The 72,089-nt window shown below is 33.0% G+C and overlaps 1 protein-coding gene, 1 non-coding gene and 2 pseudogenes across 2 annotated transcripts; all 4 read right to left on the minus strand.

Annotated features, from left to right (window-relative positions):
• Window positions 1-12,442: 12,442 nt before the first annotated feature.
• On the minus strand, window positions 12,443-13,701 carry LOC110661604 (scopoletin glucosyltransferase-like; annotated as a pseudogene).
• Window positions 13,702-15,203: 1,502 nt separating this feature from the next.
• On the minus strand, window positions 15,204-17,093 carry LOC110661609 (scopoletin glucosyltransferase). Its single transcript, XM_021820281.2, has one exon. The coding sequence runs from the start codon at window positions 16,789-16,791 to the stop codon at window positions 15,331-15,333; it is 1,461 nt and encodes a 486-aa protein (XP_021675973.2). The 5' UTR covers window positions 16,792-17,093; the 3' UTR covers window positions 15,204-15,330.
• A 13,370-nt stretch (window positions 17,094-30,463) lies between these two features.
• Window positions 30,464-42,597, minus strand: LOC131172921 (UDP-glucose flavonoid 3-O-glucosyltransferase 7-like; annotated as a pseudogene).
• Window positions 34,358-34,464, minus strand: LOC131173515 (small nucleolar RNA R71). Its single transcript, XR_009143831.1, has one exon. It is a non-coding gene; the product is annotated as a small nucleolar RNA R71 (small nucleolar RNA).
• Window positions 42,598-72,089: the final 29,492 nt, after the last annotated feature.

Below are 72,089 nucleotides of genomic sequence, written 5' to 3' on the forward strand. Positions count from 1 at the left end.
GCATGATATAACTATGTGTTTTTATGAAATTCATTTTGAGACTTTGTAAATGAAATTATTTGGACTAAAAGTTTATAAATCATGTTTTGTATTTGTTTTCATGTTCAGTTCAATATTTGAATAAATGTTATTTGAATTATGCATAAAATGTTATTTTAATATGTTGTGCACCACTGAGTCATCGTACTCAGCAATAGTTATTATTGCTGTCGCAGATATAGAGACTATAGGAGCAGCAGAGTGAGCTGCTGAGGATCTTGGAGCCACATCCCTGAAATTTTATCGGGTATATTGTATACCCTGATTGTAATACTTATTTTGGTGTATGTAAATGTATGTACATATATAAACTGGTCATGAGTAGTTGTATAGAGTTTGTAATAATATTAATTTGGATTTTCTCATGTATTTTTGGATGATGAATGTAATTTGATTTTACTTTAATGAAAAATGAATGAAGTTATTTAGTGATATATTTTGAAGACAATTAATATGAGAATTATTTTGAATTTTGGAGTTGGAAAAAAAATTGATATTGATTTTGTTGTGGTAGTGTTTGATTTGATGAAATGAGAATATTGGAAGTGTTTTTACAGATTTTTGAAGAACTGTTTTCTTAAAATACAGAAGGCACTCTACTAAAATTTTTCCAAAATTTTGCGTAAAATAAAATGGACAAAAATTTAAATTAGATTTTAAACTTCTATTAAATGTAAGAAAATGCTCACCACTTCTAAAAAGTAAGAAAATGGTTTAAAATTCCTTGTAAGGTACTTAATGAGTTATCGGTAGGTGAAATTCGGTAGTTCATTAGGTATTCTACGGGATCATGTTATGCCTTACAGAGGGGTAAGGTGTGACATGTTTTAGTGGTATCAGAGTGAATTTTTAAAGTATGTTTTAACTTGTGAATTTGTGTCTTTTCTTTGATAAGTACAACTGCTCAATGTCCTTATTTGTTATATACAGTGCACTACATCATAAATTTGAACTAAGGGAGGAAAATCTCTTTGTGTTATTTGTTTAGGAGATATCTTAACTCCAATTTGAAATGGAAGAAGGGGATCACTCAGTTGAGCAGTCGATAGAGGTTAAGGCCCAATTGAAAGCCCCAGCTCTCCAAAATGTCAGTGGGTCGATGGCACCGACCCCACAAATGCCGTAGTTTCCTGCACAATTCCTAGCAGATGGCTGCAATGTTTCAACAGATGGTTGGGGATATGCCTGCTTAAGCTCCACCCCAGACTTCTGTGGTGCAACCTTAAGCTCCAGTCAGACAATATGACAAGCTATTAAAGTATGAGGCAACAGAATTCAAGGGTACAGTAGACCCTTTAGAGGCAGAGCAATGGCTAGAGAGGATGGACAGAGTGTTTAAGAAACTGCACTGCCCGGATGAACTAAAATTTGAGTATTCAGTGTTTTTGTTGCAAGGGGATGCGTATGACTGGTGGAAGACCATCCCCCACAACTTGGCAGAACTGCCAGTATTGACCTGGATGACTTTATCAGAGAGTTCAGATCGAAATATGTCCCAGATGCATATGTGGATCAAAAATTGCAAGAATTTCTGAGTCTGAAGTAAGGGAATAAATCAGTGGCATAGTTTAAGAGGGAGTTCTCCCACTTAAGCCACTATGCTGGGAGTCTCTTCTCTACCAGCAAGGAAAGGTGCAAGAGATTTGAGACCAGTTTGAAGCCCAGTCTGAGGATGCAAGTAGTGGGATTCAGACACAGTAACTTCTCTGAGCTCATCTCTCAGGCACTTGAGTTAGAAAGGATTGAATTAGAAGCGACACTAGCAAAAGAGAAATCAGAGAAGACTGAGAAATCAGAGAAAGATAAAGGGGAAAAATCAGTAGAGCAAAGTTCCAGTGGTACATCGGGAAAGAAGAAAAAATTTGGGGAACCAAGCAGAGGCAGAGGAGGAAGGTTTGGAAGGGGCAGATTCTCTGGATAGAGACTCCCTAGATCTGGTCAACAGTCGATCAAGGTTTCATATCTTCCCCGCTCCTGTGAGACATGTGGCAAGATTCATGGGGGAGAATGTTATTGGGCAACTGGAGCTTGTTTTAACTGTGGAGGCAAGGGCCATCTTGCTAAGGACTGCACTAGTGCCCCTAGATTTGGTCCAGCTCCTACTACTGCAGAAGGATCCATTCAGAGTCCTGCTACCAGAGGTTCACAACCCGTTAGTAGAGGAAGAGGCAAAGGTAGAGGCAATACTTCTGGCAATCAGGGTACTGTTAGCCAATCAGCACAAAGGAGTGCTCTAGCCAGGGTTTACATGATGAGACAACGGGAAGAGGCTGAGACTTCTGATATTGTAGCCAGTACATTCTCTATCTCTGATCAAGATGTATTTATACTATTTGATCCGGGTTTAACCCACTCATATGTTAGTGCTAGCATAGTGAGTTCCCTTGCGATTTCGTGTGCCAAAATGGATTTTGAAGTGCTAGTAACTAGTCCGTTAGGACAAGAGGTCCGGGTCAATAGAATGTATAGAGATTGTCCTTTGGTGATCCAAGGACAGACTTTTCTGTCAGATTTGATTGAAATGCCCTTCAGAGATTATGATATCATCTTGGGCATGGATTGGTTAGCCAGGCATCACGCTATGATTGATTGTAGACTGAAAATAATTACTTTTGGTCTTCCTCTATACGGTGATGTGGTAATACATGGGGAGAGGCAGTTACTGCCATCAAACATCATTTCGGTTGCACTAGCCAGAAGGATGATCAGAAAGGGGTGTGAAGCATACTTGGCACATGTGATAGACACCCAAATGGGGAGTCTAGCACTGAGGGACATTCCTATAGTATGTGACTTTCCGGATATGTTTCCTGATGAATTGCTAGGATTACCTCCAGAAAGAGAAGTGCAGTTTGAAATTGATGTTATGCCTGGTGTGGACCCAATCTCGATAACACCATATCGAATGGCACCAGTAGAATTGAAAGAGTTGAAAGTGCAGTTGCAAGAGCTACTTGACAAGGGCTACTTGATAAGGGCTTTGTCCACTCTAGTGTGTCACCTTGGGGAGCGCCAGTGTTGTTTGTTAAGAAGAAAGATGGCACTCTTCGGTTATGTATTAACTATCGATAGTTGAATAAGGTGATAATAAAGAATAGATACCCATTGCCCCGCATTGATGACTTGTTTGATCAGTTGAGGAGTGCAGCTGTGTTCTCCAAAGTTGACCTGAGATCAGGTTATTATCAGCTGAAAGTACAAGAGCAGAGTATTCCTAAAACTACCTTTAGAACTTGCTATGGCCATTATGAGTTCTTGGTCATGCCATTCGGGTTAACTAACGCTCCGGCTGCTTTTATGGATCTAATGAACACTATCTTCAGACCATACCTCTACCAGCTTGTTGTGGTATTCATAGATGATATATTGGTTTATTCGAGGGGTATAGAGGAGCATGATAAACATTGCGGATTGTACTGCAGACTTTGAGGGAGAACATCTATACGCCAAATTGTCAAAGTGTGAATTTTGGCTAAAGGAAATATCCTTCTTGGGGCACATAGTATCGGTAGAGGGCATCAAGGTAGATCCAAGTAGGATAAAAGCTGTCCTTAATTGGAGGCCACCCAGAAATATCACTGAAATTCATAGTTTTCTGGGTTTAGCTGGATACTACCGTCTATTTGTAAAGGGATTCTCCATGTTGGCATCTCCATTGACTAAGCTACTTCAAAAAGATGTAAAATTTCAGTGGACAGATAAATGCCAATAGAGTTTTAATGAGTTGAAGAAATGTTTGACTGAAGCTCCAGTCCTTACTTTACCTACCCCGGGTAAAGAATATACAGTTTATAGTGATGCTTCTCACAATGGGTTAGGTTGTGTATTGATGCAAGAGCGGAATGTCATTACCTATGCATCACGCCAACTAAAACCGCATGAGAGGAATTATCCGACACATAACTTGGAGCTAGCAGCTATTATGTTCACTCTTAAGATCTAGAGACACTATTTGTATGGGGAGAAGTACTACATCTACACAGATCATAAGAGTTTGAAGTATCTAGGCACTTAGAAGAAGTTGAATTTTGAGACAGAGGAGATAATTAGAGTTGATAAAAGACTATGATTGTCTGATAAACTATCATCCAGGAAAGCTAATGTGGTGGTTGACGCCTTAAATCGCAAGACTATGGTAAGTCTACAAGTTACTCCTTTGTCTATGGTACATGAGTTGAGAGTATTGCATGCCAGCTTAGATATTAATGATGAGGGGCAGACAACAGTTGCATGGCATGTATAGCCAGTGTTGATTGATCATATCAGAATGGCTGTTCAGAATGATCAGAAGTATCAGAAGCTATTAGAAGAACTCCAGCAGGGCAAAAAACCTGAGTTCTCTGTAAGAGATGATGACCTATTGCTACACCAGGGTAGAATGTGCGTTCCTAATAACGTTGAATTGATACAGATCATTTTGAAGGAAGCACATGAGTCTCCTTTTGCTATGTACCTTGGTGGCACAAAAATGTATAAAGGGCTGAAAGAGCACTACTGGTAGATGAGTATGAAAAGAAATATAGTAGAATTTGTTTCCAAATGCCTAACTTGTCAGCAAGTGAAGGCAGAGCATCAAGTACTAGCTGGTTTATTACATCCACTACCAGTACCGAAATGGAAATGGGAGAGAATAACTATGGATTTTGTGATGGGACTTCTGAGGACACAGAAGAGCCATAATGCAGTATGAGTTATTGTTGATAGGCTGACCAAGTCTGCTCATTTTCTGCCTGTCTGGATAGACTACAGTTTAGAAAGATTGGCCAAGTTATACATTGATGAGATAGTAAGACTGCATGAAGTGCCAGTATCCATTGTATCAGACAGAGATCCTAGGTTCACTTCTAGATTCTAGGGTAGTCTTCAGAGAGCCCTAGGAACTAGATTGAAGTTCAGTACAACATTCTACCCACAGACAGATGGCCAGTCTAAGAGAGTAATTTAGATCTTGGAGGACATGCTACAGGCTTGTGTGATTGAGTTTGAGGGCAGTTGGGATACACACTTGCCTTTGATTTAGTTTGCTTACAACAACAGCTACCAATCAAGCATTGGAATACCTCCATATAAAGCTTTGTATGGCAGAAAATATAAAACCCCGTTGTGTTGGGATGAGGTAGGCGAAAGAAAGTTGATTGGGCCAGAAATTGTTCAGCAAACTGAAGAGAAAATCAAATTGGTTAGGGATCGACTCAAAGCTACATCAGACCGTTAGAAGTTCTATATTGATCTAAAGAGAAGGGATATTGAGTATGTAGTGGGTGATAAAGTATTCCTCAAGGTTTTCCCTTGGAAGAGAATTATGAGATTCGACATAAAGAGGAAAGTCCTCATTTCATTGGGCCATATGAGGTTCTGGACAGAATGGGTCCTTTGGCATATCGTTTGGCACTACCTCCAGTGTTGGAGAAAATACATAACGTCTTCCATGTATCGATGTTGAGGAGGTATAGATCTAACCCATCTCATGTACTATCAGTAGAAGAGATTGAGGTGAATCTAGACCTCACATATGAGGAAGAACCCATAGAGATTCTAGCTTATGAGGTGAAGCAGCTACGGAACAAGCAAATACCGTTAGTGAAAGTGCTGTGGAACCATCATTCGGGCTAGGAGGCTACTTGGGAACGAGAGGAGGACATGAGGAGACAGCACCCACAGTTGTTCAGAGACTGATACCAGGTAAAATTTCAAGACAAAATTTATTTTAAGGGGGAGAGAATTGTAACACCCCTATTTACATAGCCTGGTACATTTTACTATTCTGTTAACCAGTGTCGGTTAGGACAAGTAAGAGAAGTAGAACCACGTTTAAGACACCTAGTTAAGCCTTGAATACAAGTAATTAGTAATTGCCAAATAGTTAAGTATAAAGAAGAAAAACAAAGTATAAAAAGTTAAATGAGCCGGGAATCACAGCGATGGGTGACCTTCTCAGAAATGACTGCGAGGTTAGTCAAAACTCAAATTTCGAACTGTAAAATATGACGTCGCGATCCTTAGGACTATTGTGAACACAATGGAAAAGAGAAAATCACATAAAAGAATTGTTAAGCAGGTCAAATAAGTAGGTCAGGGATCCGAAAGAAATATCGAATAACTTTCAAATCGGATTAAACCAGCAAGGGGCAATTTGGTCATTTCACCCCTAGAGATGACTTTTGACCTAACTGTCCAATAAAATAGGAGAAAAGAAAATTTTGGGACCAAGAATTAAATTAAAGAACTAATGAAAAAAATAAATAAAAAAGAAAAAAAAAGGAAAAAGTGTTATTACATCACTTGGATGACATCATGGATGATGTCAAAATTAATTTAATTTTTTCCTACAAATTTGGACTAAGTCAAATAGCTAATTAAAGACAAAAATAACATAAAAAAAAAATCTCTCTTCTTCTTCCTAAACCAGTCGCCCATCTCTCTCTCATTCCTCTCTCTCTCAAAACTCCATTGAAACACAACTCCAAGCTTGTATGAACCAAAAAATCAGCCATAAAACTTATAGATTTCTTAATTAAATCTTGTCTTTGGACCTTGCTAAGCAACTTAGGAGCAAAAAAAAAAAAAAAAAAAGGAATCAAAGAGTTGAGAAGAGGAAATTTTGTCTCAACAAGGTTAGTAATTTAAACTTGTAAATTTGTAGTTAAATGATTATGTTCTAGTTTAATTAACTTAGAAATTGTGTAAAATCAAACAAAAACAATTGTTGAGGGCCAAATAGAAATTTAGGCCAGCTACAGTTAGGGTTAAAAATGAATGAGTTTGAGGTGGTTGAATGGTTATTTGAAGTCAATTAGGTGTATAGATCATGGATGTGCACTTTGAATGTATTGGATTTGAATTCTATGTAATTAGGGTTTGTGCATGTGAAAAAAATTGGAACAAATTTGAGAATTGGCCAAATGATGTAGTTAACCTTATTTGAGATGAGAAATGGTCAATTGTAACAATTTGTGGTGTGTATGAATTGTTAGAAACAAGTTCCAATTTAGATAGGTTATGGTCAGTCTGTAGGAAGTTTGACCTAGGTCCCTTTCAGCGACCAAAACTGAAAATTTACCAACCCAATTGGTGTGAGGCCAATTGGAAATGAAACTAGACACAAAATGGCACATTTTTCATTTAGGAATCATGCCTAAAAAGTGACCATAACTTAGTGAATAATTAGGCCAAATCCGAAATTGGGCACACTGACTTGTACAAAAATGACTAAATGAATAGTAGTTACGTAAATGACCATAACTTGGTCTAGGAAGGTCTAAATGACCTGAATTTTATACCAATAGAAAGCTGAGACATAGCCCTACAACTTTCATGAAGAAAACAAACACAAATTGTGATCATAACCTGTCCTAAAACTCACCTGCAGTCAACCCACAAAAATTGCCGTTATACAGTAAATGCTCAGAATTATGGGTAACACTAAATCCGGCCAGCCATGTTCAAATAACTATAACTTGGGCTACAAAACTCCAAATGAAGTGATTCAAAAAGGGAAATAAAGTTAAGACAATAAGAAACGACTTCTATGAAGAAAATTTAGCCAAATTACCACAGCAACATGACCAATGGAACAGTGCAAAATATGACATCAAAACTGAAAATTTGAAATTGTGCCTAAGAAACTTAAAGTTTGAGAAAACAACAAAAACCAACAAATTAGCTAACCAAAATGTGGTATATGGGTGAAATTGAAATTCCCGTACCTATTAAGCATTAAAAAGTCAACAAATTGACTTGAATAGTATCGTGAATAATAATCCTGAAATACAAATTTTAATGAACATCAAGTTTAGCATATTAAAGTTAGATATAAATAGATTTGAATTTATTTTTGGATTTATGATAAATTATGATACTGAAACACTGTGAAATTATGTGTTTCAGTTGAAAAGAATACCGGAAAAGAACCCGAAGCATCGAATCAAGGCCAAGAGGCGACTTGTATAAGGTTTGTACACAACATAGAAATTTCTATAAATTTTCTTCTGTAAATTGTTTTGAATGAATTGTGATATTAAATTGTGACTTAATTGTATTGAAATGTTTGTTATGCTTTTGACTTAAATTGTTGAAAGTTTACTTGTATGTATTTGAAATGGCAATAAATGTTTAGTAAATTGTTAAGACAGTTTTGAAACCACAGTGTCATGACCATATATTTGAATGCCTCACTAGCATGACTAGTGGGGGAAATTAGTTTTGAATTTTGATTTCTTCTCTGGCTGAAGTGTTGAGGTGTGTGCCAGTAGAAGAAGAAATTTGAATGGGTACCCATATATTTGAGCTATCTAACCTTGTGATTTCTTATAAGCCTCTAGCTATTGAGATGAATATTATTTCGAATGGCATAATATAACTGTGTGTTTTTATGAAATTCGTTTTGAGACTTCCTAAATGAAACTATTTGGACTAAAAGTTTATAAATCATGTTTTGTATTTGTTTTCATGTTCAGTTCAATATTTGAATAAATGTGATTTGAATTATGCATAAAATGTTATTTTAATATGCTGTACACCACCGAGTCATAGTACTCAGCGATGGCTGTTATTGCTATCGCAGATATAAAGACTAGAGGAGCTGCTGAGGATCTTGGAGCCACGTTCTTGAAATTTTGTAGGGTATATTTTATACCCTGATTATAATATTTATTTTGATGTATGTAAATGTATGTACATGTATAAACTGGTCATGAGCAGTTGTATAGAGTTTGTAATAATATTAATTTGGATTTTCTCATGTATATTTTGGATGATGAATGTAATTTGATTTTACTTTAATGAAAAATGAATGAAGTTATTTAGTGATATATTTTGAAGACAATTAATATGAGAATTATTTTGAATTCTGGAGTTGGAAAAAAATTTGATGCTGATTTTGTTGTGGTAGTGTTTAATTTGATGAAATGAGAATATTGGAAGTGTTTTTATAGGTTTTTGAAAAACTGTTTTCTTAAAATACAGACGACATTCTACCGAAATTTTTTTAAAAATTTACGTAAAAATAAAATGGATAAAAATTTGAACTAATTTTTAAACTTCTATTAAATGTAAGAAAATGCTCACCACTTCTAAAAAGTAAGAAAATGGTTTTAAAATCTTTTGTATGGTACTTAATGAGTTATCGGTATGTGAAGTTCGGTAGTTTATTAGGTATTCTACGAGATCATGTTATATTTTACAGAGGGGTAAGGCGTGACAAATGCTATAAATTTATGACTAATAAAGTGGTTCTTCTACTTGAATTGGATTAAAAATTCAAATTTTTATAATAAATGAAATAATTATAAATAAATAGAATTAGAGTTGCATATCTATTGATATAAATATAATTTTTTTTAACTACATATTTAATTATTTAATAATAATTTTATAATTATGTGAAGAATATAGTTTTGTTTCTCCTATTATTCCCCTCCTTTCCACTTATATATACTAACATTTAAAGTACGTGCATAGTTTGTAATATATAATTATTTTATTTATATAAAATAATCAAATATTAATTTAATTACTTAATTAAATTATTAAAATTTTAACAATAATTAATATTATAATTTAATTAATGCAATATAATATATAAATATTTGAAATGTTTTCATATCCATTATTTAGAAAAAATTTTTCATATCTACAATAAAATTGTAAATAAGTTTTTTTAAAATATGATAATTTATTTTCTTTGACAACTATATATTGTTTTATTATCAATTTAAATATTTATTCCTATTAATATTTTATTTAACGTTAAGTAATTAATAATGATATATTATCATTATTGATTATCTTTAATTCAATGATAAGTATTAAGATTGATAATTCATTATAAAAGAAAATTTTAGAAAACCTATCATACTCATTAAGGATTATGAAAACCTAAAAAATAAAAGTTACTAATATGATCATAATAATATTTATACATATGTTTAAAAATAAATTTATTAGTTGTAATTTATAAGAAAATTTTAAATTAAAATATTAGTTTTTTACTTTAGAAGTTTATAGATTGATATTGTGATATAGATAATTTTTTTTAAGAGAATTATAAATTCTAATTTTGATATATTTTAATTAATTTTCTTAATATGAATTTTCAATAAAAAAATAATTTATGTTAGGAAGTAGAAATTCAATAAATTTAAGAATATTTATTTTTTAAAAATATAATATAGTTTGTAAATATTATGATTATATATTTTCTAATTACATTTTCATACATAAATAAGATATTATATAATTAAGTAGTACAAAAATTGAAACTTATATAATTTAGAAAGTTTATATTTGCAATTTTTTTTAAATAGATAAGTAAAAAAAAATTATAAATTTTATTAGAAATAATTAATTTAAAGTACAATATTAATATTATAATAATTTTAAATAACAAAAATTATTTTAAATATTAAAAATATTTTAATCCTTTAATAAATTCGTCTTCTTAATCATACTTTTATAGATTGAAATAAAAGTTTTAATAAAATATTTATCTATTTAAATAATGTAATTTGAATTAAATTGGAAATTTTAATTTAAAATTATTAGGAAAATAATGAAATTTTAATTTCTTTTTTTATTTGGGTATTTTTTAAGTACTAATATTATTTAACTCAATAAAATATAATTTTCATTAATTAGATATACAAATTAGCATTTAACTTTGTCCGTTGTTATATTTTTTTGTTGTAATTAATAATTTAAAATAAAATTCAGAAGTAAAATAAAAATATAAATAAAAAGTAATTAAAAAATAAAATACACTAATTTAAATATAAAATAAATTAAATTTATAAATAGAATTTTAATTGTTTTAGAATTACTTATCAAATCAAAATAAAAATTATAACTATTTTTAATTATTTATAAATAAAATTTTAATTATTGAAATTCCAATTATAAATAAATTTTACTTTTTAAGTAATTTACTTTGCTTATTATAAAGTCGATTTTTTAAAATATGAAACATACATTTTTTAATATGAATTTATGATTTTAATTAATTATTTTTTATAAAATTTTATTTAAATTACAATACCAAATTTAATTAATAAATAGAAATTAAGTATAAGTCACTATAAATATTAAAATTGTAAATACTAAATTGTTATAAAAAGCAAAATGTGATGTAACTTTTACTCACTATAAATTTTAATAGAAAATTATTTTTGTTAATAGAAAACATAACTCAAAGAATAACTTTTTCTGATAAAAAAAAGATTAAATTATAATTTTATTATAATTTTGAGTCAAAATCGTAATTTACTCTTAAAATATTCTTTATAAAAAAAATATTAACTTTGTCCTTTATAACTCCCTATGCCGTGCCTCTTATAAAAATAAGAAAGAACGCGGGAACAATGAAAATCACCTTGCCGTTGAATATCATTTCTCTTCTAGGGTTTCAAATCAATTTAATTCGCCCAATCACCGGGACATTGTCCATGCCTTTCAAAATTGGGAATTTGAAATGAGTTGTTTCATCGATTGCTTTTAAATTTGTCCTCGTGTTTGAACCCTAGTTTGCAGCAATGGTTCGAGAACTGTTCAAGCTCAATGAAGTGCAGTTGGAGATCAAAACGAAACATTATGTCTCAGAAGATGATTGATTGCAAGGAGGATCAAGGGAGGCTGCTCTCCTTCACTGCTGCTGAAGAAGTCTTGAACTGGCAATCTTTCATTCCTCCTCAATTATCCATCGTACCGGCTGATCAATCACCTTCGAATGACTCTGACATGATTGATTCTTCAGATTTTGACTCTGATTATCAATTAGCAGATCTTACTGGATTTCTTATGGCAGATCCTGCTGCCCCTTCTGCCTTTGAAACTGGCACTACCGGTGCTACAAGACCTCCTCCACTAGGTCCAATAACTGAACCTACTGCCAGCACCCCTCATGTTAAGTTACTGTCCTCGTATTGTATAGGGAAGCGGCACTGAGCTTGAGTGAGTGAGTGTCAAGGGAGGGAAATCCAACAGCTTAATGAAAAGGTAAGTTTATTGTGCTTTATGAATAGGTGGTTAATTAGGTAGCCCAAATCATCCAAACACACTATTTCAGCACTTTTCTTACTCAAAGCCAAGGTATAGCATTGTTAATAACTATATTTAATATGTCTTATTATCAATCAGTGTGGCTAAAGACCAATTTTGTAAATTATATTTTTCATAATTATGCATGCAAGACTTAAATCAATTTTTCTAAAACATGAATAATAAGTCAGGCTAAAGAATGTATGAATGCTTGGGATATGGAGATGTATAAGGGCAGTTGTCATTGCTAGGATTTAGTGGGATTGGTGTCCCCTCGTGGAGGTTAAATTTTTGATCTTTTCCTTTCCTTGTTTGGGGAAGAAGCATACATGATTTTCCCTCTCAACCTCTTAATTTTTAATATTGTTGCTATCTTTACAGTACTTTCTTGGCAATTTGCATTTATACTCTGATATTATGTACCAAAGCTTGAAAACTTTTGATAGGATTCAATCCAATAGGTTGGGAGTTAAAAATGAGGAGGGTTCTTCCTATCCTTATTTGTATAAGAAAATATAACTAATAGACCTAAAAGCTATCGAGCATAGTTAATAGAGAATCAAGTTGGCTTTCTTGAAGTCCAGCCACTACAGACATTCATGTTCAGTAATGGATGCCTTATTTCCTCTCTTTGCTTTATCTTTCATGTCCCTGTTGCAAAGTGAGAGGGGGCGCCTTTCTTCCCATGAGCTTTCTATAGTGTTCTGAGTAAGCTAGCCCTAACTCATGGATACTATTCATGAGGACTCCATGGCTGTTAAAATCAAATTCCCAAATTTGACCCATCAGCTTTGGAAGTACGTTCTGCTCTGTTGAATCTGTAAAATTCGCTAGCAATTGTAGTTTTGTCTTCTTTATCTGGTCTGGCAGGCCAGGCACTATAAATCATTCATGGTCAGACTCTACTAGTGTCTTTAAGGCTCATATTGGCTAAGGCAGTCAAGGACACACATAGCAAAAACGCTAGTTCTATTAAAATACAACCTTGGAATCCCAAGCTTGCTTGCAACTCCTGTTGCCCACGAAAACATCATGTCCGCCACAAGAAAATCTGGCTAGCATTCTTCTAGGACTTCTGTAAGTATTTGCTCAAGCAGGCTACTTGCATTAAGGAACTCAGAATCATTTTTGGCACATTGATGGAATTTATGTTCTAGCATCCCTCTGGGTAGCCTGCCTCAGCAGGAGGGAATTTTATGAGTCAAATGCTGATTTCAAGACCCAATTCTCTCTCTCTTTTTCAATTGTTCTGGAGAAGCCAGGTGCATTGAGGAGAGTAATAACAGCGGTTGCCTTCACTCCATGCCTTGCAAAGAGCCTGGCCACGCCTATGGATGGAATAACGTGGCCATGAGCCATATATGGTAAAAATATGAGATAAAGCTGAATTGGTTGTGATTCCATATTGCCTTATAGGACTGATACAGATTTAGAGCAGAAGGGATGGATGATGAAGAAAAAGAAATGCAGTTGACTTCGGATTGAAACCTATACTTTAGTAGTAATAAGCTAGGGGTTTCTCTTCTCTAAGCATTTGTGTGTTCTTGGTGCCATGATCAGCTCGTCCATGTTCCAAATATACAAGACAAAAAAAAAAAAAAAAAAAAAAAGAATTGGGTTTCCAACGGACAGTTTATTTCTACTAACTTGGTGGAAATGTATACTTGTTGGAAAGTATAATTGGAGGAGAAGAAATCCTTTCACTAATTTAAGAAAGAACTGGGTCGGCACTCAGCAATATTGAGACTAGACTAGATAGCAGTTATAGATAGTGATGACTGATGAAGCTAGCAAGAAGACACCTCGTGTGTGGATTTTTCAGTCTACTTCAAGAACAAAAAAAGTCTTGGTAAATTGCTGATGGGAAGAGTCTTTGAATATTCTGCTATTATAATATATTGATTTCTTGTTCTTAGTCAACTATACTGCTGTCTCTACCGTGTACTTAGTCTAAGCACATCAAATGTTATGCGAGTGTTTTAGAGCATTATTGTTTTGAGTTTTGACTAACTGAGGTGGGTAGGGAAGATGGAGATTACTTTCTATGAATTTAAGGTGCAAGTAAATTTCTGGTGTATCAATGGAACTCCCATTCTCACAATCTCCTGGCAGCCCAGCCTCATAAGAAGGGAAGTTTGTTATTAACTGAATATAGATTTCGAAGCCCAATCGTATGCCTCTTTCGACTGTTTTAGAGAAAGTGGGATGCATTAAAGGGAGTAATAATAATAGATTGGCCATGTCCATGATTGGGATCATTTGGCCATGGGCCATGCATGGGAAGAATGACATATGAAGCAGATATTAGCGTGATTCCATTTATCCTTGTGATAAGTTATATATGAAATGGGCAAGGGAAGTTTGGGAATTTGAAAGGAAAAAGGACAGTAAGAGAAAGCCACCTTAGAAGCTAAGCTTGTCTACATTTTTCTTTTCTTGGCAATTGCATTTGTATAGAATATGTTGTGAAGAATAGTAAACAGAAATAACTTTATTGAAATAACTTTATTTCTCATCCTAGTATAAAAGGAAAAAAAGGGGTGAAAACAAATTTCTTGTTTGTAAAATACATATATATATATTGCATTGTAATTGACAGAGTCAATAATGCAAATAATGCACATGCATGTGTTTGAGGCATTGAATGAGAGAACGGAAACAATGACCTTGTTAAAATTGTCATTGTTTTAATAAATGTTAATTTTCGTTACTGGGTCGTGTGTGAGGGAAGCTGCCTCTGTCTTTCTCTTCGTGTTTCTAGTCTACTTTTTGTTTTTAGGAAAGTGAAAGCTGCCTTTTTTTTTTTTTTTTTTTTTAACTTTTTGTTATCTTACTGTTCTCATCTTTCTACTGTTTATTATATAATAATAATGGTTTTATTATTTGGTCAAGCTTCTTGGAACATAGGTAATATCTTCATAATTTAGAAAAATCTTGGTTTATCTTGGACAAGTTGGTTATCATCCTGGCTGATTTTGGTGTGTTGGACCAACAATTATTTTGCTCAAACACCCAATACAAAAATGGTGAAAATTCAACAATTTCATATTGGTGAAGCCTCAAAGTTTCAAATAGATAATATATACTTCTCACATTGTTAATTAATATTTTATTTTTGAAGTTAAATGTCTAACTTCCATAAATTATTTTCTTTCATTAAACCAGAAAAATAAGTGTACTAAGAAAAGCAGAAAATTTACATGGTATTCTTAATTCTTTTATGGTCCTATCATGGTAGTTCGCTTTTACAATAGCATATATCTACTTGCTTCTCTTGAGGGCTCTTAATTCATCTAGCAAGGCAACTATGTCAGAGTAAGATGATCCTCCTTCTTCAGTGGCCCTCCTTGCCATGTCTTTTAGTGCCATTGCTCGGCTTCTTATTTCCTCAGCTTCTTCACTAGCCATCAACTGAGTCATTGCCTTCTCTATATCTTCTTTCTTCACTAGAATTTTCTTCTCATACTTAGACCATTCTTGGGCACCAACTCGACATCCTATTTTCAGAATATCTACAATCAGTTTTTCATTATCAAATTGGTCTGCGCAGAGAGGCCATGTGACCATTGGCACCCCTGCGCACACTCCTTCCAATGTAGAGTTCCATCCACAATGAGTCATAAACCCTGCAACAGCTTCATGTTCAAGAATCAACAATTGGGGTGCCCATCCTCTTATAATCAAACCCTTCCCCTCCATTCTCTTCTCAAATCCTTCTGGCAGCCATTCTTTCTTTTCTTCTTTCTCTTTGTTCTCCTCCATTCTCACAACCCAAATGAAGTTTAGTGCACAAGTTTCAAGAGCCATAGCGAGCTCACGTAATTGAGGAGGTGGAACCTTGAATACGCTCCCAAAGCATATATATAAGACTGAATTGGTTTTCTTTGTGTCTAACCATCTTAGGCATTCATGTTCATCAATGGAGGCTTTATCACCTCTCTGTGCTTTATCTTTGGTTTCGCTATTGAAAAGCGAGAGAGGGCCAATGTGCCATGCCTTCCTTCCCATGTTCTTTGTGTAATGTTCTGAATAAGCTGGCTCTAGCTCACGGAAACTATTCATGAGGACTCCATAGCTTTTGAGATCAGATTCCAAAATTTGATCCATCAGCTTGTGAAATCCATGCTTATCAGTTGTGTCTGTAAAATAAGTTGGCAATTGTAGTTTTGTCATTGTTATCTGGTGCGGTAGACCAGGCACTATGAATGGTTCAAAATCAGACTCCACATTTTTGTAAGGCTGATATCGTTTAAGAGAATCGGTGACACACATAGAAATGAAGCTAGATCCATCAAAATACAACCTAGGAATCCCAAGATTTCCTGCAACTCCCGTAGCCCATGGAAACATCATGTCAGCCACAAGACAATCAGGCTGGCATTCTTCTAGGACCTCCATAAGTGGATGTTGAAGCAACGTAAGCGCATGAAGGAACTTTGGAATCATTTCTGGCGTAGTGAGGGAACTTGAATCCTCACATCCTTCTGGCAGGCCTGCCTCTACAGAAGGGAATTTTATGATTCTTATACTAATTTCAACTCCCAATTCTCTATCTCTTTCAATTGTTTCAGAGAAGCGAGTTGCACAAATAGCAGTAGTAACAATGGTTGCCTTCACTCCTTGCTTGGCGAAGAGCCTGGCCAGGTCTATGGTTGCAATCATATGGCTTCGTATCGTATATGGGAAGAAGACCATATGAAGCTGATTTGGTTTTGAATCCATGTGGGCTTTGTGTGATTAAGGGATGTGAGATGAAGAAAGAATTCTAGTCTGATTTGAAATGAAACAGTTGAAGCTAAAGCTTGAGGTTTCTTATCTCTGCCTCTTTTTTTACTGTCATCATCTTTGTGGCCGAGATTCCAAATTTATAATAAACCAAAAATGAATTGGGTCTGCAAGTATTTCCAGGTAAGAGGGGCGAAAAGAAGTATAGAAATTAGAAGTGATGAAGCAAGTAGGAAGCTGCCTTTGAACAGAGTTTTCTGACACTACCATGTGTCTCTTAGCTTTTAAGGATAGCAAAGTCATGATCCTGATGACAAATGGTTTTGGCTGGCGACTTTTTCTTTATCTTGCATTTATTGTAAGCAAGGTGTTTGACTTTGATGTACAAGTTGGAAAATGGATGAGCTTGGCGTTTGTCTTATCAGATTTATGGTCAAAAGCAAACCGAACGTGTTTTGGTCGGGCATTATTGTTTCCACCGATGGGAATTGGTAACCTGTTCTGTTTCCATAATTAACGGTAGCAATTATTGTATAGAAACTAAAAAATACAATTGCCATGTGTATATATAAATATATATATATATATATATATATATAATTTAAACAACCAAAATATTAGCGAATTAACTTAATCCAGATCAAAAAAGATAAAAAGGTATTTTTCATGTTTAAATTATATATTTGTTTGAAAATGGTTTTAATTATATTAATTAGAATATGATAATGAAATGTTATTGTATATTGAATGAAATGTTATTGTATATTGAATGAAATGAATACATGAATACCTTTTAGTGTGAAAAGAGATAATGTTTTTGAACTGGCGAAATTTTATCTTGATTATAGAACAGTATTTAATCACAATAATTTTTTTGAATGCAACAACTTTATTAATTCCATTGGTTATCAAAATAAGAAAGAAATATGATATAGTTAATTAATTAATACTAATTTATTTATTTTTTTAAGAAACGTAGAGACTAAGCTCAAGAAAACGCAAGAAGATTGGACAATCACGAAGCGCTACTAAAATAAAATATTAATTTTAAAATTACTGCAAATTATTGTTATAATTATAATTGATAACATTTTATTATTAAGAAAAATTATACCAACAATAGTATTAAGAATGAAATTATTAAGTATACAATTAAAATATATTGAGAATAAATTTATTAATAGGGTTTTAATATGTATTAAATTTTCACCATATTGTAAGAAAACATAAAATTATGTAAAACATTATATATTAAAAAAATATTAATAATATTAATACTTATTGATATGGGTGTGCATAAATAATTTTATTAAATAAAATTAAAAAATTAAATTAAAAATAACAAGAAATAAAAAAAAGATCAACATTATATGTAATTATATAAAATTGAATTTATTTTACAATTATATGTATAAATTCATAAATATTATTGAAAAAGTTTAGATTTTTCATATTAATTATATATATTTTATAAAAATTATAAAATAGTAAAAATTAATTAATCTTAATAAACTTAACGTTTCATTATGGATAACACGAAAATATATGAATTAACAAAATAACAAATAGTTAAATTTATATATTTATATAACGCTTATAATTATAAAATTTTATTATAATAATAAAATTTTCATTATAAATTTCACTTCTATAATTTCTTATTATGTACTTTTATTTTTATTAACTTAATCTAAAAATAATAATTGTATATATTTACAACTATACTTTTATTATTTAAATTAATTTTAATATTTGAATTAATTTAAAATTCTTAATTTTAGAGTTCATATAAATTTAAAATTTTTAGTCCTATTTATATTATAACTTCAATTAAATATAAAATTTTATAGGAAATAATTAATTAAATTAAAAAATTAATTAATAAAAAGTAAAAAATACAATTAATCTGTAATCTATATATAATTTATAATTTTTATTGAATTAAAATATTAAAAAGAAATTTTCTTTTCCTAACTTAATTGACATAGGTAATAATATTATTTTTTAATTTGAATCCATTACAAATCTCATTATACACATACATATGAATAACGGATCCTATTTTAAAAGTCTATTAAACTCATTAAATTAAAACTTTAATTATTATGAATTTAACTAAGAGAACAATGACAAACTATAAATTTTAAGTTTATTTTAATTTTTGCTTTTAATTATTTTATATTTTTATTTTATCATTTTAAGTTTTGATAACCCTATATGTATTAATGAAACAATGAAAGCTAAAGTTTCATCACTCTTACTTATGAGTACTATGCGTTATTTTCTTTCATATTAATAATAATAATAAAAAAAATTAAAGTTCATGATTGGATAACTGAAATTTTAAATTTATTGTCAATTTATATGTAGAAGTAATTGGTATTCTTTTAATAAGATTTTTATATTATTATTATTATTAGAATGTCGTCACTATTTTAATTATTTACTATTGGACTTAGTATTAAACTTTTGTTTCTTGTAGCCAATTGACTAACGAGCTATGCGTGATTTTTTTTTTCTTTTCTTAATAATCGCTAGCTATACATGATTAAATTTATATAGTTGATTATATTTTACTTTTACAAAACTCAATATTCATATTTTCTTAATGCATATTAGTTAAAATTTATTAGGAGAAAGTATAAATTACTATCATATATATAACTATATATTTTTGTATATGTTATAGTATGAGTACATAATAAAAAAAAAAGGCATGAATAAATCAGTATTAAATCAATATAATAATTTATAAACAAATAAAATTTTAATTATTATAAAATTAATTACATATATATATATATATATATTATAATAATATACTAAATTATAAAATACATTTTAAAAATTATTAATTTTTTAATTTTAAATAATTTTTTTCACATTTATCGAAACGTGAATCCTTAACATTATTTTAATTTATGAAAAAACAAAATATAACATTATTTTAATTTATAAAAAAAACAAAATATAAGCAAGTCAAACTTTTTTTAAGTAAAAAAAAACACAATTTAAACAAATTTAATTTAAAAAGTTAATTTACATTTATTATTAATTTATTTTAATTTTTAAACATTTTCATTCTTTTATATTTTTAAAATTTATTATTATATTTTTTTATTATATTACATTTAAATTTTATAATTAAATTAATATTATATATTAACAAAGTAACACGTAATTTTTATAAAAATACAATAATTCTTAAAATAATAAATATTATATATAATTAATTAAATTAATATTTTAATTTAAATAATTAAATAGAATATTTATAATACTATAATAATATTATATTATATATAAAAAATTACATATAAAAAATTAAAAAATGAATCTGTATAATGAATAAAAACCTTGCTTAAATAAAATTATGAGACGTGTTTCATGCAATATATGTTGAATTTTTTAAATATAATAAAATTTATTTAGAAAACATAATTATGTTAAATTTAATTGGAAATTATTCTTATAACATCCTCACTTTAGCTAATCCATACGTTCTACTGTTTCGGTGACCAATATCAGTTCGGGCAGCTAGAATAATTGAAATCATAATTAGACCAGAGTGAGGAGTTATAAATAAACCAAATAATGATCAAAAAAATTAAGAAAAATTTTTAAAAATAAAATGCACTAAGGTTAAATGAGCCATAGCCCCAGTGATGAGTGACCCTAACGGGAAGTGACGGCGAAGGCCGTTAGTAACCCTAGACCTGGGGAAAACTTCATGAAATAATTTTTGGGACCTCAGGGAAGGATTATTGGGGTTTCAATGACAATAAAATGCTAAGAAAACATAAGGAAAATTTAATCACTTAGTACACACAATTTTAGCTCGTTAAGCCAAACGGAGGGCATTTTGGTTATTTCGTTTTCAGAGATGATTTTTGACCAACTTGTCCAATTAAGTACATAAATTATATGACATAAAATATGAATTAATATTGATGAAAAATTAATTTGAAGTGAGTAGAAATGAAAAAAAAAAATGAATAAAATGCCTAATTATGACATCATAATGATGTCATTTAAAACCTCCCACCAATCACCATTTAGCAAGTCTTCTTAAAACAAATAAAAGAGATAAGAATTAAGAAAAAAAAAACTCCAGAATTGTCTTTCTTCTTCAGCTGGCCGAACCAGGTCCATGGTGTTCCACCATTGCCATCTCAACAAAGCTTCAAATCCCACATTAAATCACCATAAAACCCTACATTGTCTTCACTAAATTTGATCTTTATACCTTTTGTAAACTTGAGGCAGCAAAAAGGAAAGGAAACAAAGAGGTTTTACAAGTGTGAGAAACTCTTCAACTAAGGTTAGTGCCCAATTTATTCTCTCTCTCACTCAATTCATGTTTAAGGACGTGATATAAGTTGAAATTGTAAGTTTAATGCATAAATTAAACTTTGAGAACTTGGAGACTTGAACAAAATTAGGGTTTGCTCATGTAATGGTATATGAGCATTGTAATGGTCAATTAGTGATCATTTGACTATATGTGAGGAGGAATTGAAGTGATTTAGGACAATGGAATTGAGGTTAGGCATGCTGCTCTTGGTGACCTGCAGGGTTGGGTATGAGTCCAGCAAGTTTGGGCAGCTGTAACTTGAAAGGTGTAGGTGCAATTGGTGCAAGGCCAATTGGACATAAAACTAAACCCATAATGGCACAACTTTGGTGAAGAAACCTTGCCCAGAAAACCAAACCAAGTTGACCTAAAAACTACCCTAATCTAGGTGACCAACATGTTGTCCTTGGAAAATGACCAAATAAACAGTGTTTGTTCAAATAGTCATAACTTAGTGTAGAAAAGTTTAATTGACCTGAATTTTAACCGGTAGAAAGCTGAGATATAGACCTACAACTTTCATGTAGAAAATAAACCAAAATTTTGACCATAACATATTCAAAAACTAACCTGCAATCAGTGTATAAAAACTGCAGAATTGATTCTGCCCAGAAATTCTGGAAAAAAATTGCAATCCGCCCAGTTATAGTGTTTAGGCCGTAACTTGAGTTACAAAAATTCAAAAAAAGAAATATAACTAGACACAATAAGGAACAATTTTGATGAAGAACATTTAGCCAAATTCTCATTGTAGAATGGCCTAATGGAACAGTGAACTCTAGCACTCAAAACTCAAATTTCTGAATTATTCTCCATTGGTTTTAAGTATTGTTTGGCAACTAATGCCAACACTTTTGTAAAACAAATTGTGGTATCTTGGTGAACTTAGGTTCAACAAATCTATTATAAATTAAAAAGTCAACATTTGAGTGAAATTAGTCAAGTGAATAGTGACCTCTACATTATAAAAAAATAAATAATTGAATTATTAACTGTGTGAAATGCCCTAGTATGCCTAAAATGATTGGTTTGGATAGGTTGGCATGCCAATAGGGTTCAGTTAGCAGTACTGCACATGGCATTATGCCATTCTGTGATTTTATGGCTTTTAGCCATTCTGATATCAGTGTGATACTTGGCCTTGTGTCCAATGTTTATTACAGCTTATTAGCTGTTCTGTTGCACACCGGGAGACACAATGTGACCGATGGTGTGATGGCACAAGGTACTTGGTACCCAGTGCCAGTTTACCCGTTTATCCAGTCCAGTCGACTAGTATAGGTTACTTGGGCAATCGAAATAAATCTTACCAAATTTTAATCAAATAATACTATAATAACTACCAGAAACTTAGTCTACATATAATATCAGCATACATTCTGCACATCCATTTTATTTTAGCTATTTTATTTTATATTGGCACTACTAAGCAGAATTGCTTAGCGCGTCGCTTTTGCCACGCGTAGGTACTGGAGACATAGCTGGGGAGTCCAGCAGACCTCAGACCGGGTGATTAGTCAGATCTGCACAGAGTCCAGAGTCACCTCATATCTGCAGTGCACTTGGTAGGATATTAGGATTTTGGGTTGTATTTTGTACTTTGCATTTTGTACTAGTTTTGATTGTAATTACAAACTCATGAAATCATATGATAATGTAAATATATGAAATTTTGTGTTATTGTATTTATCAGTATATTTTGTTGAAAAATAAAATGTTGAGGAGTTATTCATGAAATTAATTCGAATTGTGATGTGAACAAAAATTTTGAAAATTGTGTTGAGATTTGGAGATTGAGTTGATATGTATGTATATTGGAGTTCTGAATTTGAAAACCATATTGGAAGTGTTTTTAACAAGTTCAGAAGAACTGTTTTTCCAATTTACAGCCGGCACTCTGCCGGATTTTCTATAAAAATTTATAAAAAATTTAGATTAACCAAATTTGTAAAAAAATGATATAATTGGTAAAATTTTGCACTTGGTAAATAAATTAAGAAGGATAACTTATTATGGAATAAGAGATGGTGCTCCGGCACACTGTGTGGCATATCTTGCTCGGCTACACTGTAGACGGGTAACGGGTAAGGGGTGTTACAATTCTTGTCCGAAGTTCTTCGGAACATGAAATATTTCCATTCTTATCTATTAGAAAGTGGTTATTAGAAAGTGGTCATCACATTGGAGTTTTCCATTTGTAGAGAAAACTAATAAATGATTTTTATTTTAAAAAATTTTGAAATCTTAATTTTTTTTTTTGTGAATTAATCAGGTATTTTTCTAATTCTATTTTCCAGTTCAATAAAAATTAATCTCTTTAAAGCGTTGAATATGCAAAATGACATATTAAAAATTTATTAATGATTTAATTAGGCTAAAATTAAATTGTGAAAAATTCGATTAAATAATTAAAAATTAAAAATTTTAATTTACGATTTAATGTGATTTAAGTTAATGCAATGACTGAATGCATATTATTCATACGGCAAATGCATTTGTACTCTCCATCATATATATGTGTGTTTGCGTGCTCGTGCGCATGTGTGTGGCTAATTTAACCCTTAAACACAAATAATTTAGTAGACCAAAATGATCATTGATTCGATTTTTTTATTAGACTTGTCTAACAATTATTGATATATTTATTAAATAGTCTCACATGAAAATTACATGGTCTATTTATATAAATTATATAAATAGAATTTAAATAATTTATATATCTATATCTATAATATATTATTGTGTAAAAATATAAATAAAGAAAGAACTTGTAAATGGATAAAAGTAAATTATCTCTTATTTTTTTATATTATTTATAATATTACAATTTTAATGCAAATTATACAAAAAAAAAATCTCAATTCAGGTATGATATAAACTAAACAATTGAAAAGAGTTGGAAATCAAATTCTAACTCGAGACGTAACAATAACAACAATTGAGTTTTAATTTCAAACTAGTTGAAATTAATTATATGGATCCTTCGTCGACATTCAGTTCTACTTGAAATAAATTTACATAAATATTTAAAAATTATAAATCTTTAAAAACTACATCTCTTCATGTCATTTCATGTCTCCGTATACCTTTTCTTCCTCACTCATTTATCCACTAATTAATTATATTTTTGTATTAAAGTATTTGATTCTTATTTTATCTTCAAGGTGTGCTACATGCACTCTACAGTGGATGTGATCATTCCTAATTTTATCTATTACTGTAATGCCAGACATCCATCTTAACATCTACATCTCTGTCACACTTATCTTATGAATATGTTGTACTTTAGATGACCAACATTCTCTCTCATAAGGCCTAATACAACATTAAGTTTTCATTTTGTCAAGGATCTTATGGTCGCATATGGCACATCGTTGTACTCTTCCATTTTAAACATCCTATTTTGATCCTATAAGTTACAACTTCATCTATTACTCATTCTTTTGGATGATAGATGTCACACCTTACCCCTTTGTAAGGCATAACATGATCCCGTAGAATACCTAATGAACTACCGCACTTCGCCTACCGATAACTCATTAAGTACCCTACAAGGGATTTTAAAACAATTTTCTTATTTTTGATAAGTGGTGAGCATTGTCTAATAAGTACTTAAAACATTTAGTTAAATTAAAACTAGTTAATATTTTTGGCCCATTTTATTTTTACGCAAATTTTATAAAAATTTTGACAGAGTTTCCTCTGTATTTTGAGAAACCAATTCTTCAAATACCTGAAATAAAAGCACTTCCAATAATTTTCTAACCACTGCTTCAAATTCATACTCAATCTCAATCAATTTCTCAAATTCACAAGTTCAATAATTCCTTCAAAATACTGTCCATCAATATCATTTATTCATATTCCATTCAAGATAAACAATTTATATATTCATCATACTAAAATTTACATTCAGAAAGTCCAAACTAAAATTTATTACAACTTTTATACAAACTTTGTACAAGCTGCTCAAGACCCGTGTACATGTCCATACATTTATGTGCAATATATACATCAAAAGAAATATTTACAGTTAGGGTATAAATTATACCCGAAAACTTTAGGCTGGTAGCTTCTCACACCTCGTGACTCGATCTGCTGTTCCTCTAGTCTCTGTATCTGCGACAGCAATAAAAGTTATCTCTGAGTACTAGGACTCAGTGGTGCACAATATACTAAAATAATCTTTATGCAAAATTTAAAGCACATTCATTCAAAAATTTGGCTAAACATGAAAATTAAATACAATCATGCATTGTGAGATTTTACATGTAAACCAAGTTCATTTCAAAGTATCAAAACACATTTCATAAAACCCACAGTTAGATCATGCCATTCGAAACAAATAGAATCTCAATAGCCAGAGGCTAAGAGAAATCACACGAATCTCAATAGCCAGAGGCTAAAGAGAAATCATATCACAAGGCTAGCTAGCTCAAATATATGGATATCCATTCACATCCTCTTCTACTGGCACACCTCAACACTTCTCCAGAGAAGGAATCAAAATTCGAAACTAATTACCCCCACTAGTCGTGCTAGTGAGGTGTTCAAATATGTGGTCATAACATTGTGGTTTCAAAACTTATCTTAACAATTTGCTAAACATTGTCTTTTCAAATATACATAATAATTTTCAACAATTTAGATCAAACATCATAAGAATGTCATAATCCAATATTTCACATTATTCAAAACGATATGCAAAAGATGATTATAAAAGTATATGTTGTGCACAAACCTCAAATGAGTCGCCTGTTGGCCTTGACTCGACTCCTCGGGTTCTGTCCCGGTATTCTTTTCCACTGAAGTACGAAATTTTCCAATGTTTCAGTACTAAAACTTAAAATAAATCCAAAATAAACTTAACTTCACATTTACCTAACTCTAACGTGTTAAATTCGACGTTCTCGAAATTTTGAGTTTGGGTTACTATTCACTGCACTATTCAAGTCAAATTATTGACTTTCTAAGGCTTAATAGGTATGGGAACTCCAACTTCACCCACATACCACATTTTGGTCACCAAACTTGTTGGTTTTGGTCATTTGTTTAAAGCTTAGGTCATTTTGGCAAAATTGCCAATTTTCGGTTTTGGTTCTCCGAAGTTGCACTATTCCATTGGTCGATCTACTGTTAGAATTTAACAAAACTTCCTTCATAGAAAATGTTCCTTATTGTCTTAAGTGTATTCTAATTTTTGGATCACTTCAATCGGAGTTTTGTAGCTCAAGTTATGGCCAAAATAAGTTTACTGTTCACGTACACTGTTCATGATGCAATTTTGGGTTATGGCAGATTTTGATCCAACTTTGGTCAATAATTTGATTAAGTTAAGTTCATAATTTGGTCTCACTTTCTTCATATGAAATGTTATACTATGTCTTAGGTTTCCATCGGTTTAAGAATCGCCTAAATTCAAGTTTTCTAGAGAGAGTTATAGCTATCCAAACATTACTGCCCAAATGAAAATCTGCAGAGTTGCAGGTTTGATAACTCAACTTTGCTCAATAATTTGAATGGGTTAATGGCATAATTTGGGGTGATGTTCTTCATGAAAGTTTTAGATCTATATCTCCTCTAACCCCTGGACAAATTTCAGGTCAATTTGACCTGTCTAACTCGAGTTATGACCAAATGAACAGTAACTGTTCATTTGGTTAGTTTAGTGCAGTGGCAGCCTGCTATCATTTCACTTTGGTCAATTGTTTCACCAAGTTTTGGTCAGTTTTTGGCCATGGTCCCTTAATGAAAATTGTGCTCTTTTATGTCTATTTTCATCTCCAATTGGTGGCATATCCATTAGGCTTGTAAAATTTGAGTTTTGGTCCTTCAAAGTAGGTTTGGTCATGCTGCCAGCAACATGACCATTGACCTACGAATTTGGTTTAATTTCCTACCATTCCCACACAATTCATTTGGTCATAATTGACCACTATTTCACTTCACAATAGGTCAAACATGCCATTTATGCATTTCTCCAAATTTTAGTTCACAAACCCTAGCATTCAACCCTAATTTACTAAATTATTGTATTTAACTACATTTATGCATCCCTATCCTATTACCATACTCCTACAAACTTACTAACACCTTTAATTCATTCAAAATACATCAAACTTTCCTACATCCATGGCGGCCGAAATTTCAATAATGGTCCCTCACAATTTTTTTTCTTTTTCATTTCTTTAGTTTCTAGTTAATTAGGCTAATAACACAACTAATTCAACAAAAGAAATCAAAGTTAATCTTCTAACCTTAGTGCAGAATTTCTTTCCTTCAAACTTCTTCCTTTCTTCTTTTTTTTGTTGTCAAGTCCTCTATCAAGGCTTGAAATCAAGGTTTAATATTGGAGGTTTAACTTTCTATGGTGGAATTAGGGATTTGATCAAGCTCAAAATGAGCTTTAATGGAGGTTTTGGGTGAGGGAGAGGGAAGATGAAGGTGAGGCGGCAACTTGATGGAAAGAAGACCAAATAATGTTTTTTTTCATTTCTTTTCTTTATTTATTTTGGTTGGTGGAAGACCATAAAATCCCATTTTAATAATTCAATTAATTAATTTGTTTATGACATCATTCATGATGTCATCAACTTTGACTTTTCCATCTTCTTTCTTTTTTTTTTCTATTAGTTCTTTAATTTAATTCTCGATTCCGAAATTTTCTTTTCTCCGATTTTATTTGTGATTAGGTCGAGTCGCCTCGGGTCAATTGACCAAATCGCCCCTCGCCGGTTCATCCCGGTTTGCAAATAATCCAATATTTCTTCCGGCTCCCTGACCTAATTATTTGACTGACTTAACAGTTCTTTTTCATGATTTTCTCTTTCCCACTGTGTCCATAAGGGTCCTAAGGACCGCAGCGTCACTTTTTACGGTTCGAAATTTGAGTTTAAAACGACTTGTGATCGTTCGAGGAGGTCACTCATCATCGTGACTCTACTGCTTAACCTCTTATGTTATGTTTTTCTTGTTTATACTTAATTAATTAAACATTACTAATTATTTGTGTTTTTAGCTTCTCAAGTTGTCTTAAGTATGGTTCTAATCTCCTTAATTGTCCGGACCGACACCGGTCACCGGAACAGCGAAATCTACCAGGCTATGAAATGGGGTGTTACAATAGAACCTAAATAGTTGAATTGGATGCATTTGGACACCAAAGCTCCATTTAATTGAACATTTCGTCCATTCTTTGTACTAGAGCTAAACTCCAAATGTATATATTTCGTCTTACTTCTACTTAGCTTAAAACTCTTAACTCTCAAGAGTTTTTATCCAGAACTTTAACTTTTGATTAACTCATTAGCTAGTTCTATTTAATAAGACAACATTATCTGTAAATAACATGTACCATGTGACATCATCTTCAATATGACTAGTTAGCTAAAACATGTATGGACTCAAAGCCAATCCTTGATAACCCACTATTATAGGAAACTCATTTGTATCCTCTTCCATTGTTCTTACACTTGTAATTACCCCCCTCATACATGTCCTTAATGACATTTATATTTATTTGAGATTGACTCCTTTAACCTTTAGTACCCACCAAAATTCTCCATCAGTAATATATCATATTTTTGAGATCAATGAATATCATGGGGAGATCCTTCTTCCTTTCCCTTTAGATTTCCATTAATTGCTTATCAGAAAAAAACATAAAATTCCATTAATCATCTTAAAAGAAAGACAGGATTTGTTGTAGATCTTCTGATCATAAAACTAAACTGGTTTTCTGATATCTTAATAGTATCCCTAAGTCTGTGTTTAATCACTCTTTCCTATAGTTTTATCGTTTGACTTATCAATTTAATTCCTCATCAGTTTGCATAATTTTGCATGTCTTATTTGTTTTTAAAGATACAAAACAAAATGCTATTCCTCCACTCATTTAGCATCTCTCAAGATTTTAGAATGCCATTGAATAGCTTGGTAACAAGCTACTCCAACCTAGCTCCTTAAAGCACTTCCATACTTCTATAAGGATAGCATTTAGGCTGCAAACTCTTCCTATTTTTATATTCTTCATAGCTTCTTTAATTTCAATAAACTTGATTCTATGTACGAGTATAATTAATATTCTTTTCTGTCAAATAAACATTAAAATTTGTAAAATCATTCTCATACTTGCATTGTACAGCTTATTTTCATCTTTTTTTTTTTAATTTAAACGTTTGATAATAAAATTTGTTGATTATCATCTTTAATACACTTTACATAATTTAGATTTCTATTCTATTTTCCTTCCATCATGCTAGCTTGTAATCTCCATCTCTCCCTCCTGTGTCCCTCACTTTTAAGTACAAATTGGTTAGAAATTTGTTGGCTTTAAAGTGTTGTCTCATGCATATAAAGAGTCTTAAAATTCTATAGTAAATTAAATAGAAAAAAAAAGTTAAATATATCTTAAACAAATTGAACAAAAAGTTAGTTTAAACTAATTAAAATAAGAGTGTAATTTTAATATTATAATTATAAATAATTAAAATTATAATAAATAATTTGAAAAAAAATAAATAGATATACATACAGGAATGTGTAAAATTTTTTCGATGTGTATATTGTATGTGAATTAACAAGTTGAATTATCAAAATGTAAATGATTTTTTATACAATAAAATTATCAAAAATAAATTTTATTAAAGAGAAATTTGTTTTAGATCATCAAGATTCTCATTATTAATTTTTCATTAATAAATGATTTTTATTCTTAATTTAATTCCTCTTTCGTTTTAATCAATCATATTAAATTATGCATTTACTTCTATATATTCTTTTAATTAAATTTATCTTACAATCGAAACAAGAATATAATTTTTTTGCTTAAAGTTGAGATTAAGAATATAATTGCTTACAAATTAACACTAAGACTTTAAAATTTAATTGCTTACAAGTTCCACTTGATAACTATACATTAGTTAAAAATAATAAGCTGATATTAAAATTACAGGGAGCAAAATATATTTGAAGAAAAAAAATTATTAAATTAGAAAATAATTAATGAAAATCCATATGATAGATCCCATAGAAACTTTAATAATAATAATAATAATAATAATAATAATAATAATAATAATAATAATAATAACCATTGCCGCCTCAAAATTTGCAAGTGCTCATACACATAAATAAAAAATCTTATAAAAAATAAATCAATTAAACTATAAAAAGGAGAAAAAAATAAAGCAAAGCGTTCATCCACACTTAGGAACAACTTCTAATGCCACCAAACGTAAGCTCATTGCTATAATTCTTATCTATTTTGTATATGGCTGTATCTACTTGCTTTTTGATAGTAGCTAATAGCTATATCTACTTGCTTCTCTCGAGGGCTCTTGATTCATCTAGCAATGCATTTATGCCACAATAAGATGATCCTGCTTCTTCAATAGCCCTCCTTGCCAGCTCTTTTAGTGCCATTGCTTTGTTTCTTATTTCCTTAGCTTCTTCACCAACCATTAATCAAGTCATTGCCTTCACTATATCTTCCTTCTTCACTAAATTTTTCTTCTCAAACCTAGACCATTCTTGTGCTCCAACTCGAACTCCTACTTTCAGAATATCTGCAATCAGCTTTTCATTGTCAAATTGGTCAGCTCAGAGAGGCCATGTCACCATTGGCAGCTCTGCACTCACTCCTTCCAATGTGGAGTTCCATCCACAATGAGCCATAAACCTTCCAACAGCTTCATGTTTAAGAATCAACAACTAGGGTGTAGGGTGCCCATCCTCTTATGATCAAACCCTTCCCCTACATTCTCTTCTCAAATCCTTCTAGTAGCCTTTCCTTCATTTCTTCGTTCTCTTTTTTCTCTTCCATTCCCACAACCCAAATAAAGTTTAGTCCTCAAGCTTCAAGGCCATAGAAATCTCAAGTAATTGAGGAGTGGACAACTTGAATAAGCTCCCAAAGATTATTCATGAGGACTCCATAGTTGTTAAGTTTAGATTCCCAAATTTGATCCTTCAACTTTTTAGCAATTGTAGCTTGGTCATCATTATTCGATCTAGTATGCCAAGCACTATGAAGGGTTCAAAATCAGACTCCACCTTTTTGTAAGGCTAATATCGTCTAAGAGAATCAGTGACATGCATGGAAAAGAAACTAGATCCATCAAAATACAACCTAGGAATCCTACTTGCCTGCAACTCCCATAGCCCATGGAAACATCATGTTTGCTGAAGAATTTACTGTGTGAGAGAAAGTCGGAAGAGTCTACTTCTTTTCATTCACCTAGAAAATGATCTTTATAATAGCATATATGAGTAGACTACACGTGAAAAGTAAAAGAAAGAAAAGTCAACAAAGTTTTTAACAAACTAAAGAATAAATTATCTGCTTCAATGAACTCTAGCATACAAAAAAACAATGCTGCAACTAGCTCACTCTACATCCCCCCCTCAAGTTGGATCAGGTGCGAGAGTCATTAGATTCAACTTGGATAAGAACTTATCAAGAACAATAGCAACAAGAAACTTGGTAAAAATATCTGCCAGTTGTAAAGAAGAAGAAATATGTGCTAGAGCGATGAAACCTTTTTGCAACTGATCTCACATAATATGACAGCCAATATCAATGTGTTTAGTCCTCTAATGGAAGACTAGATTGGCAGGTATATTTTGTTATCATAGTACAAGGTGATGGGCAACTGAATAGGTATCTACAAATCATGAAGGATATAGGAAATCCTAAGTAACTCGCAAACTATAGAAGCCATTGCCCTATACTCTGCCTTTGCTGAAGACTTGGAAACTGTGGACTGCTTCTTTGTTTTCCATGAAATGAGAGAAGAGCCAATAAAAACACAAAAGCCAGTGAGAGATTTTCTGGTAAAGGCGCAAGAGGCCCAATTGATGCATACATTTTGCATAACCATTTAGGTTTAATTTCATAGCCATTTTATTTGATTATTAGTCACTTTTAGCTAATTTCATTAGTTATTTAGTTAGTTTTTCATAATTGTCAATTTTGGATTAATTTGTAATTTTTACTTTATTTTGTAGGAAAAATGGTATTTTTGATGGAATAAAAAGAAATTTTACCATTGAGGAGTGATCTCTATAGCCAAAGATGCCAAAAACAAGTTTCAAAGTTGAAATATGCATTGGCCAAATTGCGCATAACTTGCCGCATAAGCCATGCAGATCTGCATAAGGAGAAAAATCACGGTTCCAATACCTGCCGAATTGTGCATAAGGAGAGTGCATGGCTTATGCAGATTCACGCCCCCTTATGCAATCTCACGGAATTGTGCATAACCTATGCACCTGGTCATGCAGTTTCGCATAAGTGAGCGTAAACCAGTAAAATCGCATAAGGGACTGCATGACTTATGCAGTCCACTTATGCAGTCCCACAAAGATTTCATTAATGAGCTGGCAGAAGATTCTCCCTGAAAATCTCTCCTAAAACACACCATTTTAGGGCTCCATGTTAGAAAATATTATAAATAGCCTCATTTCCCATTTTAGAAAAAAAAAAAAAAAAAAAGAAGGAGAGGAGAAAGAGGAGCAGGAGCAGCTGAAGAGTCACGATCATTTTCCATACCATTTCCAACTAGATTTGGAGATTTCTTTCTTTTCTTACATTTTTCCTACATTTCTAGTGTTTAGTTTCTTATTTCTTAGCTTAGATTAAAGCTTTATTTCCATTTAAACTCATAATATCTTGTAAACATTATGGCTAGTGAGTAGTTTTACTTAGATTCTGGAGTAAGGGATGTAATATTTGAGATATTTTGTGGATTTTGATTGGGTAATCCATATTTTGTGGTCTTAATGAGTTTTATTCATTTCTTGTGTGCTTAATGACATGCTTAGTGTAGGATCCCATTAAGTGATGTTCTTAATCCATGGTTGAGGCACCGAAAGGAGAAGGCCTTGTGATAGATAATCAAGAAATTAGACTTAATTAACTTAGATCTAGAAATAGACTAAGGATTAAGAGGATTCACAGATTAATTAAAGAACCTAATGGGTCTTAATTAACTCTAACTCCACGAAAGTAGGATTAGATTGATTAAGGCACTCTTTGTCCCACTCGAAAGGATATTCAAAGGATTTAATAATTAATCTCCTTAAAACCCGTAAGTTTCACAAGATTGGATAACCAATTTAAAATCCCAAAATAGCTTGAATATGAAATCCTGAACTCCGGAATCGCCTTTTTATCATTGTTAATTTCTAATCGAATTTAATTACTTGCCATTTTGAATATTGCCATCTTTAAATTTGTTTATTTTAATTTTATGCAAATTTAGTTAAATCATTACATAGTTGAATAGATAATTGATTTTTGCACATATAGATTTCACATTCCAAAACCCATCAATTAATTGCTTTAATTTCAAAAATAGTTCAATATAATCAACTTTTTATATAAAAAATTCAATCATTAACACAACTCCTCGTGGGAATGATATCTTTTCTATATTACTTGTACGACCCGTGCACTTGCGGTAGGGACACATCAAGTTTTTGGCGCCGTTGCCGGGGAGTTGTTTGTTTAAGATTGAATTCTTGATTATTTTAGTTGTTTATAGTTTTATTTTTGTTATCTTTTCATTTTGTGTTTGTTTGTTCTTTTTCAGGTACTTTTAATCTTTTATGAGAAGAGCTAGAAGCACAAGTGACACATCCTTATTGTTCAATCCTGAAATTGAGAAATTTTGTAAAGCCAACAAGAAAGAAACTAGAAGAAGAAAAGAAGCATTGAGAGAAACTGAATTAGAAGCAGACATGGCTGATGAAAGAATTAGAATTGGTGGCGGTAATGCTGGAAATGATCGAAATAATGAAAATGCAGCCCAAGGTGAAGAGGTGGTAAATGCTAATGTGCCTAGGGGAAGTATGATGGATCATGCTTTTCCTCGTTTTGATGACTTGAGAGAGAGTATAGCAAGACCAAGAATTGATGCAAATAGTTACAAGATGGATTTTGGAATTCTTCAAATGATTCAAAATTCTCAATTTGGGGGACATCCTTCTGAAAATCCACACACACATCTAAAGAAGTTTGCTATGATTTGTGACATGCAAAAACAACCTGGAGTATCTGATGATGCAGCAAGATTGAAGCTATTCCCATTCTCTTTGAAAGATAGAGCATTGGATTGGCTTGACTCTTTACCTCGCAACTCCATTACAAATTGGGAGCAACTCACTGATGCATTTCTTGCACAATATTTTCCACCTGGAAAAACTCAAGAATTGAGGAATCAAATGACAGCTTTCAGACCAAGAGAAGATGAAACTCTCTATGAATCATGGATGAGATGGAAGGAATTAGAGAGACAATGCCCACATCATGCCATTCCAAAATGGATGATAAACCAGAATTTTTACACAAATGTCACTCCTGCAATTAGAGGGATTATTGATGCTCAAACAGGAGGAGAATTTATTATAAAGCATGAAGATGAAGCTTATGAGCTATTGGAGAAAATTGCAAAGAATACTCATCTTTGGAGTAGTCCAAGAGGACCAGCTCCAACTCAAAAGAGGCAAGCTGCTGGAATGTATGACCTTGATCCATTCAACATGATTAATGCAAAGTTTGATGCACTTACAAATGTTTTGGCTAAGAAGATGGAAGATTTGAGTATGTTGGTTAGTTCATCATCATCATCTGGAAGTTCACAACAAGTTGCTTATGCAGAGGGAACTACCAGCTGTGGAGTAGACTATGGAGAGCAAGCTGCATATGTTGGTAATTATGGAAACAAACAAATGGGGAAGCCTTACTCTCAAACTTATAATCCAACTTGGAGGAATCATCCCAACTTTTCATGGGGAAATCAGCAAAGTCAAGTTCCAAATCAGAATTTTCAACCACAACAGCAACAAGGAATTCCATATCAGCAAAATAGGCAACCGTTGCCTAATTTTCAGCAGAAAAATATGAATCCTCCACCAAAACAGCAAGAACAAAGTTCCACCACAGAAGCTTTATTACAACAGATTCTTGCTAACCAAACTAAGCATGATGAGGAGATGAGAGAGATGAAAGCAAGGTTAGAACAGATGCAAACACATAATGAATCTTTGGAAAATCAGATTGCACAACAAGCATCTTCCTCAGGTACCAAGTCTTTTGGAAAACTTCCAAGTCAACTAGAAAACCCAAGAGAGCAGTGTCAAGCTATTACTTTAAGAAGTGGGAAAGTTGTAAATAATGAGAAGAGTGAAAAAAATGAGAAAAGTGAAAATAGTGAGAAGAGAGAAAATGAGAAAGAAACTGATGAGAGTGAAAAACAAGAAAGTGAGAAAGAAAGTGCAGAAAAATGTAAAGAGAAAATTGAAGAGAAGGAAGAGAGATATATACCTCCAGAGCCTTACAAGCCATAACTTCCCTTTCCACAAAGATTTCAAAAAGCCTTGATAAGCAATTTGGGAAGTTCTTAGAGGTTTTGAAGAAGCTATACATAAATGTGCCTTTTATTGATGCTCTTTCACAAATGCCCTCTTATGCAAAATTCTTGAAAGAAATTCTCTCAAACAAGAGGAAACTTGAAGACCATGAAACTGTAGCTTTGACAGAAGAATGCAGTGCTACCTCCAAAGGAAACTTCCTCCAAAGCTCAAAGACCCAGGGAGTTTTTCAATTCCATGCCACATTGGGGAATCATGTTCTACAAAAGCTTTATGTGATTTAGGGGCTAGTGTTAGCCTTATGTCCCTCTCCATTTATGAGAAGCTCAATATGGGAGATCTTAAGCCAACCCACATTTCTCTCCAGTTAGCTGACAGATCAATTAAGTATCCTGAAGGGATTTTGGAGAATGTGCCTCTGAAGGTTGGGAAGTTCTATATACCTGTTGATTTTGTCATCTTGGACATGGAGGAAGATTCTAATATCCCAATTATCTTGGGAAGACCCTTTCTAGCTACAGCAGGAGCATTGATTGATGTTAAGGGAGAAAAATTGACTCTTAGAGTTGGTGAAGATCTATTGGTTTTCAATATTAATAACACTATGAAGAAGCATCATTCTGAAGCTGATACTTGTTTGAGAATTGATATCATTGATGAGCTGGTTAAAGAACACTTCAGAAAGAAATATCCAAAAGATCCACTTGAAAATTGCTTAGTTCATGGAAGAGGCATAGACTGTGACAACCCCCATGTGGCTGCATATGCTCAACATTTAGAAGGTAGTTCACCATTCATTTCTGCTCCAGTTTTTCAACTTACACAAAAGGAAAAAGTCGAATCTAAGCAACCATCATTTAAGGAAGAGGATGCACCTAAGGTAGAACTTAAGCAACTTCCTTCTCAGCTCAGGTATGAATTTCTTGGCACTAATAACACTTATCCAGTAATTGTAAATGCAAACTTGAGTACTTTAGAGGCTGATAAGTTGTTAAGGGTGTTGAGGCAATTTAGGAAAGTTTTAGGATATACCATAGATGACATTAAGGGAATAAGCCCACACTTTTGCATGCATAGAATTATTTTGAAAGAAAATTGTAAGCCATCTATTGAACATCAGAGGAGGTTGAACCCAAATATGAAAGAAGTTGTTAAAAAGGAAATTTTGAAATTGCTTGATGCAGGGATCATATACCCTATCTCAGATAGTACTTGGGTGAGCCCAGTACATGTTGTCCCAAAAAAGGGTGGAATGACAGTTATCAAAAATGAAAATAATGAATTAATTCCCACAAGAACAGTCACTAGTTGGCGAATGTGCATAGATTACAAAAAATTAAATATTGCCACTAGAAAAGATCATTTTCCACTTCCCTTCATTGATCAGATGTTAGAAAGACTGGCTAGGCATTCTTATTTTTGCTATTTAGATGGATATTCAGGTTTTTTTCAAATCCCTATCCATCCAAATGATCAAGAGAAAACCACTTTTACTTGTCCATATGGAACCTTTGCTTATAGGAAGATGCCATTTGGGTTGTGTAATGCACTAGCCACTTTTCAAAGGTGCATGATGGCAATCTTCTCAGATTTCATTGAAGATATAATGGAGGTTTTTATGGATGACTTTTCTGTTTATGGATCTTCATTTGACATATGCTTGGCTAACCTTTCTAAAGTTTTGCAGAGATGTGCAGATACTGACCTTATGTTAAACTGGGAAAAGTGTCATTTCATGGTTCAGGAAGGGATAGTGCTTGGACATTTGGTGTCTAATAGAGGAATAGAGGTTGATAAAGCCAAGGTTGAAGTGATAGAGAAGATGGCTCCTCCTACCAATGTCAAGGGAATTCGAAGTTTTCTAGGACATGCCGGGTTCTACAGACGCTTTATCAAGGATTTTTCTAAAATAGCCAAACCTTTGTCTAATTTGTTAAGTCATGACATACCATTTGTATTTGACCAAGAGTGTTTGGATGCCTTTTGCAGGATGAAGCAAGCTCTTATCACTGCACCAATCATGCAACCACCTAATTGGAGCCTACCTTTTGAAATCATGTGTGATGCTAGCAACTATGCAATTGGAGCTGTTCTTGGTCAAAGAAAGGACAAAAAGGCTTATGCTATTTATTATGCTAGTAGAACACTGGATGAAGCTCAAACAAATTATGCAACAACTGAAAAGGAATTTTTAGCAATTATCTTTGCATTGGAAAAGTTCAGACCTTACATAATTGACTCAAAGGTGGTTATATTTTCAGATCATGCAGCCATCAGGTATTTACTCCGTAAAAAGGAGGCTAAACCTAAGCTCATTAGGTGGATTCTGATGCTACAAGAGTTTGATTTGGAGATTAGAGATAAGAAGGGAGCTGAAAATGTAGTTGCAGATAATCTTAGTAGGCTGAAATTTGATGATGAAGAAATGGATGAAATCCCTATTGAAGAGTTTTTCTTGGATGAACAACTTTTCTCTCTTGTTGCTAAACTACCTTGATATGCAGACTTTGTGAATTATCTATCTTGTGGAGTTTTGCCTCTAGGAATGACATGGCAACAAAAGAAAAAGTTTTTGCATGAGGCAAAATTTTATAGATGGGATGATCCTTTACTCTTTAGAAGATGTTGTGATGGTTTAATAAGAAGATATATTCCTGATGAGGAGACACAGAGTGTTATGCATCATTGCCATGCTTCTGATTATGGAGGACATTTTGGAATCTCTAAAACAGCTAGTAAAATTTTGCAAACTGGTTTCTTTTGGCCAAATCTTTTTAAGGATGTGAGGAAATTTTTGTGGGAATGTGATAAATGTCAAAGGAGTGGACATTTGTCAAAAAGAGATCAAATGCCCCTAAATGATATTCTTGAAGTAGAATTATTTGATGTCTGGGGAATAGATTTTATGGGGCCATTTCCTCCTTCATATGGTAATAAATTCATTCTAGTTGGGGTTGACAATGTGTCAAAGTGGGTGGAAGCTATTACAACTCCAACTAATGATGCTAGAGTGGTAGTGAAATTCTTGAAGAAATTTGTTTTGAGTAGATTTGGAGCTCCTGGGGCTGTAATTAGTGATGGGGGTTCACATTTTTGTAATAAGCAATTTGAGAGCTTAATGAGGAAGTATGGTGTAGTGCACAAGATAGCTACCCCATACCATCCTCAAACTTCAGGACAAGTTGAAATTTCTAACAGAGAACTCAAACATATCTTGGAGAAAACAGTGAGCAATTCTCCGAAAGATTGGTCTATCAAACTAGATGATGCTTTATGGGCATATAGGACTGCTTACAAAACCCCTATAGGAACTACTCCCTTTAGGTTGGTGTATGGTAAGTCTTGTCATTTACCTGTGGAGCTAGAACATAGAGCATATTGGGCCATTCAGACCTTGAATTTTGATCTCAAGCAAGCTGGTGAGAAAAGGTTATTGCAACTTAATGAGCTTGAAGAATTGAGGATGGATGCTTATGAAAGTGCCCATATTTACAAAGAAAGAACTAGAGTTTGGCATGATAAGCATCTTAGAAAAAAAGAATTTAAAGAAGGTGATTCAATTTTGTTGTTCAACTCAAGATTGAAATTGTTCCCTAGAAAACTTAAATCAAGGTGGACTGGTCCATATAGAGTTTCTAAGGTTTTCCCTTATGGAGCAATTGAAATTTGGAGTGAAAAATCTGGGAATTTTAAGGTCAATGGGCATAGATTGAAACATTACATAACTGGAGACCCAATAAAGGGAGCAAGCTGTTATAAGCTCTCCAATCCCTCACCTCTTTTCAGTGAAGTGCATGAAGAGTCCAGCTAAGGAGTATAAATTAGCCCTCTTGGGAGGCATCCCAAGTTCTTTTATTTTCCTTTTTGTTGATTTACTTTTATTTACATTGCTTTTGTTTTTATCTTAAATCTCCCCAAATTCAATTTTTGACACTGTTGGATCTTGTCCCTTGTAGATGTATTTCAATAGAGGAAGGTTGGTGAACTGCTGGGGAGTGATTCTTAATATGAAATTTTGTCCTTCAAACTCTCCCAAAATTGATTGATTTTTGCTGCATAACCTGTGCAGGTCTGCTACCTGGTTTATGCAGAGAAAAAAAAAATGAAATTTTGCAGCAAAGAGGGGGTCTGCAGCAGATGACTTATGTTCTTGGTGAGGTTGGGTGTGTAACTTTTAAGTATATGTGCTTTTAATGTTAATATGGTGGTAAGTGGGTCATCTTTGTAGTTTTGAGCTTATTTGGGTTGTGAGATTCAAGGTGGACATAATGCATTTTCTTGGCATAACTTGGGGAGTCCATTCTCATTTGTGGATAAATGCAACTTTATGCAGATTTTATTGAGTTTTAATGTGTTAAATGTTGATTTGCAGAATTTGAGTCAAAATGGCATGGTTCACAAATGCCTTTTATGCAGGATTCATTTTTACAAGCTTGTGTGATGTAATTTTGATGGATTTTGTATATATTGATGTGTTTTTGGTGACAATTTCTTATGATTTATGCTTCATAGAATTATATTTCTTCATTCTAGGGTATTTTTCACACTTGCAAATCATTTTCAATTGTTCTCTCAATCTTGTTGAATTGTGCATAAGTAACTGCATAGCTTATGCAATCCTGCATAACCACAATTCTTGCCATTTTCATCTTTGTTGCAAACTGCATAAGAAGGTGCATAGCTTATGCAACTCTGCATAGCCACATTTTTGTCAAATTTCAAACCTGCCGAGACTTGCATAAGTGTGTGCATGACTTATGCACTTCTGCATGACTTCAAATCCTGCATTCTCTCTCTCTGCCGAAATCTGCATAAGGAGAGCGCATAGCTTATGCACTTCCCCATGACCACACTCCCCAAAAATTAAAACCTGCCGAGAGGTGCATAAGCAGAGTGCATAACTTATGCACTTCCGCATGACCAAAAACTCTGAAACCCAAAACTTGCCGAGACCTGCATAAGGAGAGTGCATAACTTATGCACTTCCGCATGACCGAACTCTCTGAAACCCAAAACCTGCCGAGACCTGTATAAGGAGAGTGCATGACTTATGCACTTCCGCATAACCAAAAACTCTGAATTCCAAAACCTGCCGAGAGGTGCATAAGCAGGGTGCATAACTTATGCACTTCCGCATGACCGAACTCTCTGAAATCCAAAATAGACTGAAACTTGCATAAGTTAGTGCATAAGCTATGCACTCTTGCATAATCAGTTTTTCACATTTTTTATCACCCACCGAAACATGCATAAGAGAGTGCATAAGTTATGCACACTCACTTTTCACTTATGCAGCCTTAACACATGCCCTGTTCAAATCAAAATTTGTTTTCGGCACCATTTTCCCACCTCCACTTCCCGATATTCCTGTTCACTTCTTTTTTCCCCCCCACGACCTTTATTCCGGCATAACTATTCCTCTCCCCTTCTTCTTCACTCCTATTTTCGCCGCATATACCCTAATTTCTTCCTGCATTTTTCACTTTCCTCCTCCCCTCCTCTTTTCTCACCATCGACGACCCATGGAATCGCCTCCTCATTCTCCTCAAACTTCCCCTCTCCAAGTTTCGCCCCTGTCAATGCGGCCTCCTAACCCCGATTCTCCTCCACAAGAAACTCCTCCTCCACCTCCCACAGCCACTTACAAGAGAAAAATTAGGTCGAAATCTACGCGACCCATTGCTTCTGCACCTCCTCTCTCAAAACGCAAAGAACCACCCACCACCCCAATGTCAGAGCCTCCACCCAAAAACCCAAAAACTTCAGCCTCCACACAAGCCAAATCACCCTCTTCCAGCAAAAAGCAAACATCAGTAGCATCCCAGGTATCAAAATTACCTTGGCCCCTTCATGATGCAACTCACAAGGCAACCTTTAAGAGACTTAAGGAAAGGAGGGTGCAACCCACTAGGTATATTTCTGCAGACTCTCTACAATCACTTGGTTTATTTGATAATGTGGTTGCATACCTTGATGGTATGGGGTGGATGGAATTTGTGCATAAGCAGGAAATAGTTTATCCAGCTTTAGTTTTGGAATTTATTTCCTCATTTTCTGCCACCCTGAAATTACATGACGTAGATTATAAGCCAACTATGAAATTCAAATGTTTGGGGCAAAATAGAGAGTTATCATTGGACCAATTTCATAGCATTCTTGGTTTTGCAATTGATGGGCTATTTAGAGTACCATATACAGGGGTAGAGGTAGCAAACAAAGGTATTTGGAATGCTGCCCAATTTTGGAGAATTATCACCAACCAACCTCAGACTTTTTCTGCTGGCAGATCCAAAACTTCTCAAATACTAGACCCTGCACTTAGGTTTATCCATAGGCTTATTGCTAGCACTATCTTGGGCAGAGGGACTAGTTCTGGTGCTGTGGGGAAATCTGAATTATTCATGTTATGGTGTGCTTTTCACAAGGTCAAGGTTTCTCCTGGTTATTTCTTTTGTGAGCATGTGTTGCATATTGCCACCAAATCCATAGGTGACATTGTCTTGGGTGGGCTCATAACTGTCATAGCCAAGCATTTTGGTTTTAATCCTGAAGAGCATCCAATACCAGCACTTGTAGACACCTTATATTTTGATGCTACACACCTATCCAAAACAGGATTCAGCCTGCCACCTTCTGACACTGCACAACCAGCAACAGAAACTGAACCCACTGCACAACCAGAGGGACAATCTGTCCCACCAGCCCAACAGCACTCTGCTGAACCTACACCACCCACTCAGCCTGCACAGGACACCCCAGCAGCTTCTGCACAGCCCACACCTTCTGCAGCTGAACCCTCTTCATCCACAGCCCCTCCTGCCTTCAACACTAAAGCCTTATTTCACCTATCTTGAAAGGCTTAGTGATGATATATATTTTGTGGATGGGAAGCTTGACACTGGTCTTGATACCCTCAAGGATCGTCATGATCAATTATTTGACTTTGTCATGGAAACCAGAGACAAGCAGAAAGAATTAAAGGAGATGATGAAGCAAATCATGGTTTTTCTGGGAATGCCTCCTCCACCTCCATCACCTCCTCCAGCAACCAGCAGCAACCAGCCCCTTAGCAACATCTTTGGACAAGGGCAAAACAATAGAACTAGATTAGTTTCTGCTTTACTTTTGTTCAAACTTGTAGGAGTTTTTCTTTGTAAATATGTTGAAATAATTTTAGTTTGTTTTGAATTCTGTTTTTCTTGAAGTTCTATTGAATGACTATTACATTAGTTTTTCATTGTTTTCTTTGAATTTCATTGCCTTTACTGCCCTTTTGTGCATATTTGTCCATGCATTGTATATATTTGCATGCTTCTACTGGTGGTTGCACATTTTCCCTTGCTAATCATCATGCAGCAGCTTTTGAATATACTGCACAGGCTGTGAATCCCCTTATGCAAATGTTCTGCATAGCCTGTGCAGTCCTTTATGCCACTCATGCAGAACTGCAAAGGCTGTAATCCCCTTATGCAAATGTTCTGCATAGCTTGTGCAGTCCTTTATTGTCACTCATGCAGAACCGCACAGCTTACGCACCCTCCTTATGCACCTGTTCTGGACAGCACTTTATTCTGCATAACCTGTGCAGCTTCTTATGCATCCCCATTATTTCTTGACTTCTCATCTGAACTCTTTCTTTTTGCTCTTAAATCTCACAATTCCTGGTAATTCCTGTTTACTTTGAGTTTTGTTAATGCACTACTTGAGACATTGAGGACAATGTCTAATTTTGAGTTTGGGGGTGCACATTTTGATTTTTGTTTCTTTTTTCACATTTTGAGTATAGGAGCATCTCATCCCATTCCATTTACATATATTGTAAATATTTTACATATACATCCATACATACATATACATAACACATTTACTCATACATTATACATCACTTAGAAATTGTACACATTGCACACAAATAGACAAATAGATTCACTCCATTTAGTTAATGCATTGCTCATTTTTAGGAATCATGCATCATGCATTAAAATCTTTTGCCAAATCCCTTGAGTATTGAAAAACTGCCTATGAGAGTGATTTGACTTACCTTTAGTTGGGTTTGTGAATTGAAAGTTTCCTAAGAGGTGCAAGGTTTTGAAGTGTCTATCCCTTGCCTATATCCTCTTAGCCAAAAAGCCACCCAACTAGTCATTTGGAGATGGAAGTGTTTAGAGGGAGTTATTGGATATAAGGTAGTCAAATGATGTCTCACCAATCCTAGAACAAATTTTCTAAACCTTTCAAGGCGAAATACCAGCTTGTACTTGAAAAGAGAGATGATTAGGCATTCTTTGATTTAAACCTTCTCATTTTAAACCTTTGGCCCTTTTTCCTAATTAAAATTGACCCTTGCAAACCCCTTTGAGCCTTTTTATCCCTAATTTTTCTTGAAATCCTTATTGTTATCTAGCCAATGAACCAAACACTCCAACCCTTTTCATGAGAATAATTATTTATAACATTAGGTACATAAAAAAATATAATTAAAAAAAAGAAAAAAAAAGAAAAGAAAAGAAAAAAATATATACAATAAAAGGGAGAAGAAATGCTTGTCATCTTGCAAAAGTACTAGTATATGTGCTTTTCATTATTGTCATTCAAATTGAAAGAAATCCACCCAAAGTATTAAAAGAAATGAGTTTGGGGGTGGCAAATTTTTAGGGACAATCATCAAAGAAAATGCAAGATACAAGTTTAAAGTATCAAAATGTCCCTCCATTTTTATATGTTTTGTAAAATATGCTAGCACTTGACAATTCTCATTGCGTATTTCTCTCCTCCATATATGTATATACATAAAAAAGGAGAAAAAGAGAAAAAAATATAATAAAATAAAAAGTGTACCTTATGTTGTCAAGATTGAAAAATATTCTCATGCTTTGAATCCTTTTTACCCATCTTTCTTCTTAGCCTCATTTTTGAACCCCATGGCCCTATTACATCCCTAAAAAGACCTTTGATCTCTTGATAGTACTTGCTACATTAGTGGAGATAGGAGTAGGGAATTTGCCTATGGGATTGGAAAATTATCCATTCATTCATTTAATTCTATCATTCTATATAGAGACACTTTGCCTATTGATTGTCCTAGAATTCCTTTTGAGCATGACTTTCTCTTTTGATTGGTTGGTTTTGGAATTTTGAATGATAATTGACTTGATGGCTAAGCGGTGAAAGCTTGGATAAGCATTAGATTCTTTGCATTTTGAAGGATTGGGTATATGGATTGCTGGTATGGCTGAAGGTGTGTTAAGTTACTTTAATTGGTAATTTTCATAGCTCTTTGGATAAGGCACCCCTAAAAATTTTGCATTACATTTTAAAGTTTGCTTGAGGACAAGCAAAAGCTTGAGTTTGGGGGTATTTTGATGCATACATTTTGCATAACCATTTAGGTTTAATTTCATAGCCATTTTATTTGATTATTAGTCACTTTTAGCTAATTTCATTAGTTATTTAGTTAGTTTTTCATAATTGTCAATTTTGGATTAATTTGTAATTTTTACTTTATTTTGTAGGAAAAATAGTATTTTTGATGGACTAAAAAGAAATTTTGCCATTGAGGAGTGATCTCTACAGCCAAAGATGCCAAAAACAAGTTTCAAAGTTGAAATATGCATTGGCCAAATTGCGCATAACTTGCCGCATAAGCCATGCAGATCTGCATAAGGAGAAAAATCACTGTTCCAATACCTGCCGAATTGTGTATAAGGAGAGTGCATGGCTTATGCAGATTCACGCCCCCTTATGCAATCTCACGGAATTGTGCATAACCTATGCACCTGGTCATGCAGTTTCACATAAGTGAGCCAGAAACCAGCCGAAAACTGCATAAGGGACTGCATGACTTATGCAGTCCACTTATGCAGTCCCACAAAGATTTCATTAATGAGCTGGCAGAAGATTCTCCCTGAAAATCTCTCCTAAAACACACCATTTTAGGGCTCCATGTCAGAAAATGTTATAAATAGCCTCATTTCCCATTTTAGAAAAAAAAAAAAAAAAGAAGGAGAGGAGAAAGAGAAGCAGGAGCAGCTGAAGAGTCACAATCATTTTCCATACCATTTCCAACCAGATTTGGAGATTTCTTTCTTTTCTTACATTTTTCCTACATTTCTAGTGTTTAGTTTCTTATTTCTTAGCTTAGATTAAAGCTTTATTTCCATTTAAACTCAGAATATCTTGTAAACATTATGGATAGTGAGTAGTTTTACTTAGATTCTGGAGTAAGGGATGTAATATTTGAGATATTTTGTGGATTTTGATTGGGTAATCCATATTTTGTGGTCTTAATGAGTTTTATTTATTTCTTGTGTGCTTAATGACATGCTTAGTGTAGGATCCCATTAAGTGATGTTCTTAATCCATGGTTGAGGCACCAAAAGGAGAAGGCCTTGTGATAGATAATCAAGAAATTGGACTTAATTAACTTAGATCTAGAAATAGACTAATGATTAAGAGGATTCACAGATTAATTAAAGAACCTAATGGGTCTTAATTAACTCTAACTCCACGAAAGTAGGATTAGATTGATTAAGGCACTCTTTGTCCCACTCGAAAGGGTATTCAAAGGATTTAAGAATTAATCTCCTTAAAACCCGTAAGTTTCACAAGATTGGATAACCAATTTAAAATCCCAAAATAGCTTGAATATGAAATCCCGAACTCCGAAATCGCCTTTTTATCATTGTTAATTTCTAATCAAATTTAATTACTTGCCATTTTGAATTTTGCCATATTTGAATTTGTTTATTTTAATTTGATGCAAATTTAGTTAAATCATTACATAGTTGAATAGATAATTGATTTTTGCACATATAGATTTCACATTCCAAAACCCATCAATTCATTGCTTTAATTTCAAAAATAGTTTAATATAATCAACTTTTTATATCAAAAATTCAATCATTAACACAACTCCTCGTGGGAACGATATCTTTTCTATATTACTTGTACAACCCGTGCACTTGCGATAGGGACACATCACCAATCTGCATCACAATATGCAATGATCTTGAAGTCCTTGGCCATTGGAAAGTATAAACCTTTGGATGAAGAACCTCTCAAATATCTCAACACATGCATAGCTGCATCCCAATGAGGTTTCCTAGGCAAAGACATGAACTGACTCAAGTGTTGTACATCATGACTAATTTCAGGTCTGGTGATATTAATGTATAATAATCTCCCTATTAATCTTCTGTAAGAATCTGGATTAGGAAGAGGATCACCAAAATCTATGGACAAATGTAAGCCAGCAGGTAATGGAGAAGCAACTGCTTTACAATTGAACATCCTTGTTTCTTGTAAAACATCAGTAATAAACTTCTTTTGACTAATTATGGCACCATATGCTGACCTAGCAACTTCCAAGCCAAGAAAATACTTCATAAATCCTAGGTCTTTGATTGTGAATTTAGAATGCAAAGCAGCCTTAACTACTGTTATAGCTTCAGAAGAAGTACCAGTAATTATAACATCATCCACATATATCAAAAGAGCCATGAAATTAGCTGTAGTACCCTGAGTGAATAAGCAATGTGACTGTGTAAAACCCAATGACTTCAAGAAACTAGTAAATTCTAGATTCCATTGTCTAGAAGCTTGCTTAAGACCATATAGAGATCTTTTAAGCAAGCATACCTGTCCAGGCTTAGCTTTATCATATCCTTGTGGAGGTTACATGTAAACTTCCTCATCTAAGTAGCCACGAAGAAAGGCATTATTAATGTGTAATTGATAGATTGGCCACTGTTTGGCAGTTGCAAAAGCAATAAATAATCTGACAGTGACAAGTTTAGCTATTGGAGAATATCTGTCTTTGTAATCCAAGCCCTCTATTTGATTATAACCTTTAGAATCTTAAGGATTCATCTTTCTTCTTCACAAACAACACCAGAGCACACTTAGGAGAGATACTCGATTTGATAAACTCTTTATCTACTAACTCCTGCAGCTGTTCCTTTAACTCCTTCAGCTCTACAAGGGCCATACTATAGGGAGGGATAGATACGGTTCTAATGCCAGGCATAAGATCAATTTCAAAGTCTATCTCTCCCTTAAGTGGCAACCCAGGTAGTTTCTCTAGAAAAACGTCTAGAAACTCTCTTGTAGTAGAAACTAATCTTGGTCTACTTCTGTTCACTACTACCCATCTACCGTATAGCCGAGCAAGAAGTGCCACATTCGGTGCCGGAGCACCCTATCTTGTTTTATCATATCTATTGTAAACTTTTGATGTCATTTAAAACATGTATTCTATGTGTAAATTTTTTTTTTATATATCTTATTTCTATGGAGACCCGGACAGAGCCTCCCTTATTTTATTAGGCATCTGGCGGGTTCCACTAATCACCTGTTAACATGTCCATATTCATTTCACACATTTCCATATCATATTCTCATGTATCATATCATTTACAATTATTTATGAGATCTCAAAATGAAGTATTATCTATTGCATTCATATAGAAATTCATAGATAATAAATTACAAGTTTTCATTTCAATCTCAAAGTTTAATTACAAGTCCAAAATGAAATACATCATAAACTAGTAATTACATCATGACTAAACATAATGAACCAAAATACTAGTCTATACATAAATTACCTGATTTAAATGACATTAAAATTTACAATAGACATGACAAGACAAGATAGGGTGCTCCGGCACCGAATGTGGCACTTCTTGCTCGACTATACAATAGACGGGTAAGGGGCGTCACATTTAGTGGTATCAGAGCAGAGGTTTAGGCGGTCCTAGACCTAGATAGATAGAAAGAAATAGTTGCATCACATGCATGGGCCTTTAGATAGAGTCGAGGTGACACTAATGCAGATCTATTCTTTGTCTGTTTTATAGGATCGATGACATCTGATCTTTCAAAGCACGGGCCTCCAAGACCGATATAGGAGGAAGTAGAGAGTCACGCACCTGCACCTGCATTTAATCAGGGGCGCAGTAGCAGTAGAGCAGAACCATCGTTGGGTACTTTAGTAAGGACACAACAGGCCTTCCTAGAGCAAATGACTCAATTACTCCGTCAGGTCACTGGAGCTATGCCACCACCTCCCCAGCTAGTATATAGGACCCCAGTAGAGAGAGTTAGAAATGATAAGCAGTTTAGGAGAGACAGGTAGTGCAAGAGAGGGTTTGGACCTGGTCAGTCCAGCGTAGCTGCTACAGAGAGCAAGAGACCCAGGGGGTCTCAGGGTAAGATTCAGAGTAGAGAACAGAGGTAGAGGTTCCGATTTGCCCCGAGGAGAGGAGGTCAAATGAGTGTATCAATTGACAATTCTGTGGGTCCTATAGCACGAAGATCAATCCCGATGCCAGTTTGTACACATTATAGGAAGAACCACATAGGAAAGTGTAGATTACTAACGGGTGGATGTTTCAGATGTGGGTCCATAGAGCATTTTTTTTTAGAGATTGCCCATGGAGGAGTGCTCCCATAGCTCCACCACAAACTCAGAAGTCTGCCCCGACAGTACAGAGGGGTTAGAAGACTGATGAGACCAGAGATAGCTGGTACATCACAGAGAGCTTCTAAGACTATAGAACACCCTGAGGCTAAAGTAGCATCCCGCATGTACGCTATGGCTCGAGAGGAGTCAAATCCGGTAGATGTTATCAGAGGTATATTTCCTAATTATAATACCTTTAAGTATGTATTGATAGACCCTAACTATGTTCACCCCTATATATGCATTGTACCTCCTGTTGAAAGAGGATACCGATAGATGGGTCAGAAGATGATATACTTGTCACCAACCCTTTAGGTCACCAGGTGATTGTAGATTATCAACCGAAAAGGATCGTGTTAAATATAATAGATGGAAATGAGAAGGAGGCTGTATATGAGATGAAAGAAGATGAGTACAGAACTGGCTGGAAAAAAAAAAAGAGTTAGTCTATTGTGATATACCGTGGTAACTATGCAATGCTCTTGATGTTTGTACTGTAAGCTGCAGATTACAGTACCGACTTGGGACTATTGTGTAGAGCTACGTATTTTCAATAGTAAATCGAGATAAGGATAAGATTGTAGAACAAGGATAAATAAGACAGACTAAAAAAAAAAAAGTAAAGTATTATAACACAAAAAGGTGAAAAGACAAGGAGATAGCGGTCCCTCGATTAATTACACTGTGTAAATTTCGAGGACGAAATTTTATTTAGAGGGGAAGAATTGTAACGCCCTCACCGTAAGTAGTCCGTACATTTTACTGTTCCAACAACTAATGTCTGTTCGGACAGTCAGGATGTCTGGAACTATACTTAAACTATAGTGAGGAGACATAAATTAATGAAATAAATATTAAAAAAAATATAGGAAAAAAAATTTTGAGAAAAATAAATTAATGTTTAGAGAATTTATAAATTAGTATAAAATAATAAAAATAACCCGATGAGCACCATGAAAGGCATTTTGGTCATTTTACCCCTAGAGGTGAATTTTGACTTAAATGTCAAATTAAAATTAGGAAATAAAATAATTAACATAAATTAAATTTATGAATTTGAATTTGGAAAATGAGAAGAGAAAGAAGAAGAAAAGAAAAGAAAAGAAAAGAAAAGAAAGGAAATAGACTTATGGCATTTTAAAAAAAATAAAGTACAATAATTATAGAATATATATATATATAAAAGACACAAGAGACAAAAATTCACCAACCACAAGTCTTCTTCATTTCCTCTTCTCTCTCTCCTTGCCGTCTCCATGTTCTCCCCCCTCCACCATTTTTGCTCAAGCTTTGAGCTTGAGTTTCTCTTCATTTATCCACCAAAACCCATGGTCCCCTTCATTAAAAATTTAGCCCACATCATAAGGAACCTCTAGGTACCCATAGGGAGAAGGAAAGTTGAAGTTTTGGGAAAATTTTCAAGTTGGGTCACAAGAGATTAGTGCTTTTCTCCCTTCCTTCTTCTTTTAATACTTGAAAGTGACTTGAGATAAGTGGAAATTTCAAGAAATTAACAAGAAATTCATGAACCCATGATGTCCCCAAATTTTGGCAGCCATGAAATGTGTTGGGCTTTATTGTGTTCAAATAATGTAAATGAGTTTAGAGATGATGATTGATATGATTATATGTATGAGAAGTGAAAAGGGATTGAATTGATTGAGTTTGAAACTTGAAAATTAGGGTTTGTGTACATGACTTGGAGATTTTGTGTAAATGCTTGAAATTTGACCTAATTGGGATGAGATTGTTGCTTATAGAAGTGTATTGCATGCAAATTGAAGTAAGGAAGTTAGAGGAGATTTTGGAAGTATCAATTTTCTGCAGGTTGTGTTTGTTGAGGGCAGTGTACATTTTAGGCCATAAATAAAATTGTGTGACCCCAATTGGTATGAGGCCAATTGGAGGTGAAACTAGACCCAAAATAGCCCATTTTCCATGAAGAAACCATGCCCAAATTCTGTCCAAAACTTGACCTAAATACTGCCCAAATTCGGATTTCCCTGCACCCAACCTAGAAAATGACCAAATGTTGGTCATAACTCTCTCTATATTGGTCCAAATGACCTAACATTTTACCCATGGAAAGTTTAGACATAGGGCTACACTTTTCATGAAGACCACTCAACCCAGTTTTGCCTTTAACAAATTCAAATTGTTAGCACAAGTTGGGTCACTGAAACTGTCAACCCAGAAAATGACCAAATGAACAGTACGTGTTCATTTGGTCATAACTCTTTCTATACTGGTCCAAATGACCTAAAATTTTACCCATGGAAAGTTTAGACATAGAGATACACTTTTCATGAAGACCACTTAACCCAGTTTGGCCTTTAACCAATTCAAATTATTAGCATAAGTTGGGTCACTGAAACTGCCAACCCAGAAAATGACCAAATGAACAGTAAATATTCATTTGGTCATAACTCTCTCTATACTGGTCCAAATGACCTAAAATTTCATCAATGGAAAGCTTAGACATAGGGCTACACTTTTCATGAAGACCACTTGACCCAGTTTTGCTTTTAACCAAATCAAATTGTTAGCACAAATTGAGTCACTAAAACTGCCAACCCAGAAATTGTCCAAAATACTATTCCTTTGGTATGCTTGACCAGTTTTGGTAAAAATGCTCCAAAGCTGCAAATTAAGTGAAACTAGTGCCAAAAGTTTTATAAGACATAGCATAACAATTTTTATGTTTTGACCAAGATCTAGAAACCATTGCATCCTAGGGAAAATATTAGCCAAAGTTAGGAATTGAAATCTGGAAAATGTTAAGTTGAACCCAGAATGCCATTTGATACCCGTGTGTTCATTTGGCCATAACTCCCACTAGGAAATTCCATTTGAGATGTACCAATATGATCTAGAAACATGATACTTAGGGCTACAACATTGATTTAGACACCTTTTCCAAATTCCAAGTGCAAAGACCCTAAAAAGAGGGTCAAACATACTGCCCTGAAGTTAGTTTTTGCCCTTATAGGACTGAGAGTCCAGGTTAATACATTGACCATAACTCACTATACCAAGCTTGAAAAATTATGAAATTGTACCTGGGAGTCCCTAAGACATAGAGGAACATATCTTGTGGAGGAACCTAAGTCTAAAAATGACAATAAAATGATCAAATGACTGGTCAAAGTTTATTGACTAGAAATTGTAAATTCTGGACAGCTTAGAGGCAAAGGGACCAGTTATGGTATTTTGACCATAACTTGAGTTCTATAACTCCAAATTCAGTGATTCAAAAACTGAAATTCAAGTTTAAACATAGAGGAACAATTGTTGTGAAGGAAGTGTGACTAAATAGACATCCTAACCTAGTCAAATTCCTAGATAAAGATAACACATCAACATGAACCTAAAGAAAGGTTCATGGGAAAAATGCTATATATGATAATTAAAATACTCATAAGGATAATTAAATATTAAAAATGATATGAATATGTAAATTGGGACTAATGTCCCATTAATATGAAATTAATGGTACCAATGAACAGTACTAGAAAATAGTAACAGTGAATAGTGCTAAAATAATTAAAAATGTTTAATTGCCCATAGTATACCTAGACTTATTTATTTAGTTTGGATAAATTGGTATACCAATTAGGGACCACAGATAGCAGTACTGCTTACAGAGCAAATCATGAACTGACAATATATGTCTGGTGTGATTGTTCTACAGGCTATATGCCTACTTACTGGCCATTGTGCCCACTTTATTTCTGGCTTTACAAGCCTGACAATGGTCTCGTGCGATACCGCCTCGTGCACGATGATGTATCTGAGGGTAGACATATGGCTGTCTAACCCGTATACTCCCGTGTATCCAGCTTTCATAATTTGTTATAGGTTTCTTGGGCATTGATAATAATTAATTAATACTGAATATACAATAAGTAAACAGGAAAGATCCCAATAATTTTAATTGTTTCCAAAGTGTAATAAAAAAATGTCCAGAATTTATGATTTGAAAATATTAATTCAATTGTTTAATTATTGTTATTATAAATTATGCACCACTAAGCGTTATGCTTAGCGCGTTGGTTTTCCATCGCGTAGGTACTGAAGATCAACAGCTGCCACAGTAGTATTCGGACAGAGTTCTGACCAGATCTGCCACTGATCAGAGTCACCTCATCAGTCTTTTGTATTTTGGTAAGGCCCATGTGTAGACTAGTATTTTGGTTCATTATGTCTAGTCATGATGTAATTACTAGTTTATGATGTATTTTATTTTGGACTTGAAATGAAAACTTATAATTTATTATCTATGAATTTCCATATGAATGCAATAGATGACACTTCATTTTGAGATCTCATAAATAGTTGTGAATGATATGATAAAAGAGAATATGATATGGAAATATGTGAGATGACTATGAATATGTTAACACGTGATAGTAGAACCCGCCAGATGCTAATAAAACAGAGGAGGATCTGTCCGGGTCTCCACAGAAATAAGATATATATAAAAAAAAAAAATTCTACACATAAATTACCTGATTTAAATGACATTAAAATTTACAATAGACATGACAAGACAAGATAGGGTGCTCCGGCACCGAATGTGGCACTTCTTGCTCGACTATACAATAGACGGGTAAGGGGAGTCACATTTAGTGCTTGTCACGACCCAGGGATGGGGTTGGGACGTGCTTGTTCAACCAGCTACGCATTGGAGTGAGCTTCGTGTCCCACATCGGAAACAGGAAGAAAAGATTTGGGCCATATATGTGGGAGCCTTCCTCACCTGGTCAGCGCGCTTTTGGGAATGAAACCTCCCAAGGGACAAATCCGTGAGGCCCATGGGCCAAAGCGGACAATACTAACTGGAGAAGGATTGGGCTGTTACAATTTGGTATCAGAGCTGGACTCCCTCTAGTACGGTGTGTGGTGCGAGGACGCACCAAGCGGAAGTTGGTGGGCTTGTCACGACCTAGGGATGGGGTTGGGACGTGCTTGTTCAACCAGCTACGCATTGGAGTGAGCTTCGTGTCCCACATCGGAAACGGAAAGAAAAGATTTGGGCCATATATGTGGGAGCCTTCCTCACCTGGTCAGCGCGCTTTTGGGAATGAAACCTCCCAAGGGACAAATCCGTGAGGCCCATGGGCCAAAGCGGACAATACTAACTGGAGAAGGATTGGGCTATTACACTAGGGTAGCATAATTGGCTAAGAGCTAATCCATTCCTAGAATGACATCAAAATCTATTAATTCTAGAACTATTAGGTCAGCTAGAAAACATTTGTCTTCGACCATCACTGGACAAGCACAATAGATTATCTCTGTTACCGAAGGGTCACACTTGCGTCTACTAAAAGGTAACGTACATTCTAAACTTGAGACTATCAATCCTAATCTTAGGACTTATCAGGGTTAACAAAAGAGTGTGATGCAGCCGGATCAAACAAAGTATGCACATTAAAACTTTCAATGCAAAGGTTACCTTCCACCACAGTGTTAGAGGTATTGACTTCCTATTGTGTCATGGTAAAGATCCATGCTAGTGCTATTGAACCCCTCCCTTGTGAACCTACTATGGAGGATGAAGAACCTCGTCCTCTACCTTCTCCCCTTCCTAATAAGGGACCTATAAAAGTCTGTCTCTTTGCTAATTTGCCCACATTGCTTGACCCTACTTATTGAGAAGCCACCCTTTCCATATTGGGACACTCCCTTAACATGTGGCCCTCCTATTCACATCTGTAGCACTCAGAGGTTCCGAACCTACATGGTTCTTGATGAGGTTTTCCACATCTAACACAACCAAAAGTATCCAAACCCAAACTAGATCCACTTTTCATCCTAAGGCCTGACTTGATTCTGTTCCAAAACTTATTCTTCTTTTATTTTTTGCCAAACTTTCCTCTTTTTTCCTTCTTAGTCCTAGATACATAAATAGTCTTGGTCATGTGATTGAACCTTCTAGCATATGTAGCCTTAGGAATGGTGGATTGTTCAGCTTTGGTACTTTTTAAATGTAAACTCCCTTTAATGATAGCCTCAGATTCCATCTTTCTTACTGCATCTATTATCGAATGGAAGCTATGAGTTTCAGCAGCCAAAATTAAAGAAGAGTATCTAGAGTGCAGCCTCTGGGTGTACCCCTTAGCCTTCTTTTTATCAGTATTATACTCTTGTCCTACATACTGTAGGAGATCCATAAACTTGTCTGTGTACTCATCCTCACTCATACCAGCTGTCTGTCTCAATTGCTCAAACTCTACCACTTTTAACTCCCTAGAACATTTTAGGAAGGCCTAATTAGTAAATTCTGCCACAAACTAAGACTAGGTCCTGCAGTCGACCTTATCAGCAACATAAGCCTTATACCATTCTTTTGCCTTCTTACATTTCTAGGTAAAGTCAGCCATCTGAATGGCCCTACTGTCACTAACACCCAATTCTTCTGCTATCATTCTAATTCCCTTCACATAGTCAAAAAGATCATCTCCTTCTTGTATTTAGGTGCATCTAGCTTTAGGTAGTCTATCATTTTTGCTTTACCTCTACCACTTATCCCAATCTCTTGTGTCAAACTTATTGGGGCTATAGGAGGTAGTGGTGGTGCTTGCTCTCCTATAACTCTCTTCATGGAATTTTGAGTTCCCATGATTCTTAAAGAGTTATGGGGATACTATTGGGGAGGATACATCAGATATAGGTTGAACTATGGGAAGTAAGGTGGGTAGGGCATGAAGGAGGGATACTGAGGGTAGCCCATAAACTCGGGGTTTTCAAAACTTCCCTATTATGGATAACCATATCCAAATCCATAATCTAGAGCTTATTGAGATGGGAACATAAACTCTAACTCATCTCCTCCTCCACTAAACTATCTTCTCCTATCCTTCCCATACTGGAAGGCTTAAGGTTCTCATGCTATTGTGGAAGACCCTGAAAACACCTTCATGCATCCACTGACATTCTAGGTGCACTTGAAGTTTCCTTGCTAACCTCAAAAGACCTTCTAGGGCCTCTTGAAGATTCCCCCCTTTTACTTTTGCTTACTCTCTCCCTGGCAACAGGGTTAGTGAGTAGTGCTCCAATACCTTCATTCTTGAGTAGGGCACCGGTAACCTGGTGGATCGTCTTGAACTTCGCATTTTCTAAAAGCAAACAAAAAGTGTTGAGCACACATAAGGTTCATGTGAAGTCACATGAACACACAACATACCATTAAACATAGCATACATATAACGTATAGCATATAATCATACAGGGACTTAACCCTACCACACATGTATTTTCGTAACTATGCTAGTTAACATACTTCCTTTCACCTCTCTCCTATACTTTTACTAGTATCTAGGTCTACTCATCTATCCTAGAGCTCTGATACCAACTATGTAATGACCTAACTAGGGGGTCATTATCTTACAATCCAAGCAAACTCCAAACCATTACACTTTAGTTTTCTCATTCATCATCAACATAAAATCGATTCAGAATTTGATCCTTTTCATACAAAAAATCGCTAAAGTGTAATAAGTTTGTACATACATTCTCACCTGAGAAGTTATCTTAGATTTAAAACTTACATAATTACAACATTTATGTTTAAGGTAAAACATTTATCCAACTTGCATATCAACACAATAACTATTCTTTTACATATTACATGTCCATTACTAAAACAAGATACATAAAATGCTCTACGATTACGTCTGCTGCTCAAGCTTCAAAGAACTCTTCTATTCCTATACTCTTATACCTAAGGTTAGGGGAAAAGGGTGAGATTCACAAGCTCAGTGAGTAAACTAACCAATAACATTTAATTATAACATTCATTTCATATATATGCAATGCATCATCCATATGAGTTTTCACATCATAAACATTTCACATAAGATAGACTTGTCACTAGTAATTCTCTAAATCTAATATGCCCAGCTCATACAGAAGCTCCTCAGGACTTTCGCTTGTCATATATATCCAATGTACCCGGCTCATACAAAGGCTCCCCAGGACTTCTGTTATAATATGACATCTGTCATGTACCAAGAGGCATCGTCTCCTCATGGATTTTATGGGTCCATAACATATATAACATAACATGGTCATAAACATGAGGGGAAGTCAGTGGGTCATCCATAATCTAGCATGCACTAATAATAATTATGTAATTATGCAATATATTCATATTCTATTTACATACACCATAAATAAATATGACATGATGCATGAGGATAATCATAATTTAAATTTAAAAGGTTTACATTTATTAAGGTTAGAAGTACTCACTTCTTATAGCCTATCAATCACCTAAAACGAATGGTAGCTAACCTCGGATCCTCGGCTTCTTGAATCCCTCAAGTCTGATTTTATAACCATAGGAATCTAATGAGATATTTGAAGCTTTAAAACTCTATACACATATCAAACATCTTATTCTAGGCCCTTAGGAATCATAAAAATCATATTTTGGAATCTTGGAATCGAAGGAGAAATAAAGTTAGCAGAACCATTTTTTGCTGTCAGAGTCTTGAACTTCGGCTGCCTAACCTTTGATCATCGAGTACCTATTTTTAGGCAGCAGTCACTATGACTACTAAAGTCTTGGACTTTAATTGTCTAACCTAAATTTTTCTAGATTCTTTCCCGAGAAAATTCATGCTTCGGCTGTCGAAACAATGGTTTTTGACAGTCGAACCTAGAAATTTCTAGAATTTCCAAGTTAAAAACTAGTAGAAATTCTCTTTCCAAAACATCTAAAACATACCACAAGGCTCCAAAACACAATTCAAACACATAAACACACTCCCAAGGCCTAAAACAACTTGAATCTATACTCTAAGCTCACATACAACACCAAAAGCTAGGATTTGAGGTTCCATCAAACTTTTATAAACAAAAAAACCTTAGGTTTAACTAAGGAAACTAATTATTGTAGGTGCATAAATACTTAAACTTGACAGAAAACAAGAGCAATACTTCATTCCACATCCAATAGTCATGATTTAACATAAAAACACACTTCTAAGCAACATGCAACCCTTATTCTGAAAACTCAAAACTTAGAAATCATACAAAACTCACATGCATTTTGACCTTACTCTCTTAGTCATAAACTCATGCAAAAAACGTATAGAACAAAAGTTAATTGAAAAGAGGAAAAATCACCTTTTTCCTCTTGAACTAGGTAGAAAGATTGGAAGGAAATCTTCAAGATCCTTTAAATTCTTGAACGCTCTAACCAATCTAAGACAACTGCATTCTATAAGATCAAACTAAAAAGGATTCAAGGAGAAGACTTCCTTTTGCATGCAATAACAGTTGGGAGAGAAGAGAAATTCATTTTCCTTTTGAAATTTGACTAAAATGGGCTATTTATACCCCTGCTATCAAGGGGACTTTCGATTGCTTGAAGTCACAGTTCCGGCTGCCATAGTCCATTCTACCCAAAAATGAATTTGAATAATAAAAAGGACTTCAGCTGTCGAAGTTCCCTTCGCCCACTAGCGCTTAAAATTTTTCTTTGGTCAAACTACAAAAGCATTTTCATTTTTAAATATATTTTGAAAACATCAATCATATAAATACATACACTTCTTACCACCATTGCCTTTTCTGTGGAATCTTCGAATTCACTAGAATATTCTATTAACAACAGAAATTCTAACATCAGGAAATGGTGGGTGTTACAGGCTTAAGGCCATTGGAGCTAATAGCAAGCCACTTCTGAGCTCAAATTCCACTTATTATATACAATTCTTTCATATTACAAAATATTAAGTAACAAAGAAAAATAGTACAATAGTAACATTACAAGTCATTACAAAATGGAGTTCCACAGAATGTATATATACCTTTAAGAAAAATTAAGGCAATAAACTCTGAAACTCAGTTAGCAAAAACCTGTTGACTATAGCTTCTATACTTGTCCTTAAAGGGGAAGACAAAGAAAAGGGGTGAACTAGGGCTTAGTGAGTAAATTAAGAGCCTACTTAGGGAAAGAAAACATATAATAAAACAATAACATTTAAGCACATGTAAATGCAGAAATCAAATGATACTTTCATAGCATAAACAATTCACATCAAGGTAATTCATATCACTTATAGTTCCCTAGCCATTCCTTAATCATTTTCATGTCTCCAAGATGTCTGACCCATTAAAGGAGCTCCTCAAGACTTCCTCTTAATGTTTACAAAATGGATACTAGGGACACAGAATTCATATCTTTCCTAGAGACTATTTTTAGAACCCTGGTATCTGGATGTTGGAAACATAGAATTGTTTTACATGAAATCCCCTTTCTTTCTTTCTTTCATAAGTGAGCTTATGATGCATGTATGCCATAACCTTTGCTTTACTTTCCTTTACCAATAGGAACCAGTGGGCCATCCATGAGGTACCAACACAACACAATTAATTATGTAACATCTTCATTATATGCATTACTAACAAATACAATTAACTATGCAGTTATAACTAAGATACAAGGGATGTCTTTATAGTTAAAGTTTTACATTTGGGAGGTCATAAGATGCTCTTAAGATTTGATTCAATGGAGATAATGAAGCTATTCCAACAAGGCAACAAGGCTTGGTTAAGCCAATGGTTTGATAATATAGAGCCCTGTTAACCCATTCTTACACCATCCAATCATCAAATATGGATTAGATTATGTGGAGTCCCTCTCAACGTTTGGATAATTAATTTCTTCCAGTGGATTGGTAATATGTTCGGTGATTTTATTGCCATTGATAGTCTAACACAATCTAAATCTAAGCTTGATTCTATGAGACTATTAATTAGCATAAATACAATGGAGCAAATTAACAATATTATTTCAGTTGAATTGGATAAGTGACATACCAGATTACTGCCTTAGGAGAACCAACCTTTTTCTGGTCTAATAATTCCTCTCAAAAGCCTAACCTTTCCTCTAGCAGTAACAAGTTTGAAACTTTATCAGAGTCCCATGATGATGCTCCAGAAGATGCTTTAGAGAATAATCACACCAAGCATGCATAGCTTAATTCCAAAGATAACCTTTTAAGGTCCAATAATGATAGCTTACATTAGGAGGCGGATCTAAGAAGTTTTAAACTTAAAGAAATACAACTTGGTTTAAGAGACTCTCAATGCATACATGAACAGGTTTACATCAAAACTCATTGCCCATGGATAAATAAAAACTATTTCAACATTAAAAACAATAAAAATTAGAGCAAACATACTATGCCACTAGCAAATAGTTGCTCACATTCACTTTTTGCAGTAATGGAACCCTTCCCCAATGATAAAGTCATTGTTGAAATGCCAATTGTCCCTTCTCATATCATTTTGCATGGCACTGCATGTTAGGAGTTTGAAGTAGATGTACCTTGTGCAAATGTCAAGGAACAGAGCTTGAGCAATGTAGAGCTATATGCCCATGATTGCCGTGCTCATAGCTATATACCAATGCCCAGTATGATGATTTGTGGATACTTTGTTTGAGGGAGCATGGGGATCAAATGGTTGATTCTCTCGTAGCTCTATTAATTTGGAGGATAACTGAGTATGGGAACTAGAAGATGACATTAATAGACCCATGCTCCCAACCAACAGATTGGGCCATTGTCCCATACACTAGGCTCTTACATTAGACCTTTTGTTCTTCCTATAGACCTTCTAAGCCCACTTCTCCATCTTAAGTGGATGGTCTACAGTTAGACACAATTGGTTTAAAAGATAAGCTTGATAAGATGGCCCAATGGAAGAGGAAAAAACCTAAGGAACAGGAGAAAAAAAAGGCGTTTTCTTTGTCACTTGGTCCTATCGGCTCTTTTAGTGGAAAGTTCCTCTCTTCAAAGAAAGGCTTTAATGCCATATTTAAGTTGAAAAATGTAGATGTCTTCATCGATAATGACTGTGTCTGCACTTTTTCGAAATCTCATGATCTTTCCTCAAGTCAATCAAGCTCAGAGGTTGATATTATAAAGAGAAATAAGGTAATTTGTTGAGATGGTACAGAATTGAAAGGCATAGCAACCCATTGGGGCATCTGATAACCATATTGGGAGTATGAATCAATTTTTGGGTGAGAAATCTGGAATCTATAAATTTCTTTCACCTCACAAAAAAGCCATTGCAACTTTAGAAGTTGGGAGAAACTTAGGCCTTTCTTTTGAGGGAGACATAAAAGCTCTTTTAAATCATCTCTCTAAATAAATTTTATTGATCGCATGGCTATTAATCAGAGCCATTAATGTTCTTAGCTCCTTTCCCGAGTTTTGATTTCTTCTGTCTTTGGTATCGCTGAATTAAGTTTTTTCATATTGAAGTTTTCTCTAGTTAACTGGGATTAATTTCTCACTGAATTTGCAATCTTTTATTCTTTAGAAGAGTTTTATAGTTACATTCATTTAATAGTGGTGGTCTTTTCGATTGGAATGATTTTGGAGGCAATAATCAAGAATTATCTATTACTTCTAAGGGATAAAATCACTAGTTTTTCCTTGTTTTGATGCATTAACCGATGGTGAAAGTTTTGCTTTTTTACATATTCTATTTTGGATGCTTCTTTTAGTTGGAAGTGTGGGTATTAAGGCTTTAGATTTTTTGTTCTCTCTCAATTGTATTGTTCTTGTCTCTTTGGGCATTTGATTGTTTTTTAGGGATAGATCCTTATTGCCAAGGTCCTTTGCTCTTGGGCATGTTGGTGCGTGGTAGTTTTCATGTCTACTTGCTTTTAGAAATTCTCTTCTTCTTTTTTAATCTTTTTTTTGGCTCTATTGGTTCTAGGGCGGTGTTCCTCTTGCAAATCATTTTTGGGTTTTCTACTTGCTGCTCTAAGTCATCTCTAGTCTTAGGTTTTGGCTTATGGTCATCTTTAGTCTTAGATTTTGGCTTATGGTTTATTTGTTTTGTTTTCTATTTTAATGTAGCTATACTACATCTTCCCCTCTTTGTTTTGGGTAGTTTTTTTGGGTTTGGTTGCTGCATCATTTTGGTTTTGTTGCTACATTTAATTTCGATTCTAGTCTTTTTTTTTTTTTTATTAATTGTTCTATTGTAGTTGATTCCCATAGCTAGTCTTCTAGCTATAGTATTTTAAATAAAATTTTCATGCTTGTCAAAAAAAAAAAAAATGTATGTTGCAAAGAGCATTTATTTCAACATATTATTAAAAAAAAGATTTGGTTAACTGGTTGAATTCAATGGGACACTAGGCCCCTATTTGATTTGATATTTGGAGTGACCATTGGCAAAATTAATTGTTACATGAAAATAACTTGCCATTGGGTGGAGGATAAAATTTTTTCTCTAAAATAAATTATTGTGTTTTAGAGTTTTTAATGAAAGGCATACTGAAAAAAATATTGCTAGATTAATTAAAAATATTTTAGATGAATATTCTATTTCATTGAAATGTTTTTCTATTGATTTTAATAATATTGTATCTAATATTGCATCCAACGCTGAATTAAAATGAATATGTCAACCTATTTTATATAGTACATATTTCTATATTAGATGTACATGTCATATATTTAATTTATGTGTTCAAGATGTGCTTAGAAGTTCTTATACCTTTATTCAACCTATTATCTCATGGACTAATCTTGTGGGTCAGACTAGCACTAGGACTTAGGTAGGCTTGATGACACTAAAGCTCATAGTAAGCCTAACTAGGCCCAAACATATATAATATAAAATAATATAAAGGACTATTGGCATAATAAATTCAAACATTTGAGTTTGTTGCTTATTTTATCCGAACTTTTTAATTTTGGACAATTAAATCAAACTTTACAAAATTAAATAAATTTTATCCAACACCTAAATTTTATTCCCAAATTCTGATATGTAAATTATAATTTTCAAAACCAAGCAATTTAGTCCATTAGATTTAGCTTCCTTGCTCTAATCTAATTGTTACATACTATGATAAAGTTATGGCTCAAAAGTTATGGCTCACCTCCATCCATTAGCCCATCCCTAAATGAACCCATAGCCACCGAAAACACAAAGATTATAGCTCTAAGGAGAGATCTCACAGATCAAGTCAAGACCTGAAACCCAACCAGATCAGATCTTTATTTTTCTAGTGCAAGAATTTTTTTTTAATTTTATTTTAAGAAATCAAAATTTCACCGTTTAAAATCTAAAAAAGATAAAAACATGCATTGGAAAAGTTAAGAAAAATTCCAAAACAATTTTGAAAATTTCTTGATGGGAAAAAGAATTTATTTTGGGAAGAATAATATATTTTATACTATTTAAATATAAAAGTTTAAATTGATGGACTAAGTTGTAGATTTTGTCAAATATCAAGAACTAAATTACTTGAGTTTGAAAATATATAGAATAAATTGTAAGTTTCATCAAATCTCAGAGACTAAATTGTAATTTACCAAACTGTAATTGGGTGTTGGATAAAATTTATTTGATTTTGAAAGACTTACTTTAATTGTCCAAAATTAAAAGGGCTAGATAAAATGAGTAACAAACGCAAATAATTGTATTTATCCTACCAATATGCCTAATATAAATACGAGGAGTTTAACTCAGCTTAATAGCATCACACCATAACTAGGGAAACCTAATTCAACCATGATATCCACTCTACATGCACATATACATATAAGGACCCACTCAACCCCTTTATAATTAATACAGACATCCTCAACTAGTATATACTTAATATTAAAGTCATAACAAAGTTTTGGGAAAATAAATAAATAAAATATAAAAATATTAACTAAACATAGTAATATCATAGGAGAGAAATGTAAGTTAGACTCTGAAATGATAATGCTCCTTCTGTCACTTGAACTCTAATCTCAGGACGAAACGATATATATGTACTTTTTTTAAACGTGGATTGCACGTTTTTTATATTTGTATATATTTATGATTTAATATTTTTTATATATAATTTTTTAATTAATTTTTATATATTATTATTATTTTTTTCCTTACATGTATATTGTACGTGCATTTTATCATTTTTAGATTTAAATTAATGAAAATAAAAGTATATTAATAAAAATAAGAAATTATAAATTCCTATGTGAATATGATAAGAGATTAAATTTATTATGAAAAATTTATATAATTATATAATCATAAGTATTTTACAAATATATAAATTTAACTATTTATTATTTAGTTGGTTCATATATTTTTATGTTAAATACCTTTAATAATGAAATATTGAATTTATCAAGACTAATTAGTTTTTAGTATTTTATAATTTTTATAAAAAATATATAATTAGTGTGAAAAATCTAAACTTTTTCTAACACTATTTAAGAGTTTATACATATATTTACAATGAAATAATTTCAAATTGATATAATTTCATATAATATGGACATTTTTTTAATTCTAGTTATTTTGGATTTGATCTTTTAGTTTTGTTCGATAAAATTAACCATGCATATATATATAAATAAATACTAATATTATTAATTTTTATTTGATATATAATATTTTACATAATTTCATATTTTCTTATGATATGGAGAAAAATTTTAAGAAAAAGATTGAAAAATATATTAACATGAATAAATTATTTATAAATAATAAATTATTAACTAAAATTTTCTTTTTATATAAAAAGTAAAAAATTATGCTAATAAAATAAAAAAACACTTGACATTAGTAATGTTAGTATTCATATAAAAATTGGACTCGTTTTTTTAAAAAAAATCAATTTGGATTTATATTGAAATATGAATCTATTAAATTAAAATAACAATTCTATATTCAAAATATAATTCTTAATTCTTTTCATATGTATTCATTATTTACCAAATAATGATAAGATTATAGTACTAAAAAAAAAGAATTACTTTTTTTCATATGAAAACATATTAACATTTTTAAATTTTTAATAATGTACTATTTTGAAATTAAAAAAAAATCACTATTATAAATTTTAATCATCTTATTAATTATATTAATTTTATAATTAAATTAAAGCCTACTATATAATGTTAATTATTAATTTTTAAAAAATATATATTTATCTATTTAAATGCTTGTTTTAATTTATATAATTTTTTTATATACTTTGTATGTAAATATATTATTTAAAAATTTTAAATCCATATAATTTTATTATATATTATATATTAATTATTTTTTTTTATAAATCAATGAATTTGAATTTTTTTTACAATACTATATATTAAAAAAACATAAATATTTTAATGTATTAATACAATAAGAATTTCAGAAATATATCTATAATTAAAATAAAATATATATTTATTGTACATGGATTAATTTAAAAAAAAACTTATAATAAAGTAAATTAAAAGAAAACTTCAAAAATATTAATAAAAGAATTAATATGTTTGCTTGACAAAAACTAATTTTTTTTCTTGTTCTTGTGTAAATTCAAATATTTTCTCATAAATTATAAAATAGATATAGAAATCTATTAGGATTTATTTAAAAAGTTATTCATATAAAAATAACACCTTCCTATTTTTTTTAAATAATATAAATCATGAAGGGTATTTTTGTGCAAAACTAATGTTCACCTGCCCCCTTCATATATTTATATATATTATAAATTAAGATAGATACATTTAAATTAATTTTATATAAATTGAATTTATTTATATCAAATATATTGAAACAAATAGGAAGCAAACAATTACTTTAATTTGATAGGAAAATAACTAAATTTTAATCTAAAAAGCCTTAGATAATAATTATTTTTAGTAATAATATATTTTTTAAATTATTATTATTATTATTATTATTATTATTATTATTATTATTATTATTATTCGGATATGGTATTTATTAGAATGATTATTAATTATTATTATTATTATTATTATTATTATTATTGAAAAGTAAATAAAATATTTATTATTGCATTAAAATATTTTTACATAATTATAAGATAGAGAAAGAAATCTAATAATTAAGGATTGCTTTCTTCAAGATTCCTTTACTGGTGCTTTAAAGAGGAGAAAATTCCAAAATAGTCATCTCATTATCATTTCTAAGATCAATTGATTCAGGGAAGAGCTAGCTTTGCTTGGGAAAAGAAAAAAAAAAAAAAGAACTGTTAAGTCAGTCAAATAATTAGGTAAATATTGCAACCATGAACCGATGATGAGGCAATTTGGTCAATTGTTGTCAATTGACGACTCGACTCGACCTAATCAAAAAAAAAAAGAGAAAAAAAAAATTTGGGATCGAGAATTAAATTAAAAATCTTATTGTGGGTCTTGACAAGCTTATTGAGAACAAAAAGAAAGAAGAAAACCTTTTTTTTTTTAGTAAAGATGTAAATTTCAGCAGCCATGGGATAAAATGACACATTTTTCATAAGGGAACTATGCCAAAAACTGACCAAAAATAACTCGAGCTAGGTAGGTCAAATTGTTAACTACTGTACCTGCAAATTGCAGAATTTCCATTTGAGCAGTAATGTTTGAATGGCTATAACTCTCTAGAAAACTCGATTTAGGTGGTTCTTGAACCGATGGAAACATAAGACATATTAGATTTTGGGCATAATGAGTTTTAAAACTCCGATTGGAATATACTTAAGAACATTTTTAACATTTTGGATTTTTTAGTTTTTCCAAAAGTAGATCGTCCACCAATGGAACACAAAACTTCAAGCACAAAAAAAAAAAAAAAAAATTTTTTTTTCAAAATGACCTAAGCTTTGAAAAAAATGACAAAAACAAGTTGTTTTGACAAAATGTGGTATGTGGGTGAAGTTGGAGTTCCCATACTTTAAAGCGTCGAATTTTTGCACGTTAGAGCTAAGTAATTGTGAAGCTAAATTTATTTTGGATTTATGTTAAGTTCTAGTACTGAAAAAATTTAAAATTTGTGTGTTCAGTTGAAAAAGAATATCGGAGGAAGAAAAGAGGAAGAGTCGAGGGCTAGGGGACTCGCTTTGAGGTTTTGTGCACAAACTAACTCTTGTTATTTTTCAATTCAAATTGATGTGTTGCCAACCTTGAGCATGAATTCTCCTTTGGCTAGCCCCTATTATTGGGAGATGTGAAAATGCCATGTGTACAAACACGGCATGTTTTAAATTATTAGTTTGTGCACACCAGTTCACTCACCTCAGATAGCTTTGTATGTCGTCACAGATATAAAGACTAGAGGTGTGTATGTGTATTGTTGTATGGACATGTAAAAAATCGGTCTTGGCGGCTTGTAATATTGATATTTTGAGAATTTTTGAAATTGAAGACTTGATTTGAGAGAGATTGTGAGTATGAATTTGTTTTGTTGAGAAAAATTTTTTTTTTTTTTTTTTTATTATTTGAAAGACTTTTTTCAAAAATACAGAGGAAACCCTGTAGGGTACTTAAAGAGTTATCGGTAGGTGAAGTTCGGTAGTTCATTAGGTGAGGCAGAGGCTTTAGATTGACTTGACAGGAGCTTTTTCATTATTGTAAAATATTCATCTTTAGTTTTAGCTTGAGCAAGAAGAGAGCTTGTATGGGACTTTTGGGCAAGAAAAGTAGAACCGGAAGTGATCTACTTTTGTTAATCTTTAGTTTGCTCTAGGAACCATTCATCCACAGTTGCTTTGGAAGCTTGTTGAGACTTTTGGAATTTAGACCACCATTTTACTTGGAATTTTCTGATCAAAATGGGGCCTTGTAGGAGAGTGTCCATTTTGTATCCATAATTCCAAGAAAGGACCCATGGAACAAAGAACTTTGAAGCAAAAAGGATCAGTGGGTGAAAGATATCTTCATCAGTTGTTGGATTGTATTTGGCTTTTAAAGTGGTATAGCCTTGGTAAACTTCAGGGGGACGGATTTTAGGATTGGCTCTTAACCAATTCCACCATTGTGCAAACCATCTAGGAAAGCAAAATTTGAAAATGGTGTTGAAGAAAAAGAGCCATGTATGAATATGCTTAATATTTTGTATTAGGAAGGCATTAATTCAGGCTTGGTGATAATCCCAATAGGTGAAAGTTTGGCATGAGGGAAGGCTTTTTCCGAATTTAGCTTGAAAATTTCTTAGTAGTGAAAGGTCTTATCCCCAATCCATAGGATGAATAACTCTTTGGATTGTACATGTTGAGAAATTTGGGACAGAGGCTTTTTTAGGAAGTGTTTAATTTTGACTAAATTGGTTTCAATCAAAATGCTTTGGCAATAGGCTGGCTCTTTAGAATAATCCCACAGCTTATAATGCCAAGAACCAAAAAATTTTGCTACATAAAGAGTTGAGTTAGCATCATAAAAACCATCTTCAACAGTTAAAATAATTTGATAAAATCTTTTAAAAAATATTGAGAAGGAGAAGCAGAACTTTGAGGAAAATTTTGAGAAACAATTGGTTCCTTCGGCTTTGAAGATAAATTAATTAAGAAAACACTTTTGGGTTGAGAAAGAGATTTTGGTATATGAAGAACTATTTCTTTCTTGGCGTTCTTGAAACAAATGTCTATAACAGCTTCTTTTATGGGGACATGCAGAAAGAGAATCCTTGAGATTAACAAAGTTCAAGATGGTGGATTATAGAAGCTAACCATTCCTGTACTTGCTGCTCGGAAGTTTTTCATGAGGTGGAAGGATTTTGGCTTTGTTTATCTAGTTTATCAATTTCTTTTTAGAATAAAGTATTCTAAGGAACAATTGGGCTTTTATAGGTTGGCTTTGGTTGGCTTAAAATGGGGCTTTGGGACTGATTCTGAGATTGACTTTGCATTTTTTGCTTGGAAGAGGAGGATTATGACTTTATTTCCTTTGGTGGATCTCCAGGTAGTTTTCTAGAGATCATAGTGCGGAGTCTATAAGAATTCATGAGTTAAAAAGTCAGGAACAAATTTTATATCTCCTTTAATATACTCAATATCAAAATAAAAACTACCCAAAATACCTTGCTATTGAGCAAAAATCTGTTTTGAAGCAAAATTTTGGACATCTTTCTTCAAAACTTCTTTTACTGATTTACGATCTATTCTTAAAAGAAGCCTTTGATTTAGTAAATCACTTTGAAATTTTTGAATACAAAGAACAATAGAAAGAATTTCTTTTTCAATAGTTGAGTAATTCTTTTGGGTACTATCCTAATGTCCAGAAAAATATTGAACAATACATTCTTTATCATGTTTCTTTTGTTTTAATATTCCACCATATCCTAACTCAGAAGCATCAGTTTCAATAATTTTAAAAGCACTAGGATTGGCTAAATGCGAATAAGGAATTTCTTTAATTTGTGCTTTGATTTTTAAACACAAAGAACAATAGAAATAATTTCCTTTTTAATAGCTGAGTTATTCTTTTGGGTACTATCCTAATGTCCAAAAACATATTGAACAATACTCTTTTGTTTTAATATTCCACCATATCCTAACTTAGAAGCATCAGTTTCAATAATTTTAAAAGCACTAGGATTGGTTAAATGCGAATAAGGAATTTCTTTAATTTGTGCTTTGATTTTTTGAACAACAAGAGTATATTCTTATGTGCAGGGCTTTAGATTCTTTTTAAGTCTTTCATGCAAAGGTTGAAGGAGTCTATTAAAATTTGGGTAAAAATCTAAGACATAATTTAAATAACCTAGAAATCTTTGTAATTGTGTTTTGTCAATAATTCTATCAAAAAACTTATCAACAAAAGCAAGTAATCTTTCAATAGGTGAAATCGTGCCATGAGTGATGTACCATCCTAAAAATCTAATTTTAGTCTAAAAGAGGCTTATTTTAGATTTGGAGACAACTAAACCATTTCTTTTGGCAACAAATAAGAATGTCTTTAAATGCTTAAAATGCTGCTCAATGCAAGATGAAAAAACTAAAACATCATCAATGTAAACTATGCAAAATTCAAAATAGGGATTGACAATATCATTCATGATTCTTTGAAATTCTGAAGGTGCATTCTTTAAATCAAATGGCATGGCATTCCATTCAAATTGGCCAAAAAGAACAGTGAAAGCAGTTTTATAATGATCTTTAGGGGCTATTTCGATTTGCTAAAATCTTGATTTTATATCAAACTTTTAAAAAATATTAGCAGCAAAAAGTTTTTGCAGAAGGTCTTTTTTGTTAGGTATAGGATATCTAATCCATTTTAAAGCTTGGTTAAGAGACTTATAATTTATGACAAGTTTTGGAACACCTCTTTCAATTTCAGAAGATTTATTAACATAAAAACCAATACAACTCCAGAGGGACCTAGAAGGGGAAATCAAACCTTTGGTTTTAAGATCGTCAATTTCTTTTCTACAATGAAGTTCAAGATCTTTATTCATTTCAATAGGTCTAGCTTTGGTTGGAATTTAGGACTCATGAAAATCATTTTCATAAGGAAGATCAATAACATGTTGTTTTCTTTCCTAGAAAGCATTAGGAAGATCAGAATAGACATTTTTTTTTCTATCTAGCTTTGAAAATCAAAAATTCTTTTTTGTAAAACAAGGCTTCGGAGTTGTTGTTCTATCCTATGAAAAGAAACATCTTTCTTTAAAATTTGGAGTTCTTTTTCTTTTAAGAAAATCATGCAGTCCAATTGGTTTTTATAAACAGAATAAGCTTTAATAATATTTAAATTTCTAGTTAGAGATTTTTCTGTAAAAGGGAAAACAAGCTTTCTACCTTTAAGCTTTGCAGAGATATGATCATAACCGATAGAATAAGAAGTGATAAGATTAATAAACGAAGTGCTTAGAATGATAGTGTGATGAATGTTATGCACAAGAAGAAATGAAGTTTTGATGTGCAAACCATTGTTGAAAAATATGCATCAATCTTTTAATCGATTCCAAGATAAGAGTTATTTGCAGCTTAGAGAAACTCTTTCGTAGCCTCGTGGAACTTTTTTGGAATTATTCATTCTTGGATACAATTATGGTCAGCATCTGTATCAAAGAGAGCAATAATATCCAGTCTAAAATCATTAGAAATTTTCAAGGTAATTTTGATTAAATATTTTTGGGAAGTGACTTTCTTTAAAATCGAAAGAAAATTTTTTGGAACATCTTCAAGGCTGGATATTTGAGGAGTTTTAGTTTCAGGTTCTTCTTCTTATTGTTCTTCAAAGAATTGCTTTAGAAAAGGTTGGATATAGCAAAATCTTCTTTTTGCTTATCTTGGAGTTGTTTGAGGTTGGCCTTTATAGTTTTAATTTCAGTTTGGAGTTCTTGGATAACAAAGGTGTGAGGCTTAGCTTTGTTTATCTTAGCTTTTTGAAGGATCGCAGTGAGGTCATTGGTGATATTGGCTTTTGATGATTCAACAATAGAAGGAAAGGCTTCGAATGATTTTTGGAGCTTTGTGAGGTAGGTTTTTTGGACTTGTGGGTCTTGAACATGGTTGAATACTTTAAGAAGAAACTTTTAAAGAAGTTAAACTTACTTTGTTTTTATATTTGATCTTTCTAGATTTTAGAAAGTTCCCAATTATCTATAGATTTCTCAAAATCTTCAATAGTTAATTGTTCACTATTGATTATCTTTTCCCCTATTCTAGAGGTAGAAGAGCTAGAGACAGATTGATTTCTACAAAATATATCCATGATTTAGCTTTTAATCAATACATTCCCTACAGTAAAACAAGTTTACCTGGATTTACGACCTCACCATTGAGTCTTGCAACCAGCAACTCAAATCCTCAAAAGGACTCAGGAATGTAAAGATCAAAAGATTAAAAGTTAAAACATGCAACAAAACCCTTTCTTTCCTTTCTTCTTTTCCAGCCATATCTCTCTTCTCCGATTACCTTTTCTAGCATTTAGAGTACCAAAACACTTCTCTACTTATGGACATCACATAGATACTAATATTGTGGGATACCATTTTTCAGTTTGCACAAATCAAGCTTCGTACTTTATAGCTTATTTTGACTTCCGAACAAATTTCTCTCAAATAGGAATTTTTCTCAAAAATCCAAGCACACCAACGCATAGTGCACTCCAAGAGCTTCGAAATGATACCAATTCGAGAATTTTTTGACACTAAAAAATTTTAAAAACTCACGAACTTGCTAGTGAGATTTTGGGTCTTTAAGGCTATCTTTTTTTTTTTTAAATAAAAATATATTCTAACTCCTTATGTTGTGGACTTCGGGTAGAAACTTTCATATTAGAGAAATTTCACCAGCGTCCAAGAGTGCAATTTTGGTCTCGACACCTGGGTTTTAAGACC

This window comes from Hevea brasiliensis, chromosome 14 (genome assembly GCF_030052815.1).
Source record: "Hevea brasiliensis isolate MT/VB/25A 57/8 chromosome 14, ASM3005281v1, whole genome shotgun sequence".
In the NCBI taxonomy this organism is placed as follows: domain Eukaryota; kingdom Viridiplantae; phylum Streptophyta; class Magnoliopsida; order Malpighiales; family Euphorbiaceae; genus Hevea; species Hevea brasiliensis.

Coding starts and splice junctions, on each gene's coding strand:
- LOC110661609 (XM_021820281.2), bottom strand. CDS start 16,791: ATGGATTCAAAACCAAATCAGCTTCATATGGTCTTCTTCCCATATACG.